The sequence below is a fragment of the Triticum urartu genome, chromosome 3A (genome assembly GCF_056163025.1).
Source record: "Triticum urartu cultivar PI428250 chromosome 3A, HENAU_Tu73, whole genome shotgun sequence".
Taxonomy (NCBI): Eukaryota; Viridiplantae; Streptophyta; class Magnoliopsida; order Poales; family Poaceae; genus Triticum; species Triticum urartu.
This window is the reverse complement of record NC_141875.1, coordinates 493,081,836-493,153,924: the sequence shown is the minus strand read 5'-3', so window position 1 is coordinate 493,153,924 and position 72,089 is coordinate 493,081,836. Positions and strand designations below refer to the sequence as shown.

Genomic DNA, 72,089 nt, shown 5'->3' with positions numbered 1-72,089 from the left:
CTAAAAATAAAAAATAGTAGATATAGCCTTTAGCTATAAACAAAAAACTGAATTGATGTTATATGATATATGTCATTGATGTTCATTTGCATACTCTATTATTGTTGATTATATCTTTTCATTGAAGTGGTCATGTTATATCTTTTCATTGAAGTGGTTCGATTGTGCCCAAGTAGCCTTTTGTTGTTTACAGGGAATATGAAGCCGAGTGGCCTATGTTTTGCCGGAATCTTGATTCATTTTCGTTCCGGAAAATTTTAGGTGCTCAATTTGTCCACTTTTTAGCAAAGGTCATGCCGAATTTTTTTGTGAATCTCGGCATGACTTGTGCTACAAACTAGGACATATCGAGTGCCTGGGATTTGCCGCACCGGGAAGGAATCAATGTTCCTGCAAAACATATGCCTTTTTATGTCATTATTCATTTTATTAGGTCTAGAATTAATTGACTAGATTTAATCGTAGGAAACATGGCTAGCTACGATGAAGGAAAGGGTCCTGGTGATTGCGACGATGCCTACCTGGCGGCACACAGATTTTTGAGCCTTGTCGACGATCAACGGTTGTTGTATGGCACCCCGGCTCAAAGAAACCGTAACGCCCCGTATTCCAGCCCAGATATCGAGGAGAAGTCTTCTAGAATACAGCACTGCTTACCATAGAACAGATCAGATCTTTATTACAATCTATATGGTACAAAGGGATTACATCGGCACGGCGACACTACGCCCGCCATGGTTGCTCTATGCAAGCAGCAGAACAACACGAAGCAGCGGAATAACTCTAGCAGCGGAACAGCGACGACGGTGATGAACTCCACTCCGCAGGGACTCTGGATGGAACACTTATCCTAGCTTGCAAACAAGGGATCCACGGCAAACAAGCAATCAATTCCGGCATGACACGCCAGGTCAGTACATTGAATGTACTTGCAAGCTCACAATAACCAGAAGCATTCAAGACAAACAAAAGCATGTCAATTACAGGTTAAGCAAGAATTATCATCAGATCATCAAAATAACATGGCATGAACCACATGAACATGATACAGCTGGAACAATATGAGCATGGCATGAACATATAAATCTGACGATACTAGCATGCAACATGATGACACTATATGCACCATTTATTCTGCTCAGGTTACCTCATAACCATCACATGCATCACTTACCAAGCTCAGACATCACACAATCATCTCATGATCAAATCAAGATTGGTATAAACAATACCGTAGTAATCATTAAATGATCACAAGGAGCTTGATCTTTGCCCACGATTCTCGCACAACATCATGAATATCCAACAACTCGTTATCCTCAATACCACGCTGATCAGTCACGGATCACAAACAAAACCACTCTTGGCTCAACGGGTTACCTCATAACCAAACAGTGATCATTCACGGATCACATAACCAACTTATCTCATCATCGAACCAGGGTTGTTATTAAGCACATTATTATTATTACTATTGACCCATAGTGTGACCAACTACGAACTAGGCCCTTATCCGCGGGCGCGACTATCAATAGATTTAATATACACTCTGCAGAGGTTAGTACACTGTACCCACACCGCGAAACCCATGGCCTCGCACTCCCATTCAAGTGGACCAACGGCGTTCCGAAAAAACCGTCCTACTGCCATGACACTCTCCCAGCCACTCCGACCAACTCCCCTTTGGGCTAAGTCATGGGTGGCCCCGTGCCTACCAAAGACCAACGGCCACCGTCGTGGAAAAATATAAACGGTCCCAAACGGGGACAAGGTACCATAACAACAACAGGCACACAAGGCTTATGTCCGCCTACCTGATCAGGGTAGCACGCGCCCATAACCTTCCCTCGTTGGAGGCACCGGCGAGAGGCATGACAATAGACCCAGTTAGGACCTTCCCATTAGGTAAGCGTGGTTGCACTGGTCAGCTCGATATGGTGGCACCATGACTCAGCCAACAGTTGTTCAAGTTCAATTTAATCCGGTTAAACTTGAATGCAATATGCTGAGCCATGATAAAATAACATGATGCAATTACAATGTGTGACCATGATATCAACATAAGCATGGGGTGCAACCTAACTATCCACCATATCAGCAATGAATCATATCCAACTGAGCATAGCATAATGACGAGCATGAATATCACAAGTACAACACTACTCATAGCATAACATGACCACTAGCATCAACAATAAATACCATGCAAGAACACATCAATAACATTACCGAGTAAACACTTAACCAACTAACAGCAAAGGAACAATGCATATTATAGGTACTCGGTAATCGACGACAGTCATGCCTCGAAAAACATGACCAACCCAACATGTACTACTATCAAGCATTACCAATATGAAAGTAATACTAGCATGTAGAACATGATAACAGAGTGCAAGAAACATAGCATGACGGTAATCACTGATCCATAAACATAACCGAAATAACGACAGCAGTAGCAAAACAATCATACAATTATTAAAGATTAAAGATTAATGTTGAAAACCAATGCTACTGCATGGCTATCATGAAGATTGTGGTTGTGGCTTGCCTGGGGATAAAGAAGGCTCCGGGAAGAAGTGCAAAACGATCGCGAAAAGATTTGCCGGAAACAGTTCTCTCTCGAAAGGGGCTGGTTAGAGGCAAGGGAAAAATGGTCATTTTCACTGTGGAACCACCTAGTGAAAATGTTACCAACAGAAAGAGATCGACGAGGCGAAGAAGTAGGCTTTGGAATCACCTCAAACGGAGTTACGGTTGCGGAGTTATGAGGTGTAGAAGATCAGGGACTAATCTGTAAAGATTTTTCCACAAACAGGTCCCTGGCGAGGAAAAACAGAACACGCCTTCCGGCAAATTACGTTTTTTGTAAAGGTAAACGTATTTTCAGTCGCAATAGATGGAAAATACGCTTTCTCAGAACGAAAACGTACTACCAGTAAAGACGTCTCCACTTATCCACGTGGACCAGGGGGAGGAGAGGCTTACAGGTGGGGTCCAGGCGCAGGGGGAGAGGGCCAGGCGCTCGTCTTCTTCCTCCCGTGCCTCTCTCGTGGAACAGAACAGGGGCAGAGGAAGGAAGCAGCCAAGGGGCCGGCCAGCTCCGGCGATCACCGGCCCGGCCGAGGGCACCGGCGGGACCACGGGGCTGCGCCTCCTCCATTCTGGGGCGAAGGAAGGCGCGGGGAGAAGCAGAGAGGTGGGGAGGTCGCGGCGACGGGAGGCGCCAGGAGCTTCGGGCGGTGGCGGCTCTCGGCGATGCGGGCACTCCGGCGACGAAAGGAGGAGATGGGGACGCTGGCGGAGGTGTGGGGAGTGCCATGGTGGAGACGGGAGAGAGGGAGGAGCTCCGGATGGCCGAGCTGGAGTGGTGTCCTAGAGGTGGGGGCGACGGCCGAACGTGGAGGCCACGGCCACGGTGCACTCCGGCGAGGGGCGAGGTGGTGGGGCGGCTCAGTGGGACGAGGGGGAGTCTGTGGACATGATAGGAGGAGGATAGGAGGCTCGAGCTGGTTGGAACCAAGCCGAGGCCGAGGCGGCCATGGAGGATGACGGCGAACAACGGCGAGATGAGGCGACTCCAGAGGGAAAATGAGGCGAGGGAGGAGTGAATGAGCTACGGGAGGGGTCGAGGGTCCTATATATAGGCCCGGGGGGAAGGCTCTGGAGCATCGCTAGTGAGCTCAAGCAGTGCTCTAATGATGGACGGTGGCCGGGCATCGCACGGGCATGGACCTAGCAGAGCATTTAAGGCGAACCACGACGAAGAAGTGACACAGGGTGATGCAGTCGAGCACGGTCGAGCTCCTGGACAACGTTTGAGGTCGAGACGAGGAGGGAGTGGACGAGCATAGTGGCCGGAACAAGCCAGAGCACGTGTTTAGCCATGATGCAAGCGTGATCACCACGCACACTGACGCAAGAGGTGCCCTTTGGCGTGGCCGACCATGTCTAGTAGAATAAATTAGTTCCCTGAGTCTAAATGAATAAATAATTGGGTCCAGGGGCAAAGAAGAGATTTTCAGATGGCCCCAAAGCAAACAATCGGCCAAGTGTTTGTGCTGTGTAGTGGGGACACCAGCTTGGTAACTCAATAAATAGTTTGTCTGGTGATGATCACACCCTAAGGTTATGTCGATTACCAAAAATCAGACTAAGAGGAAGAGTTTAGATGAGGGTTGTTGTAGAAAGTGCCATACTGGACAGATTAGGGGATTTTGAAGGTGCACTCACATTCATGATTTTCATGAGCTTAAATTTGGAGCAGGTGGGTCATATGATTATATGAAGCTTTTGTAAAAGTTTCATGCCATTTGTAAATACCAAAATAGCACTTGCTTCACAATGCTTCATTCTGACCAGAAACTTGGAAAACTTTCACAGGGCAAATGGTGCAATGGATTGAGCCAAATTTTTTTGGAGGGATTTTATATAGTTAGCAGAATGTCCTGGTAAATTTTCAGTTTAAGTGAAGCAAGATAAAATATGGTTGCTTCACAAACTAAAAAATCTGACCAGAAACTAAGATTTGAAGCTGGGCTCACATAGATGAGTTACATGAGATCATATTTGGTGGAGGGTGATTATATGATCATATGAAGGACCTTGCAAAATTTCAACTCATTTGGATATGCCTAGCTAGTACTTCCTTCACAATGCATTCCCTCAGACAGGAACTTTGAAAAATTGCTCAGGAATATTTACTAGGAAAAGTAAGTTGAATTTTGGCATGGGGAAATTATATGGACAGTAAAAGGTTGCCAAAAATTTTGGGGTCAATTGGGCAAAGATAAATGGCACTTGCTTCACAATCTGCCATTCAGGACAGAATAGGTAAATAATTAATTGAGCATGATGGGAAACATTGTAAATAAAATATTTTTCCATATTTGAGGAAGACATGACCCAAACAATTTATGAGAATTATTTGGGAATTTTTTGAGTGATATAAATATAGGTTGCTTCACAACCTAGGGCAAATTGGGTTGTTCCTTTAATAGAAAAAGGAATATTCCCTAGCAAAAGAATATTGGGGTTGGACTAGGATGAAAGTGGAAATGTCTTGGGAATGGTTTTGAGGATGACAAGCCACTCTGGAAAGAAAGAAGAGGTCATCTTCTTCAATTTCTAGACCACATAGCCACGGAAAAAGAAAACTCAAGCAAAAACCTCAGAAAATTAAAAGAAAAAGAAAGGGCCAAAAATCAGGTTGTGACGTGTTGTTGCTGGGCCCACCTGTCACATCCGAGACCGACATCGAGACCGGCACCAAGACTGGCATTGAGACCCAGACCGGCACCGAGACTGGCGAAGCCGGTATAGAACCAAAACCGAAGAGGAGACGTCGACGCCCAAACCAGCTCAGCACTACTTGAGTGGTGGTCACGGAGGTGGACGGCGGCAATTTTGAGCCAAAAGAGCCTGCGGAAGCGCGAGCGTGCTACAGCAACCAAATAGGATGCATCGTACGGACAACCGCCACCATCAATGATGAGAAAATAGGGAACATAGAAAATATGAGGCCCTCCCTCCTAACAAAGTTGCACCAGGTATTCTTGTTCCCGGGCCGGGATGAAAAGAAATATACTGATCCAGATAAAGACCCGGCAATGAAGAAGATAAACAAAAGCGCCATGAGCAAGTTTAGCGATGCTTTGGCCGCCTGGAAAGTAAGTGTGAAAGCAAGGATCGTCAACAAAAAGGAACCCTACTCTGAGATTGTAAAGGATAATCCGACAATTACAGAAGAGCAGTTTGAAATATTCAAGGCGGCTTGCGATGCCGAAGCTGCCAAAGAATGAAGGGGCTTCAAGAGAGGAACATGGGTTCCCACCACCTTGGAAGCCGTGGTTACGCGGGGAAGAGGTCCATATGGGCCAAGGAGGACGCGGAACACGAAAGTCTGGGCATCCCAGACCCCTTGGCGGAGTTCACCGTCCCGCAGGAGTGTGACGTCCTCAGGACCCGACATCATTGGGACCCAGTGAAGAAGGTTTTCGAAATGGACGCGGTCATGACGGAGTTCATGAGACTGCTGGTAATTTTAGTTTCTGGTCAATTCGACTGCACGTTTAGTCAAATTTGTAAACGATCCTTATTCCTTTTGCAGAGAGAGCAGCACAGGATTGCGGCCGAAAGCGACTCGCCGTCTGAGGCGTTAGCGAGGCCCAAGTGGTACACCCCATTCAACCGGGCCTTGAACATATTGAAACAACTCCCGATGGACACTAGGTCGTCGTATGGACGCGCGCACGGCGTCGGAGACGGCGCCACGTGAAAGAAGTACTATCGTGAGACAACAGATGAGAGAAAGGAAAGATGAAGGTTAACTGAAGAAAACATCGACAAGAAGATTGAGATTGCAGTTGAGAAGAAATTAGATGAGATAGTCAAAGCAGCAGTAGCTGCCGCAAAACGGGAGATGGCAGCTACGTGTGGTGTCTTGGTTCCGGCTATCGTCAGTTGGAGCAGGCAAAATCCAAATAAAGATGCAGCGGACTTTCCCCTTGACGACTTCTTTGGGAGCATCTCAACTAGCATTGCACCAGCACCTGCTCCCGCACCTGCTCCTGCACCTGCTCCTGCATCGGCTCCCGCACCTGCTCATAGCAGCCCGTCCTCAGTCTCGGACATGCTCGGCGGTGCTTCATCTTTGGCTGAGCTCGACGCCCTCATGGTACCTCTCACACCGACCCTCTTCAATAAATGTATAATCTCCCATTTCCGTTGCCTTCCGGATGTCTCACGTCACAGACATGTCTTTGCAGGCCGACGTAACCCCGTGCACCATATTGTACACCATCAGCGGCCAGAAGGTGGACGTGGGGAAGGCGACGATAATGAAGCCAAAGGAACAATTGTTCCACAGCCGGCCGATCCCCCCTGACGTCTTCAAGGTTTCCGTGGCCATTGTCAAATCGGGCCACGAGAATTTGGCTCCTCTGGTACTACTAGGGGGACATGACGACGAGACCCCGCTGCGGCTTGGCGATTGCAAGAGGTGGGTGAGGGAGTCCTGGATTATGGGGTCCTCGGGCGTCTGGGCTATGTGACATGGCCGGACTGATGGGCTGTGAAGATAAAAAATGGAAGGCTTTTCCCCGTGTCCGGATGGGACTCTCCTTGGCGTGGAAGGCAAGCTTGGCATGCGGATATGAAGATTTCTTTATCTGTAAACCGACTTTGTATAACCCTAGCCCCCTCCGGTGTCTATATAAACTGGAGGGTTTAGTCCGTAGGGAACAATCATAATCATACATGCTAGACAATTAGGGTTTAGCCATTACGATCTCAAGGTAGATCAACTCTTGTAACCCCACACTCATCAAAGTCAATCAAGCAGGAAGTATGGTATTACCTCCACTAAGAGGGCCCGAACATGGGTAAACATCATGTCCCCTGCCTCCTATTACCCTCGATCCTTAGACGCACAGTTCGGGACCCCCTACCCGAGATCTGCCGGTTTTGACACCGACATTGGTGCTTTCATTAAGAGTTCCTCTGTAGCGTCGGCATAAGGACCGATGGCTCGCCTCGTCATCAAGGACAGTATCACTTCTAGAGGAGCCCTAGTTTCAGGGCAAACCCTCCGGCTCAGCGACTTCACCATGGGCGCTCGCCCGGTCGTTAAGCCAAAAACAACCCCCCAAGTCGCCGAAAATCCTCTTCGAATTATTCTCGAATAATCCGACAAGATGGATTCGGCAGAACTATCGTCTTTGAACGAACTGCTAGATCGCATCGCCGCCCTAGGGGTCTCAACTGACTATGATCGGATCGGGCTTAAACCCGATCAGAGAGAAATTAAATCTCCCCCGATCACCCATCAGGTAGCGGTTGTGGAGGAGCGGGCTTATAATAACTCCTCTCCTACGTTGAGAACCAGCTATGTACGGATTTCCGAACCCAGAGAACCGAGTAATCATCCTCGAGAGGACACTCCCCATCGTCCGAGCACAAAATCGAACGTTGAGCCTGAGAACTCCTCGGACACTCCGGAGTAGGGATGAAAATGGAGTGGAAACTTTCCGTTTTTCTGGAGGAGAATGGAAACGGAGAGGAAATATGAAAACAGAAACGGAAATTTGCAAAACTGAAGTGGAAATGGAATTTTTTATGCGGAAACGGAAACAAAAATGAAATGGTGTTTTCCGGTGGAACATGCATGGAAATGGAACTTTCCGTTTTCGTGAATATGGATTTTGTGTTTTTACTATAGACCTATAGTTGCTTTGTAGCCCAACCACCAAAGAGAACACATTGACACAATTAGTAGAATGGATCTAAGGCCCAACTTCTACTACCACACATGTACTCAGCTTGACCCTATATGGAATTGTCTGGTACTACTACAATACTACGCTAAGTTGCTAATATAATGATATTATTTTGTAGCCATGTTAACAACTCATTGAATTTTTTTTGTTTTTGTGTGTATTTCTCTATGATTCAAGGGGTTTTTAAGTTCCGATCAATGCCTATTTCTGTTTCCGTATCCGCTTTGTATTCGCTCCATGTCCGTTTCTGGTAGTATCTATTTCCGTATTCATTTCCGGGGTTTCTGTATTCGTTTCCGCTTCTGCAAAAAAATGTGAAAACAAATATGGTAGCACTCAGTTCTGTCCGTTTCCGCTCCGTTTTCATCCTTACTCCGGAGCCTGGACTGGTAACCTCGGAAATTCTTCAAACTCTGGATTCCGCAGTGGGTCGGGGTGCGAATTCGAGCCCGCCCACCCACCACAAGCAATATTCTCCAAGCAACTCCGGTCCTCCGGACATATGCGACATAATGTATGTGCGGCAGCAGCCTTGGGAGACAGTCCATCATTTTTGGGCTTGATTCCTCCTTGTTAAAAACAAGATAAAAGACTGTTGCGACGATGACGCAATTTCAGTATTTCACAACAACTGTATGGATGAGGGAATCCTTAATGCCCTCAGACGCCACCGCATTCTGCACTTCATAGATTTGGCACACATAGTACAGAAGTACTGCGCAATCGAAAGCACCTGGAAAACTCAGACAGCCCACTGGGAACCTCAGGCCTTTAAGCCATCTCCTAGGCGGGCAAAAAGGATGCACCCTCGCGGGGCACCCGATCATCATCCCGTGGACAAGAAAACCAAGCCCTTTACAAGACATAGAACTGCCTTCGAAGGATGGCTCGATAGGGCCTGTCAAATGCACATGACGCCGAATACGGAACCAACGCACACCCTACGGGCATGTTGGATACTCCGGCAGGTGGCCAAGAGCGGTGAGGGCATCCTCACCAACACTACCCCAGAAAAGTACTCTTCAGAACGCGATGATCCCGAAGTACTCACAGTCTTCGAGACCTTCTCATCAAATAATCGGCGCAAACGGGCGCTTCGCGACCTTGCCGAAGTCTGCCACGTAGTAGCAATAAACCCTTGGAACGATACGACAATTACTTCAATGCCGATGACGAACCAAGATCCCGCTTAGTCCGGGCACCAGGCGCTCTGGTCCTAAACCCAATTGTGGACGGTTTTCGTCTCACTAAGGTGCTAATGGACAGTGGCAGCAGATTGAACCTCATATACGAGGACACGCTCAATAAAATGCAAATGGACAAGAGTCGCATTGAGGCAGAGCAATACATCCTTTAGGGGAATCATCCCCAGCAGGGAAGCAAGATGCTCGAGGATAATTAAACTGGATGTGGTATTCGGCACACCAGAAAACTAGAGGTCCGAAGAGATAATCTTCCAGGTGGCTCCTTTTAACAGCGGATGCATTCACACGCTTTCAAGCTATACCTCATTACGGGTATATGAAGCTCAAAATGCCCAGGCCCAATGGTGTTATCACTCTCTCCAATGATCCGAACATAGCACTCCGCGCCGAAAATAAAACCTCATCCCTGGCCCTTGAGGCATTGTCCGAAGGCCTAGCGGCCGAGGAACTCACCGCACTCGGTTCCATAGTGGATAGGGACGATGTAATTCTTGACAAAGGGCCCAAATCCACCTCTTTCAAGCCAGCTTTCAAAATAGTCAAATTTCAAGTCCACCAGACGGATCCGGAGAAAACAGCTTCCATTGGGGCACAGCTGGACCCGACGGTCGATGCTGCATTACGCGCGTTCTTGCATGAGAACTGGGACATCTTCGCCTGGCACCCCTCAGATATGCCAGGAATCCCACGCGCCCTGGCCGAATGTAGTCTCAATATACTGAAGGGATACAAGCCGGTCAAGCAAACGCTCCGGCGATTTTCCAAACCCAAACAACAGGCTATGGGGGAGGAGCTAGCCAAGCTACTCGAAGCCGGGTTTATCATAGAGATCAAACATCCGGACTGGCTAGCAAACCTGGTCATGGTACCAAAGAAGGATAAATCCTGGTGCTTGTGTGTCGATTTAAAAGACCTTGACAAGGCCTGCCCTAAGGACCCCTTCCCACTACCTCGCATCAACCAGATTATCGATGCAACCGCGGGACACGATTCATTGTGTTTCATGAAGGAATTCGACCAAGCCGCAACGGCATTCATCACCTCGTATGGGCCTTTTTTCTTCAACACTATGCCTTTCGGGCTCAAAAACGTTGGCCCCACTTACCAACGCATTATTCAAACGTGCCTGGAAAAGCAAATTGGCAAGACTATGGAGGCATATGTAGATGATGTAGTCATCAAAACCAAGCATGTTGAATCATTGGTGGACGACTTACGCCTCACATTCGACAACCTCCGAACATATGACATAAGGCTCAATCTGAAAAGGTGTGTTTTCAATGTTCCTGCCGACAAATTGGTCGGGTTTATTTCTCCAATAGAGGAATCGAAGCAAACCCAGCCAAAATTCGAGCCCTGTCACAATTGGCAACACCAACCGACCTCAAGCAGGTCCAAAAACTAGCCGGGTGCGTGGCAGCCTTGAGCCGCTTTATATCCAGATTAGGAGAAAAGGAATTGCCACTGTATCGCCTGCTCCGATGCACCGACCACTTTGTGTGGACGGACGCTGCAACAGCCGGGCTAGAGGAAATAAAAACTTTGCTAGCAAGCAACCCCATCCTGGCCGCACCAAACGTCGGTGAACTAATGCTGCTCTACATATCGGCAACTCACCAGGTGATGAGTGCGCTGCTCGTCGTCGAACGAGAAGAGGACGAACATAAATTCCCACTCCAAAAACCAGTATACTACTTATCGACGGTCCTCACACCATGCAAATCCCGATTTCCGCATTATCAGAAGATGGAGTATGTAGTCTCTATGGCATCCCGTAAACTGCAACACTACTTCCAAGAGTGCTCAATCACGGTGGCTTCAGAAGTACCACTCAATGATATTATAAACAAGCGGGACGCCACCGGCCGGATTGCCAAATGGGCCATCGAGCTCCTACCATTTGAAATAACGTATAAACCACACCGAGCAAATAAATCTCAGGTGTTGGCTGACTTCGTCGCCGAATGGACAGAGGCCGAACTCCCTAAAGAGTATGACATGTATTCCAACTGGGTGATGCACTTTGACGGCTCTAAAATGCTAGCCGGACTTGGGGCTGGTGTTGTCTTGACATCCCCCACAGGAGACACGGTCCGTTATGTACTCCAAATACTGTATACAGACTCTAACAATGCAGCCAAATACGAGGCCCTACTGCATGGTCTCTGAATGGTTGTCTCCATGGGCATACAATGCCTTGAGGTGCACGTGAATTCAAACCTCGCAATATCCCAAATAAACGGAGACTTCGACGCAAAAGAACTGAAGATGGCAGCTTACCGCAGCGCCGTACTCCAAATATCAGCTCGGTTTGAGGGTCTCGAGTTTCATCACGTGGCTCGAGAGAGTAATCAAGCCGCGGACGTCCTCGCTCGCATGGGCGCTAGATGTGACCCCGTCCCACCTAACACCTTTGTGGAAAGGGTCTTCAAGCCATCTGTAGTGTGGGAGGACGAGAATGGGAGCACTGACCCGAAGCCGATCATACCCCCAGATTCTAAACACAATCCCGGTATCATCGGGGGCTCAGGCACCGAAATAACACCATCGGCCAACGAAATCATGGTTGTAATTGCCCCGTGGACCGAGCCTTTCCTTGCCTACCTCACTAGGAATGAGCTACCGTATGATCAAACTAAGACCTGTCGCATCGTTCGACATTCGAAAACCTACAAAGTTCATGAAGGAGAACTGTACAAGAAAAGTACTACCGGGGTCCTTCAACGATGTATCTCCGAAGACGAGGGACGACAGCTCTTGGCTGAAATACACGCTGGTCTTGGCGGTCATCATGCCGTAGCTCGGTCCCTTGTAAGTAAAGCCTTCCACACGAGTTTCTTTTGGCCCACAGCCCGCGCAGATGCACAAGACCTCGTGCAGCACTGCGTTGGATGCCAGCTTTTCGCTAACCAAAGCCATATACTGCCCACTACCCTCAGAACAATCCCCATTACTTGGCCCTTTGCGGTCTGGGGGCTCGATATGGTTGGACCTCTTAAAGGGGGAAGCCATAAGAAGAAATACTTGTTGGTTATGGTCGATAAGTTCACTAAGTGGATAGAAGCCAAGCCAGTTAACACAGCTGAAGCCGGACCAGTGAAAGACTTTATATCCGGCGTAGTACACCGTTACGGTGTCCCGCACAGCATCATTAATGACAACGGCTCTAACTTTACAGCCGACGAGGTGAAAACTTGGTGCTCCAATTTAGGCATCAAGCTTGACTACGCCTCCGTATACCACCCTGAGACAAACGGTCAAGTCGAATGGGATAACAGCTTGATAATGAGCGGAATTAAACCAAGACTAGTGCGATCTCTGCAAGAATCAGACAAACACTAGGTCGAGGAACTCGATTCCGTACTCTGGGGGCTGCGGACTACGCCCAATCACACGACCGGATGCACACCTTTTTTCATGGTGTACGATGCGGAGGCAGTCTTGCCTTGTGACATTATTCATGACTCACCTCGAGTGTGATGTATGAAGAGAGAGAGGCCGAGCTTGATCGGTAGGACGACTTGGACGGCCTGGAGGAGGAGCACGATGTCGCGAAAGCCCGTTCCGCATTCTATCAATAGCAGGCTTGGCGATACCAAAGTAGAGAGGTACGGGCAAAGACTTACAATGTCGGCGAACTCGTTTTACGACTACCAAAGAAGAAAAAGGACAAGCTCAAGCCCAAATGGGAGGGTCCCTTCATTATAGATGAAGTTCTCACCAGAGGAGCCTATCGCCTTCGCAATGCTTCGGACAATCGCTTGGAGCCACACCCGTGGAACGCTGCAAGGCTCTGATGATTCTATGCCTAAAGTCCGCACACATACCTTTTTTCCCGTTCCTTCTCTTCTCCATTTTTACCATTTTCCTTTTTCTCATTTTTATACGAATTCTAGCTCGTGTTCGGATAAACTGCACACCTGAGGGGTATACATCCTTAAATGTACATACCCCACAATACCTGGGGGCTTCTTTTCACAAGAAGCTTATTATTATTATTATTCAAGCATCAAGCTCACCGTATATATGTGTCATCTTTCCATATATGTCTTTTCTTATCCATTATATGCACCTTTATGACTTAAGTTTTTGCCAAGCTGGGTTGCCTGGCTCCTGTGCTTATGCCCTATGTTCCCGCTTGTTCGGCTAGGGCATAAAGGGAGCACCTGTGTGATTGTTACAGCCGGGTTATCCGGACATGTACCTCAGACAGGTGAAGCCGAAAGCTAGCGTTCTTAAGGGAATGATTGGTCGGTGAACAAAAGACGAACTGCCCTCGTGGCAATACAAAACCCTAGACTATAAAAGCGTACTGTGATTTTTTAGCATCACAGCTTCGGTATGCACACAAAAAACGCATGACAGCCCAGGGAAAGGAACCCTTAACGGAACTATTCTCTCTGGAAGATGTTTCTTACAATCAAATGTAATATAACATAACTCCCCGAATACAACTTGTCTGTTTAAGCAACTATGACCGGACTGCCTGGTTTCCAAACATACCTTGGTGTTTACCTATGGTATAGTATTCAGAAACACTCGAAACCTAGGGTTTCCGGAGGTCGAAGTAGAAAGTCTGCCATGACAATCGTTTTACAAATTCGGCTGGAGACAAGTCTCTCGCTAAAAGTACACTGCTACTTGGACTCAAAAACCTCTTGTTCTTCTTCTTCTAGACCCTCTAACAGGTTGTCCAGCCTACAATCTTGTTGGGAAAACTTGGCGGCCTCCTTCACTTGGTCATACACCAGGCTGACCGGGATTTCCTGTCCATCGGATCCTCGAGGTCCGACCCGCGCCATATGATTTGGATCAAGTCCGGTGTCCCATGTTTTTACCATGGCCCATGCCTCCCGAGCACCTTCTCGGCACCCTGATATCTTCCACAGCCCAAAACGGCACCGAGCTCCCTTGAATAAATTCACGAGCTCCTCCATACTTCCTGGAGGAGAGTCGACTGGCCATAAAGCCTTAGCAATGCTTCTCATTGCCTTCTGCGCTCATTCATACACCTTGGGCAGCTCTTGTAGCAGGTCACCTTGAAATCTGGACACCTCTTATTCGGGCCGCCCAGTCAACACACCTATGGAAATAAACCTGTCAGGATTCACATCAGCAAACTGTATGTCGGTAAGTTAAAAGGCATACTGAATATGCCGCCTCTTAGTTTTCTGTTCTTCTTTAGGGCGTCTGCCAGTTGGGCGCGCACGTCTTTTAGCTCTTCACCGAGCTGAGTGTTGGCATCCTGTAGCTTGTTCTTTTCGTCCCTGGTACGCGTCACCATGTGTCAATACGCATTGACCAGCGGCCTCTTGCATTTCGGCATGTTCTTTGTCCGCCTGTGCGGCCTTTAGTTTCTCTTCCAACTGATCCGACGATCCTGCCATTATCAAATGCAAACAATGTTTATCTGAATAAGCATGACTGGCACATGATTATATTTTTTGGAAAACAGGAGACATTACCAGTCAGTGCCTCCTTGGACTTCTCCAGTTCGGCGGTAACAACCGTTAGCTGGGTCTGACACTATTCCAGCTCCCAAGATAGCACACCGTTCTTCTCCATGAGTATCTGATTATACATCGATCCTTAAAATCAGTTGCTTCAAATATTTTCAAGTCTCGGGGGCTACTAGTATAGGACTATTAAATCCACACAAAATGATCTTACCTGTATATCCTTTGGAAGCTGGTAAGTGGCTCCAGCAAGCCCATCCCGAGCAGCTCGGATATAGGCATCCGCCGAGCTAAAGGCATTGAATGCCTCTTCAGTAAAATTGGGATCCCGCATAGCTGCCCTCCAGCACCGATGGTTCATGGCACTCTCCACTTCAGAGTTCGTGACAGACACATTATCTGAATCACCGGAGAGAGAACAATCCAGCATTGCACCCGTATCGACTCTGGCCCTAGAGGCAAGGTCCGGGTCGGATTGGTGGACATATGTCCGGCAGAATCTCCTGATATAGTCCGATGGATGCTCTTCCTGAAATACAACGCAACAGAAAACGTCACAGTCCGGTATGCTTGCTGCAGGGCATATTGAAAACCGTACCTTTTTGATGAAGGTGGGGGCTTGGAAGTATCGCCATTCGCCTTTCTTTTCGAAGATCCGCCATGTGTCGGCGCCCCCTTTTTAAGGGACGATCCCGATGCAGCGTGGCGAGACGAGCGCCGCCCCTTTGAAGCATGAGACAGTGCAGTGGGTGAGGCACAATGGGAAGGCTCTTTTGCAGGAGATTGTAATAGCCTGGATTTTGGCCCTTTTCTTTTTCTTTTAATTTAATTGGTTTTTGCTCTGTTTTTCTTTTTGGAGTGGTCTGTGGCCTTGTCACCTGGGAAATCATCTTCATTTCCTCTCCCAAGTGGCTCATCATTCCCAAAACCTTGACAAGATCATGCCACTTCACTGCTGACCAAACCCTAATTTCTTTTTCTCGGGAATATTCATTTTTCTATTAAAGGAATAACCCTGTTTGCCCTAGGTTGTGAAGCAACCTATATTTCTGTCCATCCATAAATTCCCAAATAATTCTCATAATTCCTTTGGGTCATATGTTGCTCAAATATGCTCAAACTTTCCTGTCCTAGCCCAAGAATAATCCCCCAATAATTAATCTTCATTTCTGTCCAGTGTGGCTTTCTGTGAAGGAAGTGCCACCTATCCTTTCCTGATTTCTCTCGAACCTTTTGGGCATTTTATCATGTCCAAATAATTGCCTCATGCCAAAATTCAACTTTATTTGCCTAGCCAATCTTCCTCGGCAATTTTTCAAACTTTCTGTCAGACAGAAGGCATTGTGAAGGAAGTACTAGCTAGGATTATCCAAATGAGTTGAAATTTTGCTTGACTCTTCATGTGCTCATATAATTACCCTCCTCCCAATTTCAGACCCATCCAATCATCTATGTGAGCACAGGACCAAATCTTTGATTCTAGCAATATTTTCAGGTTGTGAAGCAAGTGCATTTTATATTGCTTCATTAATTCTGAGAAAATACTAGATTGTTCCCCTACCAAAATAACCTATCTCCACCAAATTTGGCACCATTTCATTGAGCCAATATTTCTCTAGAATTCTTGCAAGTTTTTGGACAGGGAGAATAGCTGTGAAGGAAGTACCATTTTGGTGAATCCAATTGGTATGAAACTTCTATAGGATCTTTATATGATCAAATCATTAGGCCTTGACAAATTTGAGCTCAAGTAGCCTCACCATGTGACTGCTTCTTCCTATTTTTGTTTCTGGACCAGTTTATGTGGTTGTAAAGCAACTACATTAAATCTTGATCCAAATCTTCTCAAAGTTACCAGGATGAAAGTCCTTCTTACCCTAAACCTCGCAGACAACTCCATTGCTACCAAACACCTTCCTCTTGATCACCAGTGCTCATCCAAGTTTACTGCAGTAAACTTCAGAGGTAGATTACCATTTAACCACATCACTTTTCACCGAGCTACCACCGCAGTTGCAACCTCTCCAGGAAGGACAAACCCCCGGACATCCTTTGGTCGGCCGTGTAGCACTGTGTGCACCAGTGCACGCGGTGATCACGAGCCCTGGCATGCCATGGACGCGAGCTGGATGGTTTCTTGCTCGGGCCGCTCTCCCTCTCGTCGTCTTCGCGCTCTTGAGAATGTCTCACCGTTTTACCGCGTCATTGTCGTCCTCCTGGAACCATCTCCCCCTCCGTCAGCCCCTCCGTCAACGCTCGTCGTCGTGCGCCCACGGGCGCACTTTGGCCGACCGAGCTTTAATGGCGCCGTGGCCGCTTCTCCTGTGCACCCTCGGCCCTTCTTGCCCTGTGCACTTCTGTATCTCGTCCGTTGCCTCCCTCGTCGCCTTCTTGTGCCACCCCATGCCCACTAAGCCTCGCCAGAGCTTCGGCCGGACGTGAACGGCAGCACCCGAGCCCGTGCCTCTTGCCCCGCCTATTTATAGCCCTCCCCGAGCCTCTCCGATCTCACCACTCGCCTCACCCACCTCCCAGTGCCCCGCCTAGCTACTTCCCCGAGCTCGAGGAGCTCTCACTCCCTCCCATTGCCACCATGGCCGCCGTTCGGGTGCGCCTAAATTCAGGCACCCGAGCCCGCCCTCGTTGTTCTGCCACCACCAGAGCACTCCACGGAGCACCACGAACCTCCCCATATCCTCAGATCAACTCCAGGAAGCCCCTGCGCTCGTCCCCATCTCTGGTCGACACCGTCGTCCGCCTCAGTGGATTCCCCGCTTGTTTCCAAGCTCATCGGCGACCGTGCTGTGCGTCAGCGGGTGCGCCTTGGCCTCCCGAGCACGCCGGTAGGCTGCACGGCTCGAGGGGTGGCCAGAAGCGCCGCTGGTCGCCGTTGGGGCCTTCTCCTCCCTTCGGCCGAGTGCAGGAGCGGGAGGTTGAAGACAAGCCCAAGCCAGGCGGGCCCCACCTCCCGCGAGACCCCCCTGGCAGCGACCTAGGCGGTCGGTCCTGCCGCTGCATGTTGACCCGCCCAGTCCACGTGGATAAGTGACGGGCCCCAGCCCCGTGGGACCTGCCCGTCAGCGACCACGCGCCCGGTCCCGCCTCTTCCTAGTCAGATAAGTGGACACGTATCCTTTGGAATACGTTTTCCCTATTCAGAAAGCGTACTTTGGTTAACTGCAACTGGAAATACGCTTCCCTATGTAGAAAACGTATTTCGGTCGTAGGCGCTTTCAGTTTTTCTATTTAGTCCCAGGCTGAAAAATATTTCTTTACAGATGGGTCCCTGGCAGAAAAACAACTATATCTTTTTGCTCGTAACTCCAAATGAGCCCCCTCCGAGAGAGAACGTTTTCCAGCGGTTCTTTCTGCGAGCTTCTCGTATTTCTTCCCGGTGATTTCTTCCACCCCGGGCAAGCCACAACCACCATTTGCATGATAGCCATGCAGTAGTATTGGTTTTCAACTTGAATCTTTAATAACTGTATGCTTGTTTTGCTACTACTGTCGTTATTTCGGTTATGCTTATGGATCGGTGGTTACCGTCATGCTTTTTTTTCTTGCACACGGTTATCATGAATTACTTGCTAGTATTACTTTCATATTGGTCATGCTTGATAGTAGTACATGTTGGGTTGGTCATGTTCTTCGGTGGATGACTAACGTTGGTTACCGAGTATCATTAATATGCATTGCTCCTTTGCTGTTAGTTGGTTAAGTGATTACTCGGTAATGTTATTGATGTGTTCTTGCATGGTATTTATTGTTGATGCTAATGGTCATGTTATGCTATGAATAGTGTTGTACTTGTAATGTTCATGCTCATCATTATGCCATGCTTAGTGGGATATGATTCATTGTTGATATGGTGGATAGTTATGTTGTACCCTCGTGCTTATGTTGATATCATTCTCATGCATTGTAATTGCATCATGTTATATTTATCATGGCTCAGCATATTGCATTCAAGTTTAACTGGATTAAATTGTACTTGAACAACTGTTGGCTGAGTCATGGTGCCACCACATCGAGCTGACCAGTGCAACCATACTTACCTTTATGGGAAGGTCCTAACTGGGTCTATTGTCATGCCTCTCGCCAGTGCCTCCAACGAGGGAAGGTTATGGGCGCACTCTACCCTGATCAGGTAGGCGGACATAAGCCTTGTGTGCCCGTTGTTGTTGTTATGTGCACATGTCCCTGTTTGCGACGGTTTATTTTTTTGGCCACGACGGTGGCCGTTCGTGTCTTTGGTAGACACGGGGCCACCCAGGACTAGCCCAGTGGGGAGTGAGTCGGAGTGGCTGGGAGAGTGTCATGGCAATAGATCGGTTTTGTCGAAACGCCGTTGGTCCACCCGAATGGGAGTGTGAGGCCATGGGTTCCATGGTGTGGGTACAGTGTACTAACCTCTGCAGAGTGTATATTAGATCTATCGATAGTCGCGCCCGCGGATAAGGGCCCAGTTCGTAGTTGGTCACACTGTGAGTCAACAGTAATTATAATAATAATGTGATCAATAACAACCCCGGTTCGATGAGGAGATAAGTTGGTTGTGATCGCCAGATAGATCACTGTTTGAGACCAAGTGTTGGTCATGGTTGTGATCGCCGGAAAGATCACTGTTCGGTTATGAGGTAACCCATTGAACCAAGAATGGTTCCGTTTGTGATCATGATATGATCACCGTGGTATCGAGGATACCGAGTTGTTGGATATTCGTGATGTTGTGCGAGAATCATGGGTAAAGATCAAGCTCCTTGTGGTCATTTAATGATTACTACGGTATTGTTTATACCAAGCTTGATTTGATCCTGAGATGATCGTGATGATGTCCGAGGTTGGTAAGTGATGCATGTGATGGTTATGAGACAACCCGAGTAGAATAGTGGTGCATATAGTGTCATCATGTTGCATGCTAGTATCGACAGATTTATATGTTCATGCCATGTTCATATTGTTCTAACTGTATCATGTTCATGTTGTTCATGCCATGTTATCCTGGTGATCTCATGATAATTCCTGCTTAACATGTAATTGCCATGCTGTTGTTTGCCTTGAATGCTTCTGGTTATTGTGAGCTTGCAAGTACATTCAATGTACTAACCTGGCGTGTCATGCCAGTTTGCAGGTCATGCCGGATTTGATTGCTTGCTTGTCATGGTTTCCGTTCGTGCGAGCTAGGATAAGCGTTCCAGCTAGAGTCCCTGTGGAGTGGAGTTCACCACCGTCATCGTTGTTCCGCTGCTTCAAGTTGTTCTGCTACTTGCATAGAGCAACTAAGGATGGCGTAGTGTCGTCGTGCCGATGTTATTCATTGTAATATCGGAGACCTTGTATTCATATTCATGTAATAATAGAAAGCTGGTTTGTTCTATGCTAAGCAGTGCCGTATTCTAGAAGACTTCTCCTCGATCTCTGGGCTGGAATACGGGGCGTTCTGGTTTCTCTGAGCCGGGGTGCCACAGAGATGCTCCCTAGGCACTTACATGGGAAGACGGAAGAAGTCCGGGGTAATCGGCTTCGATGGCCATTTCTGTGCCGTCGTAGCTCGCCTGATAGAAGACCCCCTCCTTGAGCTCCACGGATATATCTGGATCCTCCTCGAATCCGGGATCCAGGTCCCGAATATGGTCCTGTGGCTGCGGAGTGGGGCTGTAGATCCCCGCAGTGGCCTTCCTCCATTCCTGGTAAAAATGGACGGGTTAAGATTGACTAATTGTGACTCGGGAAGAAGATTAAGTGAGGTGTTGGATTGAAAGCTTACCCAGCTAGGGGGTTTGTACATGGAAAATCCATCTCGGCACTTGAGGTGAGTGAATTCTTCTTTCTCCCCTTTATAAAGATCAGCCAACATGGCGGCCAGGGCGGTGAAGTTATCCGGACCCTTGAGCCCATAGCGGGATGTATCATCCTCCCCGTTGTAGTTCCACATGGGGAATCCTCTGGATTGGAGTGGTTGGACACCGCGCGCTATGGAAATCGTCATGACTTCAATTATGGACAGTCCGGACTGGGCGAGTACCTTTATCTTGTCCATTAACTTCTTAACTTCCGCATTGTCTTCCTCCTCGAGGCTGCGGGGGCGCCAGCTGTGGTGTTTCCTTAGCAGGCCATGGGAAAATTCAGGTAGGCCACGTCGGATTGCGTCCGAAAGGATGACGTCTTGAATATAAAACCACTCTGAGGGCCACTCCTCGGATGCCTTCTTCGGAGTGCCAGACAGATATCCTGTCCCGGCTATACGACATACTTCGGCACCGCCCACCTCGAATATGGACCCCTTTTGGGAGTGAGGGACGAGGCAGAAGAGCTTCCTCCATAACTCGAAATGGGCCTCGCAGCCCAGGAACAGATCTCAAAGAGCAAGATAGCCCGCGATGTGCAGAATGGAGCCCGGTGTGAGACTGCGCAGTTGGAGGCCGTGGTACTCCAGGATACCCCAGAGGAAAGGATGGATTGGGAATCCAACGCCTCTCAAAAGAAAAGACACGAAGCACACTTGCTCCCCTTCTGAAGGATTCTGGAAATTTTCTGCCAAGGCCTCACCAGTAAAGGATGTTAATCCTGCCCGAATGGAGACTAGATCCGCAAGGGGGAGATAGCCATGCACCTGGAGCTTGGTCAGTTGTGCATGGGATACAGAGTAGCTCCCCCAATCACCTTTTTGAGGGCTGTAGGGGCGGGAGGAAGAACTAGGAGCGCTAGCCATGGTTGCGTGGTTCCTTGATGCAAGTTTGAAGAATTCTCGCCTGGCGTGGAATGGTATCTGAGATTTGATCTCCTTAAATAGACACCTTCCGTACGCTATCGAGGGGTTATCTGTAAAAATGCTTGGGCCCTTCCTATTCATTTGCCATGTGGAAGCCAAGGCGACGGAAGCACAGAAGTCGAAGGGTAAGACATTTAATGAAAAATGAGCTATTCGAAGAATTCACCTTACCAAGATCGAAGATGTAAGGGCCGAATATAGCCCCTCGGTTCAAATGCTTTGAAGTATTCGGTGGAGGAACCCGCCTTGCAATGCGGAAGACAACTTGCGCGTCGGACACATCGTCATTGAAGACTGGTTCAGGGGCTACTGAGGGAGTCATGGATTACGGGGTCCTCGGGCGTCTGGGCTATGTGACATGGGCCGGACTAATGGGTTGTGAAGATACAAGATGGAAGGCTTTTCCCCGTGTCTGGATGGGACTCTCCTTGGCGTGGAAGGCAAGCTTGGCGTGCGGATATGAAGATTCCTTTCTGTGTAAACCGACTTTGTACAACCCAAGCCCCCTCCGGTGTCTATACAAACCGGACGGTTTAGTCCATAGGGAACAATCATAATCATATAGGCTAGACAATTAGGGTTTAGCCATTACAATCTTGAGGTAGATCAACTCTTGTAACCCCTATACTCATCAAAGTCAATCAAGCAGGAAGTAGGGTATTACCTCCATTAAGAGGGCCCGAAGCTGGGTAAACATCATGTCTCTTGCCTCCTGTTACCCTCGATCCTTAGACGCACAGTTCGGGGCCCCTACCCAAGATCTCCAGTTTTGACACTAACAGTGGGTCCTATTGTGGCCAAAGAGTCTGCTTCGTCTGGAGGCGGCCGGGAGCACACCCACGACCATGCAGCCTCAGCAAGGTATGAACATCAACACCCCACCTACCCAATTAGCGTTGCCTGTCATGCTGGGTGATAGCGGACGGGGTGAGGAAGAGGCTCCATTAGTCGCTGATGTTTTCACCACCGTCGAAGAAGCAATGCATGATATCGATGCCATGGATGAGTATGAGGATGACGATGACACTCTACAGTATCTCAATACTGGCGCCTATGATGACAGAGGATTGATGGCTCAGCAGTATGAGTACTTAGGGTTTGAGTGTCATGAGTCGGTGCCTGAATTGCCGCCTCCAGAGGCTGAACGTACTATAGACGACCTTCCAGTACCAAAGAAGCATAGGAAGAAAGCGAGAAAAGGCAACAATAAAGATGTTGCTATGATCCAGCTGCCTCTGCAGCCTCGGGTTCAAGACCGTATACGTGTCCCCGGTGCGGCGAAATACCATATCCCCAGTGAACCAATCCTACCTAAGGCATTGATACAGGCCATACACGGCGATCTAAGGAGACTTCATGATGATGCTGCATAGAGAGAAAAGCCTAACCACCTTGGAAAATCCAGGATACCCACTCTACGTGGTTAACGTGTCGCGGCAAAGGTCGTACGTCGACACATTCCCCGCGGATAAGTTCTTCCTTCGATTCGATTACATCTTCGACATGTTTCACTTGAAGAAGCTGGATTTTACGTTTGTCCGTCTTTATGCCTTGCACATGAACTACATCCTCGGGATTGAGCAGATACCTTATATCTGTGTCGCTGACCCGTACTTCATGCACGAGGGCTTCTTGGCAGTCTGCGCAGAGCGCCGTGAATACGCGAGGGACTACATAGTCGATTTCATGGTCGCCAATAAGGACAATGAGACGATTCTCATGCCTTATCATCCCATGTAAGTCATCAGCGCGGATATCCTTCCTTCGATTTCAATCATTAATTTGCACAATGGAGGCTAATTAATTTGAGGTGTACTTATTTTGCGCATCCACGAGCGCACCGTGCTCATCATCCTTTACCCCTGATACTCCCACGCTCTTTACTTGGACTCGTCGAATAACATGAACAAAAATAATTACACTGCGTCTCCGTCGTATCTATAATTTTTGATTGTTTCATGCCAATATTATTCAACTTTTACACACTTTTGGCAACTTTTTATATGATTTATTTGGACTAACTTACTTATCTAGTGCCCAGTGTCAGTTCTTGTTTGTTCAATGTTTTTTTTTGCAGAAAACCCATATCAAACAAAGTCCAAACGCGGTAAAAATTTACGGAGAATTGTTTTGGAATATATGTGATTTTTAGGAGGTCGAATCAACGCAAACGGGGGCCCACGGTGCCCACCCCCTGGCGCGCCCAGGTGTCTAGTGCCCTCCTCGAAGGTCGGTTGGGGCCCTTCTTCTGGCGGAAGAAATACAATTTATCAAAAATAGTTTTGTAAAAGTTTCAGCGCAATGGGAGTTCGGATCTCCGGGAATTTAAGAAACAGTGAAGGGCCGGATCTAGGGAACGCGAAACAGAAGAGAACAGAGAGGGGCTCCCACCCCTCCGCCATCATGGAGACCATGGACCAGAGGGGGAACTCTCCTCCCATCTAGGGGGAGGCCAAGGAAGAAGAAGAAGCAGGGGGCTCTCTCCCCCTCGCTTCCGGTGGCGCCGGAGTGCCACCGGGGCAACGATCGGGACGGTGATCTACATCAACAATCTTGCTACCATCAACACCAACTCTCTCTCCCCCTCTATGCAACGGTGTGACACCTCTTCTCCCTGCTATAATCTCTACTTAAACATGGTGCTCAACTCCATATATTTTTTCCCAATGATCTATGGTTATCCTATGATGTTTGAGTAGATCCGTTTTGTCATATGGGTTAATCGTGATCTTGGTTGGTATGATTGTATATTTTATTTATGGTGCTGTCCTACGGTGCCCTCCGTCTCACGCAAACGTGAGGGGTCCCCGCTGTAGGGTGTTGCAATATGTTCATGGTTCGCTTATGGTGGGTTGCGAGAGTGACAGAAGCTTAAACCCGAGTAGGTGGGGTATGACGTATGGGATAAAGAGGACTTGATACTTAATGCTATGGTTGGGTTTCACGACCTTAATGATCTTTAGTAGTTGCGGATGCTTGCTAGAGTTCCAATCATAAGTGCATATGATCCAAGTAGAGAAAGTATGTTAGCTCATGCCTCTCCCTCATGTAGAATTGCAAGAATGATTACCGGTACTTGTTATCGATTACCTAGGGACAAATAACTTTCTTGTTGACACAAACCCTTTTTCTAATCACCTAACTTTTATTATCTTGCAAAATACTTCTAGTTTTATTCTTGCAAAGTAGTTCTAGCATCACACCTACAAAATAGTTTCATACTTGTTTCTGAGAAAGCAAACGTCAAGTGTGCGTAGAGTTGTGTCGATGGTCGATAGAACTTGAGGGAATATTTGTTCTACCTTAAGCTCCTCGTTGGGTTCGACACTCTTATTTATCCAAAAAGGCTACAAATGATCCCCTATACTTGTGCATTATCAAGACCTTTTTCTGGCGCCGTTGCCGTGGATATGTAACACGAAATACCAAAAAATAGTTGTACCTGCTACTCATGGAGATGGGGAACCTCCTAAAACCCTCGATGACCGTTATGTGAAAGATATAATGCACTGCTTTGATACTCCAGAGAAAGCCCCATTTAAATATACAATGGGAGTAACGTTGGATCAATGTGAATACTTTAGGGATTATCACTTGACTCATAAAGGGAAATTGTTATGGGATCAAATTCATATATTGGAGTGGTATGCTTGGAATCTATGCTCTAGATATGATTATACTTGTTGCTCTAGGATGAACGCTCGACATCTTCCCTTTTCATGCAAATTTAATGATAATGAAACCTTAGCTTCTTATTCTAATGGTATATATTACTACTATGATGTGGAACAAATAGAAGAATTTGTTGCTTTTAAGGATGCTTATGAAATTGAATCTTTGTTTAAGAAGTTTGAAGATTTTGATGATTTAGTTTATAGACATGAAAATCTTGCTATCCTTAAATATTTGTCGGGGGTTTGGTGCGACATATGCCAATGGATGGCTTATCATGGTGGGGGCGAGTAGAACGTCGCTGGTGCCTGGAAACGGGATGAGGCGAAGACATGCACGCCGGCGAATCTTACCCAGCTTCAGGGCTCTTCGAGGAGATAACACCCCTACTGCTGCTTTGTGGGGTCTCCGCATGATCACTATGGTCAAGTGTTTACACGGTTGCTCCTTGAGCTGTATCTGGTGGTAGGAGAGGGCAAGGCCAGCTCCCTCCTTCTATCTGGTATGGTGTAGAACTACTGGGATCCAACCCTTTGCATGGGTGCCCTGGGGGGTTTATATAGGCCTACCCCCAGGGGTACAATGGTAATTGGACTGGGCGCGGGCCCAGCCGTCAGTGCCTCTGACCTCTGACTTCTCCGCCGACTGGTGGGGCCCGCCGACTGGTGGGCCCCGTTGACTGGTCTGGTATGGAGCCGACAGGCCGCGTCCACCGCGGGCGGGTCTTGCCAACTGCTGATTACTGTAGCCGTGCTTCTGATGACACAGGCTTGGTCATGGGGTCGTGGCAACAGCCCCGCCGCCTTGCGGGCGATCACTATGGCCACTCCCTATCTCATCTTGATTAATGGCGCATGGGCCCCGGGGGCCGGATCGGCCGACTTCCCCGGGCCGACTCCCGGCGGGTCCGACTGGCGGTCCTCCCGCCGTCTCCCGCGGTCTCGCTGACTGGTGGGTCCCGATGCTTCCAGGCCGTACAGACAAGCCGTCATGGGCACAGGACTCGGTACTGTGGTGCTGACGTTAGGGTCGGCATGGTAATAGTGCCACGGCGCACGAAGATCTTCCGGGGTACGGCGTGTTGTGGCCATGCCTGCCCTTGGTGAGGGGCGGGGGTAGGCTTTGCTGTAGCCACGCCCCTACCTCGTCCTCTTTGATGAGGTTGTGATTTGTTGGAGCCGCTGGCCGACTCCCCAAAGCCGGCTTCCCTGGAAGTCGTCCCTGGGACTCGGCCGTGGGTCGGGCAGTCGGCCGCTCCGCTGTCGACTCCTCAGGAGGCGGCTCTTCGTCTCAGAGTCTTGAGGGGCGCAGCCTGCCCCGATGTCTTGAAAGGCTATGGGCCTCAGGTTGGCCAACCCGTGGTCCATTACTCCGACAGTAGTCCCCGAAGCTGGTGAGGCGCCGCGGACGATCGGCCGAGAAGCCTCAGCAGTTTCTCTCTCCGGGTGCTCGACGCATGGTCTTGATTAACTTCCGTCGGGCCGACTAGAAGGAGTCGGACTCACCCAACTCGGACTCACTCGATTCCGACTTGCTCGGTAGTTCGAACGTCGCGGCGGGATTTCAAGTGGCGTGCTAGCTAAGCTTCCAGGCCGCCGCCCGTTCTTGGCCTGTCATGCGAGGGCACGTGGCCAGGCCGTCCTGCCAGCCCACGCGCGCGACGAGGCAGGCCCAGAGGCGGGGCCCGCCACTACCGCGCCTCGGCGCCCGAGCGGATCCGCTGCGGCCCCCGTGGACGGTTGGGATTCCCATGACGTTACTGCGCGCAGTAATGTTTCGGGGATCGTGGGGGGCGTGGGGTTGTGGGTGCAGTAAATCCCCACGTCCGCCCCCTCGGCTTCGCAGCCCACGGGGCTATAAGTAGGGGGAGAGGGGGGCATGCGCGTCCCTCCTTGCTACCTCCTCTCGCTCTCTTCATCCTCGCTCTCCTTACTCTCCTGCTTCCTCTCTTCTTCGCTCCGCCGCACGCCCAAGCTCCGATGAACACCGCAACGACAGCTTCGCAATGAGCTCCTCCTCCGCTGCCGCGCCTCCCCCCGTGCGCTCCGGCACCTGGGACGGCTCTGAAGTCCACGAAGACCATATCGAGTTCCTCCGCCGGACCCGTCGGCTTCCCGGCGAGGATCGCGTGCAGGTGCGTCTTGCGCCGGAGGGGGAGATTTCCCCCGCCCCGTAGGAGGGCGAGCGGGTCATCTTCCGCTCGCACTGCCTGCACGGGCTGGGGCTGCCGGCGAGCAGATTTTTCTGGTCGTTCATGGAGTTCTACGGCCTTCAGCCGCACCACCTCACCCCCAACACAGTAGTGCTGCTGTCCGCCTTCGTGGCTCTGTGCGAAGGCTTCCTCGAAGTCCTCCCCACCCTCGAGCTCTAGGGGGAGTTCTTCTTCTCCAAGCTCGGCACCCAGGCCGTGGGCATGTCGGCTCAGTGCGGCGCCTTCATCGTCGTGCGAAGGACAGGAGCCGACAACCATTTCCCCTCTGTCTCGCTGCTGAAGTCAGTGAAGATGTGGCAGAGGTCCTACTTCTACGTCAGGAACGTCGCCACGAGGGGCGACTGGGTCAATCTACCAGCTTTCGAAGCCGGCCCGCCGGCTGGCAGACTGCCCAACTGGTCATATCGGGCCAGGTCGCTGACGCCTGCGGAAGCCGGCGCCATCGCGCGACTCCGAGTGCTGACGTAGTCGGAGGGCCTGACTGGGCCGGACCTGCTGGCCGCCTTCGTGTCGCGCCGAGTTCTTCCACTCCAAGGCTGCCCTCACATGATATGCCAGATGAGTGGGCGCCGCGACCCGAGTCGGATGTGCACCAAGGACATGCCTCACGAAGAGGTGGCCCACATGGTGAACTACCTTTCGGACATCAGGCTTCTGGAGGACTGGCGATTCAGCAAGGAGCCGTACTCCCGCACCAACCCCCCGCCCGTGGTGAGTCGCCTTTCTTTTTTTTAGATTGTCTTCTTCTTGCTGAGTTTTGTTCTGATCAGTCGGCTTTGGTTAGAATCCCCTTCTTCATCCATCAGCCGGCACCTCGGGGCTGGCCCGTGAGTTCGCCGCCGACCGGGCAGAGAGCAACGTTGACGACCCCGATCTGGGGGCGGTGGCTCTAGAGTACGACGCTGAGGGAGGAGGAGGGACGACAGGCGACTTCAGGCCCTCGGCGACCTTCGCCGACTGGCCTGAAGACAACGTCGAGGGAGAAGTTGCCCCTCGCCATCGGCCAGGGGCCAGCCAGCCGGGCGCGGGCTCTTCTGCCGCGTCGGGCGCTCCAGGCGGCGGGAAGAAGCGTTGGGCTGCGCCGACTTTGTTCGGCAGCCGGCCAAAGAAGTCCAAGGGCTCGGCCGCGGTGACCCGGCGGGACGAGGCAGCCGCGAAGGCCATCCGCTTCCGTAAGGAAGTGAAGAAGCCGCCGTTGGTCTCTGCGTAAGTATTTTGTCTTCAAAGTTTTATTCTTTCTTCGTGATTTGTCTGAGTCTCTGCTTGCCCCTCTTGCTTCAGGGCTCCCCTCTCTCTTGAGCGGGTCGCCGCCGCCTCCATCATGGGGTCAGCGGAGACGTCTGCTACCACTCGGCGGATTGACCCTGCTGCTGACCTCCGGGAGGCGACGGAGCGGAATGCGCGGGAGAGGCGCAATGAAGAAGAGGCCCTCCACGTGGAGAGGGCGGAGGCCGACAGGGCGGAGGCCTCCGCCAAGAAAAGACTAGCGGAGGTAGAAGCCGTCGCCGCGGCAAAGCAGCGGGCTGAGGACGACGCACGCCGCCAGTCGGTAGTGCTTGTCACCCCGCTGAGCTCTGCACCGCCGCCTCCAGAGTCCGCGGGGCCGACTGGAGAAGCCGACGGGGAGAACCCCGTCGAGGAGAGGGAGGGCGGTGACACCCCTACTCCGGACGCAAACGTTCCGCCGGTGCCTCCGCCGCCGTCTGAAGGCGCGCGAGGCGAGCAGCCAGCGGACCCTCCAGTGCCGCTGACCAAAGACGAAGCCGTGGTGAGGCTACTCCTCCAAGTCGGCTCGCCAACGCGCCGTCGTCTGGAGAAGGCGACTTCGGCACCCCGCCCCCTGGAAGCCGGCACCGCCAGCTCGGTGGCTCCAGACGCCGAAGCAACGAGCGTCGCACCCATTGGGTGGGTGCGAGGAGGCGGCACAGGGCCGCTGAACCGGGCGCTCCTGGACGTCCAGGCGAAGCTCCGCGCCGAGGGTGACGCCCTCCAGAGTTGCACCAAGGCGTTCCTAGCGTCGCGGGCAGCCGTCCGGGTATGTTTTTTCTTTGGGCCTTTGTTTTCTTGTTCCTCTTTGTGGGGGCGCGCCAGCGCACCCACTGGGTGTAGTCCCCGAGTTTTGGGTCGGCTATTGAGCAGGCGGCCCGGAACTCCAATTGAATAACTTCTGGGTATTAACTTTGTCTGAAATGCTTGTCACAGGATTACCACAACCTCCGCGTCACTGCCTTCAACCGTAATGTTGAAGAGCTGGGCAAGCAGACCGCCGACTTGGCGGAGAGCCGGGGTAAGTCTCTCTTTTTCTTCTCTGCAGGGGCGCGCTGGCGCACCCGCGGGCTGTAGTCCCCGAGATTCGGGCCGACTGCTGAGTAGTAGGGCCGGATCTTCCTAACGACCTTCTTTATTGACGGCTGTTGTCTTTCTTTCTTTCCTTCAGGAGCCAACGCTACTCTTCAACAGCAGTTGAGCGAAGCCAACTCCGCCCTCCGCGCCAAAGGGGAGGAGTGCAGTAGGCTCGCCGTAGAGCGTGATCTGCTGGCCACTTAGTTGGCGGAGCAGAAGGAGCTGCTTGTGAAGTCGCAGAGGGAGGCAGAGGAGGCGGAAACCGCCCTCTTGGCCAAGTTCGCGAGCGAGCGCTCCTCCTGGTCTGACAAGGAGGCGCTGCCGTCCTCCGGCTTCCACGAGATTGAAGACATCGTTGATGGTGAGTTTCTTTTATTCTCTTTCCTCAAGCTGCCGATTTAAATTGTGCTAACTCCTAATTTTTGACTTGCTTCTTCGTTTCTTCACGTCTTTGCAGACTTCTTCCCTGGGTAGTCACAGGCCGCCATCCAAGCCATTGTGGCCGACCGGGAAAGTCGGAGGGCGGAGGGCGCAGAGATCGCCGCCGATGCCCCCCGAACTCTTGACGAGCACATCCTGAGCATCGAGGCCCGCCTTCGGCCGGCTCACCGGATGCTGCGCCGGCAGCGCGTCGGTGCCCAGGCGATTGCCGCCCTGTGGCGGGATATGCAGGCTCCGCGCACCCCCAGCCTGACAGCCAACTGGCTGGAGGTCACGGCTGGTCTCTTGAGGCCTGGAAGGGCTCTTCGGCCCGGGCTGGAGCGCGCCAGGCCTTGGAGTTTGTCAAGGCGTGGTACCCGGGGCTGGATCTGGACCGGTTGGCCACGCTTCGGTCGGAGGCCCAGCCGGAGCTGGCGGCTGCGGAAGACGCCCTCGTCAAATGTGCCGCGGCGATCGCCGAGTACACCGACACCAGCATCTTCGTCCCCGAGCGGTCTGAAGACGGCGAGGAGGTCCCGCCGGAGTGGTTTGGGATGAACCCTGACTACGGCGAAGACTCGATGGAGGTGATCGGCTCCAGCGTCGAGGAGGAGGACGAGGCGGAGGATGAGGGTGAGGCGGAGGCACCAGAAGACGGAGCAGACGGCCAGCCTGAGCCCGACCGCGCCTCCAGTAATGAGCCACGTGCGACCGACCTGACTGCTGCCGGAGGCGATCAAGCCGAGACTAGCCGGCCGACCGCCCCGACACCTGACGTTGGCGCCTCCTCCGACCCCCCGAATCCGTCTTCCGCCTCCTGAGCTGCCGCTGTGTCTTTTGTTTTATCTACTTCAGTAGTCTTTTGAAGAACTTGTTAATTCACACAATTCCACCCGCGGGGTGTATTTTGGACCTCTACTCGACAATTCGGCCAAGGGCCTATGTTATGTAAATATATATCTATCTTTTCTTGCTCATTGTTCTTTTGGTTGTTTTCCTTTGCCGCTTTCTCTTAATTGCCTACCTTGCCAATCGGGCAGCCGCTCTGCGGACTGTCGCTGGATCAAGTGCCGGGCTACTTTGGGAAGCAAGTACTTAGCCGTTTTCAAGATTGTTTGAGCAAGTTGGATAGAAGACGGCAATCCGACTATCCGAGAGTTGGTTTGTGAGAAAGGCTGGAAGCCGTCTTGAGCTACGTTTTATGCTTTGGGTCCTTAGCCATTTTTTTCATGTGAATGCCCATTCTACCTTACTGCTTCCCACCGTACAGTCGCTCTGCGAGTTGCGGCTTCTGACAGGAGATGGCTTAGGCGTTTACACACTACTTGTCCAACTGCAGGAAGCATTTCATAGTGCAAGGCGGCAAGTCCCCGGGCTGACTTGTCGAGCCCGGTGCCAAGCGGCATGACAAAGAGTAACATACTTGTAGGCATAATTTTTATCATACAGGCAAAAGAGGGCAGTCCCCGAGCTCATCTCGGGGGGCCCGAAGTCTTGATACTTAAATACAAAAGGTAGCGTGATACATACTGCATCAACTGTAAAATCTTCGGAGGAGATTTGCATTCCATGGTCGTTCTGTCTCCTTGCCAGAGTCGTCCCTCTTGTGTGCTCGGGGCTTCTGAGCATCGATCAGGTAGTAGGAATCGTTGCCCAGTACTTTGCTGATGATGAAAGGGCCTTCCCAAGGCGCCGATATCTTGTGCTGGCCGGCTGTTCGCTGGATCAGCCAGAGCACAAGGTCGCCTTCTTGGAAAGATCTTGGCTTGACCTTCCTGTTGTGGTATCGGCGCAGGCTCTGCTGGTAGATGCTGGACCGGTTGAGTGCCAACAGCCGGCCCTCTTCCAGCAGATCGACGCCGTCTTGCCGTGCTTCTTCTACTTCCTCCTCGGTGTACATGGTGACTCATGGGGAGTCAAACTCTATGTCCGTTGGGATGATGGCTTCGGCACCATAGACGAGGAAGAAGGGTGTGAAGCCGGTTGACTTGTTTGGAGTCGTGCACAGACTCTAGAGGACGGCTGGCAGCTCGTCGAGCCAACAGCCAGCCGAGCGCTCCAGAGGCTCGATCAACCGAGGCTTGATGCCGGACAGTATGAGGCCGTTTGCTCGCTCCACTTGGCCGTTTGACTGCGGATGGGCGACGGACGCTAGGTCCAGTCGGATGCCCTGTGTTGCGCAGAAATGGGCCAAGGCGCCTTTGGCAAAATTTGTGCCATTGTCGGTGATGATGCTGTGTGGTATGCCGTACCGAATTGTGATATCGGTGATGAAGGTCACGGCAGTCGGACCGTTCAGTTTCCTGATTGGCTTCACTTCCACCCACTTGGTGAACTTGTCTACTGTGACAAGTAGGTGAGTTAAACCACCTCGTGCTGTCTTGAACGGTCCCACCATGTCTAGACCCCAAACTGCGAAAGGCCAAGCAATGGGGATGGTCTTGAGCGCAGAAGCCGGCTGGTGCAGCTTGGAGCTGAACTTCTGGCACCCTTTGCATTTTTGGACCAACTCCTTGGCCTCTTCCAAGGCAGTCGGCCAAAAGAAACCGTGCTGAAAAGCTTTGGCGACGAGTGCTCTTGAAGCCGCATGATGGCCGCATTCGCCTTGATGGATGTCTTTGAGAATCGCCTGGCCTTGCTCTGGCTCTACGCAGCGCTGATAGACACCAGTGACGCTGCGCCTGACCAGCTCTCTTTTGATTATGGTATAGGCTGCCGCTCGGCGCTGTACTTGCCGAGCTGAGGTCTCATCATTTGGTAGCTCTTTGTTCACCAGGAATTTGAGGATGGGCTGGGCCCATGAGGGTGCTGCTATTTCTTCGACTACCAGAACTGTGACTTGGACGAGGGCGGCTGGGCTGGGAGGCGGCGGGTTGGAGTCAATAGCCGCTTGCTGGGTTGATGAAGTCCCCGGGCCGACTGGCGCGGTCCCTGGGCCGAGTTCTGGAATCTTTGAGTCCGCCACCGCAGTCCCCGGGCTGGGCTCGACCGTGGCGGCCTTGGAGTCATGCGCCAAAGTCCCCGTTCCGACTGCCGGGGCTCTGGAGTCGGATCCGCCGTCTTCGGGAGGAGCCGGCACAAAAATGGAGTCTGATTCTGGTGAGGGCTTGACAGATGGCTTGAGGAGGCGTTGAAGGGCGATGCCATAGGGTATTGCTTGGCGGGTGGAGCCGATTCGGTCCAAGGCATCTGCTTGGTCGTTGTCGTTTCTTGGCACATGGAGGAACTCACACCCTTCGAAATACCCGCTGAGCTGCTGCACGAGGAAACGGTAGCTCGCCATGTTTGCATCTTTCGCATCCCAGTCGCCAGATGACTGTTGGACCACTAAGTCCGAGTCGCCATAACACAAGATCCGGCGGATGCCGAGTTCTTTGGCAAGCCGGAGCCCGTGAATGAGCGCCTCGTACTTGGCAACGTTGTTGGAGGAGGCAAAATGGATTCGCAGTGCATATTTGAGCTTGTCGCCTTTAGGAGAGGTGAGGACGACGCCGGCTCCCAAGCCGGTGCGCATATTGGAGCCGTCGAAGTGCATCCGCCAATGGGTGGAGTCAGGTGCTGGAGGCAGGTACTGGGTCTCGGCCCAATCGACGAGGAAGTCGGCCAGTGCTTGTGACTTGATGGCGGTGTGGGGCTGGTAGTAGATGGTGTAAGGAGCCAGCTCTATGGACCACTTGGCCACTCGACCAAAGGCATCTCGGCTACCGATGATCTCGGCAAGTGGAGCCGTGCAGACCGCTGTGATTGGATGCTCTTGAAAGTAAGGCTTCAGTTTCTTGGCGGCAAAGTGCACGCCATAGCACATCTTCTGGTAGTGGGGGTAGTTCTGCTTGGAGGTCGACAGTACCTTGCTCAGGTAATATACTGGTCTCTGGACCGGTAGCGCCTTGCCTTCCTCCTTGCGCTCTACTATAATGACTGTGCTGACTACTCGGCTGGTGACGGCGATGTACAGGAGCATAGGCTCTTTGGGAGTCGGAGCCGCCAGGACGGGTGGAGTAGTCAGCATCTTTTTCAACTGGTGGAAAGCTTCATCCGCCTTATGGTTCCACTCGAAAAAAGTGGTCTTCTTCATCAGTTGATATAAGGGGAGAGCTTTCTCGCCCAGCCAACTGATGAATCGGCTGATGGACGCCAAGCATCCGGTGAACTTCTGCACATCCAGCAGTTAGCTGGGTACCTCCATTCTCTCGATGGCCTTGATTTTTACTGGGTTGCATTCTATGCCGCGTTCAAAGACCAGGAAACCTAGCAGCTGACCGGCTGGCACTCCGAAGACACACTTCTCGGGGTTGAGCTTAATCTGGAACCGGCGCAGGTTCTCAAAGTTCTCCCTGAGGTCTTCCAGCAGTGTTCCACGCTTTTCCGTCTTCACCACCACGTCGTCTACGTAAACGTGGGCGTTTCTGCCGAGTTGCTTGAGAAGACACTTCTGCATGCAACGCTGAAAGGTGGCGCTGGCATTCCTCAAGCCAAACGTCATGGTGAGGTAGCAGAATGCTCCAAACGGCGTGATGAAGGCGGTCTTCAATCTATCAACCGGGTTCAGCTTGATCTAGTGATACCCTGAGTATGCATCCAAGAAACTCAACAGCTCGCATCCGGCTGTGGAGTCTATCACCTGATCGATTCTTGGTAGAGCAAATGGGTCTTTGGGGCAGGCCTTGTTGAGGCTCGTGTAGTCAATACACATTCGCCACTGCTTGTTCTTCTTTAGCACCAGGACCGTGTTTGCCAGCCACTCCGGAAAGAAAACTTCCATAATGAAGCCGGCTGCCAGGAGTCGGGCTATCTCTTCTCCGATGACTCTTCTCTTCTCTTCTGATAAGCGGCGCAGGGGCTGCCTGACCGGCTTTGCATCAGATCGGACATGTAACTTGTGCTTGGCGAAATCCGTCAGTACACCTAGCATGTCTTTGGGAGACCATGCAAAGATGTCCCGATTCTCACGAAGGAAATCGACGAGCTCGCCTTCCTATTTGCTATCAAGGTTTGCACTTACGACTGCGTACCTCTCTGGGCGCTCTGGATCCAAGGGTATCTTCTTTATCTCTTTGGCCGGTTTGAACGAACCCTCAGCTTCCGACTCCTTTGGGTCGGGCGATATCTCCGGCTGCTTGCCGGCCATCGCCACAACTCGTTCAAGGAGTCGCTTCTCGGCTGCGACTACCAGGGACTCGGCCAGCCGACTGCTCTCAGCTGCGCAAGCAGACGACTTCCAGTAGTCGCTTGCCACAGTCAGAATTCCCCTGGAACTGGGCATCTTCATCTTGAGGTAAGCATAGTGGGGGACCGCCATGAACTTGGCCAGGGCGGGTCGGCCAAGGAGCGCATGGTACGGGCTCTCAAGGTCCACCACCTCAAACCAAATAGGCTCTCTTCGGAAGTGATCTTTGTCCCCAAAGAGGACGTTAATCAGGATCTTGCCGATTGGTGAGCAGGACAGCCCAGGAACAATGTCGTGGAACACAGTCCGGCTGTTCTGGGGCTGTCTTTGCTTGATTCCCAACTTCTCCATGGCGTCTTTGTACAGGATATTGATGCTGCTGCCCTCATCTATCAGAACTCGCGAGAAACGCGTGGCCCGTTTATCCGTGGCAAAGGTGGCGTCCAGGACCAGGGCGTAGGAGCCCGGACTCGGCATCACTTCTGGGTGGTCAACCCTGCTCCAGCTGATGGGCTTCTCGGACCAGTGCATGAACTCTGGCGTCTCTGAGGCTACTGCGTTCACCTCTTGTTGCTGCAGCCGCCTGCTGCGCCGATCATCAGCCATACTGGTGAACACCACATAGGCTCCATGCTCTTCAGGGTATTCGTCTTGTACTGCGCCGACCGGCCTGACTGCCGGCTGCTGGGGCGGAGGCGGTTGCCCAGCAGGCGGGGGTGCTTGGAGGCCGTCTCCCTTGGCGATCCTCGTGAGCCAGTGGCACTTCCGGGTGGTGTGATTCGACGGCTTCGCGCCGTTGTGGAACTTGCAAGGTCCATCCAAGGTCTGCTCATAGGAGAAGGCCGGCAACCAGTTCGGCTTGCCGCCTTTCTGTCGCTGGGGCGAAGGCTGCTCTTCTGGCTGCCGGGCTTCAACGGTTGCGACCTGCCGGCTGCCGAAAGCTGGGTGTGGGGCCTTGCGCTTGTTGTCTCCCTGATGTTGTCGCTGGCCGGCATCTGTCGCCGGAGTTCTTGGAGCTTGAGGAGCCACTTTGCCGGCTGTGCTGATTTGAATTTCTGCCTTCATGGAGGAGTCGGCCGTAGCATACTTGTCTGCTATGATTAGCAACTCATCGAGGGTTTCTGGCTCGTCACAGAGGAGCTTGTGCTTGAGGAGGGTGCCTTCTCGGCACCCGGCTGTGAAGTACTAGATGGCCTGCACCTCGTGTACGCCCTCGCAGGAGTTCCGGAGCTCAGCCCAACGCGTGAGGTAATCGCGGGTTGACTCATCAGGACCATGCACGCACAAGGAGAGCTGACGAGGCTTGGGAGGGCGCTTGTACGTGCTGGTGAAGTTGCGGACGAACGCTTCGGTGAAGTCAACCCAGCTGTTGATGCTGCGGGGCTTCAAGCTGTTCAGCCATGTCCGGGCCGTGCCCTGGAGCATGAGCGGAACATACTTTACGGCGACACGCTTGTTGCCGTTTGCTATGCTGACAGTCGTGGAGTAGTCGACTAGCCAGTCTTTTGCCTTCACGGAGCCGGTATATTTGGGTGTGTCTCTTGGGAGCGTGAACCCTCTGGGAAAGGGCTCGTCCCGAATGCGGGGCCCGAAACAAGGCGGACCCAGCTCGTCTTCTTCCTCCAGCGCCAGGGACAGGTGAAGTCGGTCGATCCGGAGGCGGGCGTCGTTCTCTCCAACTCCCTCTCGGCGGCCAAGGCGGTCACCGAGAGTCGGATGATCAACAGGCGGCGGGGAGACTCGCCTCTCCTTGCGGGGAGGGGGAGGCGGACAGTCGTCCCGTCGTTCCACTGCTCTCGGGCGGCCGTCTCGATCGCGCTCTATGGTAATCCGAGTCCGACTGTGGCTGACAGCCGGCTCCTTGTCCTTTCTTCCTCGGGCGCCGCCAGTCGGCGTCCGAGACGTCGCGCCTTGATCTCGGTGCAGGTCGTCGTTTGGCCGTAGCGGCGCCTCCGTGCGGCAGCCGGCCTCATTCTGCGCGGCGGCCGCGTCGAGGAGCCGATGGACTCGCTCCGTCATGAGTCAGCGCTCTTCGCCCTCGAAATTGTCCAGCTCATCCGCCGCTGCCTGGGCGGCTCGAATGTTCTCCGCTGGTGTAGCGTACACGGGGCGGCTAGCCCCAAACAGGCTGGCGATGGCTACGTCGTGCTGCTGGACCGCGCCAAGGCGGCTGGGCCCTGCCGGGGCCGGCGAGCCGCCAACGGTGCGATCCATCTCCCGCTGGTAAGCTTCTGACAAGCGTCTCATGCTGGCCAGCTTCTTCGTGCCTTCAACGAGCTGAAGGCGGCGTGCTTCTAACGTCTATGCGTCAACATCTTCTGGGATGGGTGCGGCTAGGTCTTGCAGCGCCACGCCGAGCGAGTCGGGCGCCCCTCCGCCGGGGAACTCGTCATGACTGATGACTTGCACCTCAGTGACGGTGCTTCCATCGCTCTCTGCACGGGGGAGAGGTTCGTCGTAGACCACCATGTTGGTGGGGAACGCGTCGAGCGACGCGGTGTCGGAGTCGACCAGCATCGGGTCGGTGGAGCCTACGGACTCCAAGTCTACGGCAGGCTCGCCAGAGACGTGGAGTTGACCGAGGAGGCCCGCGAGGAGGTTTTCGGGGCCGCCCGCGCCTGCGTCGGCCGCAGGTTCGTCGGAGAGGCGGACCTCGCCGACAAGCTCGGCCAAGGAGCTGGCTGCACAGGCGATTTCAACGCCGCGCAGCGCGTCGATGCAAACTTTGTCTGGCATGCCTGGCTGGCTGCGCTCGCCAGGGAGGAAGAGGGTTCCCGTCCAGAACAGATCTCCGGACGGCGGTGCACCATGCCCCATGATGGGCGCCAAATGTCGGGGGTTTGGTGCGACATATGCCAATGGATGGCTTATCATGGTGGGCGCGAGTAGAATGTCGCCGGTGCCTGGAAACAGGATGAGGCAAAGACATGCACGCCGGCGAATCTTACCCAGTTTCAGGGCTCTCCGAGGAGATAACACCCCTACTGCTGCTCTGCGGGGTCTCCGCATGATCACTATGGTCAAGTGTTTACACGGTTGCTCCTTGAGCTGTATCTGGTGGTAGGAGAGGGCAAGGCCAGCTCCCTCCTTCTATCTGGTATGGTGTAGAACTACTGGGATCCAACCCTTTGCATGGGTGCCCTGGGGGGTTTATATAGGCCTACCCCCCAGGGCTACATTGGTAATTGGACTGGGCGCGGGCCCAGCCGTCAGTGCCTCTGACCTCTGACTTCTCCGCCGACTGCTGGGGCCCGCTGACTGGTGGGCCCCGCCGACTGGTCTGGTATGGAGCCGATAGGCCGTGTCCGCCGCAGGCGGGTCTTGCCGGCTGCTGATTACTGTAGCCGTGCTTCTTATGACGCAGGCTTGGTCATGGGGTCGTGGCAACAGCCCCGCCGCCTTGTGAGCGATCACTGTGGCCACTCCCTATCTCATCTTGATTAATGGCGCGTGGGCCCTGGGGGCCGGATCGGCCGACTTCCTCGGGCCGACTCCCGGCGGGTCCGACTGGCGGTCCTCCTGCCGTCCCCCGCGGTCTCGCTGACTGGTGGGTCCCGATGCTTCCAGGCCGTACAGACAAGCCGTCGTGGGCACATGACTCGGTACTGTGGTGCTGACGTTAGGGCTGACATGGTAACAGTGCCACGCCGCACGGAGATCTTCTGGAGTACGGCGTGTTGTGGCCATGCCTGCCCTTGGTGAGGGGCGGGGGTAGGCTTTTCTGTAGCCACGCCCCTGCCTCGTCCTCTTTGATGAGGTTGTGATTTGTTGGAGCCGCCGGCCGACTCCCCAAAGCCGACTTCCTTGGAAGTCGTCCCTGGGACTCGGTCGTGGGTCGGGCAATCGGCCGCTCCGCTGTCGACTCCTCAGGAGGCGGCTCTTCGTCTCGGAGTCTTGAGGGGCGCAGCCTGCCCCGATGTCTTGAAAGGCTATGGGCCTCGGGTTGGCCTACCCGTGGTCCATTACTCCGACAATATTGCTACAATAATTATAAATACAATTACGATATTGATGTATTTATTGAGAATAACTCCGTTGTCCTATAAGAGACTAATATTTTGCAGGAGTCTATGGAAGAAGAAATTCGTGAAACTGCGAGCTCATTGGATGAAAAAGATGATGAGGAGAGCGAAGAACAAATGGAGGAAGAGTGGATTAGCTACCGTGCCCACCATATAATGAGAGTAACTCTTCAACTCATACATTATTTAATGCTCTTCGTTCTTACCGAAGGATGAATGCTATGATAATTGCTATGATCCCGTTGATTCTTTTGAAATATCCCTTTTGATGAACTTGATGCTTGTTATCCTTGTGGCCAAGATGCCAATATGAATTATGCTTATAGAGATGAACTTGCAATAGTTCCTTATGTTAAGAATGACATTTTTGTTATTGCACCCACACATGATAGTCCTATTATCTTTTTGAATTCTCCCAACAACACTATATCGGAGAAGTTTGCTCTTGTTAAGGATTATATTGATGGGTTGCCTTTTACCGTTACACATGATGATTTTGATGAATATAATATGCATGTGCTTGCTGCTCCTACTTGCAATTATTATGAGAGAGGAGCTACATCTCCACCTCTTTATGTTTCCAACACGAAAAAATTGCAAGAAACTTCTTATGCTATGTATTGGCCTTTACTTAATGCACATGAATTATTCCTATATGACATGCCGATGCATAGGAAGAGAGTTAGACTTCATCATTGCTTGATATATGTTGCTTTGTGCTCACTACTAAATGCTAAATCATTGTTGATTCAAATTGGCTATGATAATACCTTGGGATCCGGGTGGATTCATTACTTGAGCACTTTATGCCTAGCTTAATGGCTTTAAAGAAAGCGCTGCCAGGGAGACAACCCGGAAGTTTTAGAGAGTCATTTATTTTTGATGAGTGCTTTTATAAAGTTTAAAAACATAAAAAAATATAGAGGGGAACCCAAAACTTTTCAAAAAGGAAAGTGAAAGTGAGAGAGACAAGTATTGTTAAAGTGGGGGAGCTCCTTGAACATTGTTCATGCTTACGGAAACTTTGTGAATCTTAATTACATAAAATTTTCAACAAAAATAATTATCCCCTTGTACAATTCCATTGTATTATAAAAATAATGTGCCAATGTTTGCCTTTAGGATGATTAAACTGCTTGTTGGTTTGTGCGGTGCAAAACAGAAACTTTGGTTGTAGTGCTCGATTTTACATTTTTTTACTGGAACATCAAACAGTTCTTTCTTACTGTCTTTCTATACAAAATGTTTATTTTTTCCTATTTTTTCAGAATTGTTTGAGTAACATAAGTATGGTGGATGTTCAAATCTTTACAGACTGTCCTGTTTTCACAGAATGCTGTTATAGCTTCATTATTTGTGTATGTTTGAATTCTTGTTGAAGCCTCCTTGACTTGGGGCCATAGAATTGTGATAGCATATAGTGGGTAATGTTTTTTATAATTATACAATAATGTTACAGCAGTACATGATGGGGTTTCATTGTCATGTTCACTAACCCCGCCACTAAAAGTTCGGTTAAGTTTTTTTGTGGATGAAGTGTTCAAAGATCGAGGAGGTCTCGATGTGAGGAGAAGGAGGAGAGGCAAGACCTCAATCTTGGGGATTCTAAAGGCACCCCAAGTAAATATTCAAGGATACTCAAGCGTCAAATCTTGGGGATGCCCCGGGAGGCATCCCATCTTTCTTCAACAAGTATCGGTATGTTTTCGGATTCGTTTCATTCACGTGATATGTGCAAACCTTGGAGCATCTTTTGCATCTTTAGTTTTCATTTTTATTTTATGGACCATGCTTGTATGAGATAGTCCATGGTTTATTTATAGAATGCTCATTGCACTTCACTTATATCTTTTGAGTATGGCTTTATAGAATGCTTCATGTGCTTCACTTATATCATTTGAAGTTTGGATTCCTGTTTCTCTTCACATAGAAAACTGTTGTTTGAAGAATGCTCTTTTGCTTCACTTATACTTATTAAAGCATGGTATTTTATATAAATAATTAAACTCTCATGCTTCACTTAGATCTATTTAGAGAGCCAAAAGGAATTGGCAATTGCATGGTTAGTCATAAAATCCTACATAAAACTTGTGGATCACTGAATATGATATGTTTGATTCCTTGCAATACTTTTGCGATATAGAGATGGAATATGTGGGAGGTGAAGGAAATATTCCCTAGAGGCAATAATAAATTTATTATATATTTCCTTATATCATGATAAATGTTTATTATTCATGCTAGAATTGTATTAACCGGAAACATAATACATGTGTGAATACATAGACAAACAGATTGTCACTAGTATGCCTCTACCTAACTAGCCCGTTGATCAAAGATGGTTATGTTTCCTAACCAAAGACATGAGTTGTCATTTGATTAACGGGGTCACAACATTAGGAGAATGATGTGATTGACATGACCCATTCCGTTAGCTTAGCACCCGATCGTTTAGTTTGTTGCTATTGCTTTCTTCATGACTTATACATGTTCCTATGACTATGAGATTATGCAACTCCCGTTTACCGGAGGAACACTTTGTGTGCTACCAAATGTCACAACGTAACTAGGTGATTATAAAGGTGCTCTACAGGTGTCTCCAAAGGTACTTGTTGGGTTGGCGTATTTCGATATTAGGATTTGTCACTTCGATTGTCGGAGAGGTATTTCTAGGCCCTCTCGGTAATGCACATCACTTAAGCCTTGCAAGCATTGCAACTAATGAGTTAGTTGTGGGATGATGTATTACGGAATGAGTAAAGAGACTTGCCGGTAACGAGATTGAACTAGTTATTGAGATACCGATGATCAAATCTCGGGCAAGTAACATACCGATGACAAAGGGAACAACGTATGTTGTTATGCGGTTTGACCGATAAAGATCTTCGTAGAATATGTAGGAGCCAATATGAGCATCCAGGTTCCGCTATTGGTTATTGACTAGAGACATGTCTCGGTCATGTCTACATAGTTCTCGAACCCGTAGGGTCAGCACGCTTAACGTTACGATGAAAGTTATATTATGAGTTTATATGTTTTGATGTACCGAAGGTTGTTTGGTGTCCCGGATGTGATCGAGGACATGACGAGGAGTCTCGAAATGGTTGAGACATGAAGATTGATATATTGGAAGCCTATGTTTGGATGTCAGAAGTGTTCCGGGTGAAACCGGAATTTTACCGAAGTACCGAGAGGTTACCGGAACCCCCCGGGGGCTTAATGGGCCTACATGGGCCTTAGTGGAAATAGAGGGAAGCAAGGGGAGTGTGGGGCGCGCCCCCCCAAGGCCCAAACCGAATTGGTTTAGGGCAAGGGGGGTCGGCCCCCTCTTTCCTTCTCCCCCTCTCTCTTTCCTTCTCCCGAATCCTATTCCAACTAGGAAAGGGTGGAGTCCTACTCCCACCGGTGGGAGTAGGACTCCTCCTAGCGCGCCCTCTCCCTGGACGGCCGCACCCCCCCCTTGCTCCTTTATATACAGGGGCAGGGGGCACCCCATAGACAGATCAAGTTGATCTTTTAGCCATGTGCGGTGCCCCCCTCCACCATAGTCCACCTCAATAATACTGTAGCGGTGCTTAGGCGAAGCCCTGCGTTGGTAGAACATCAACATTGTCACCACGCCGTCGTGCTAATGAAACTCTCCCTCAACACTCGGCTGGATCAGAGTTCGAGGGACGTCATCGGGCTGAACGTGTGCTGAACTCGGAGGTGCCGTACGTTCGGTACTTGATCGGTCGGATCGTGAAGACGTACGACTACATCAACCGCGTTGTGCTAACGCTTCCGCTTTCGGTCTACGAGGGTACGTGGACAACACTCTCCCCTCTCGTTGCTATGCATCACCATGATCTTGCATGTGCGTAGGATATTTTTTGAAATTACTACGTTCCTCAACAGTGGTATCAGAGCCAGGTTTTATGTGTAGATGTCATATGCACGAGTAGAACACAAGTGAGTTGTGGGCGATATAAGTCATACTGCTTACCAGCATGTCATACTTTGGTTCGGCGGTATTGTTGGATGAAGCGGCCCGAACCGACATTACGCGTACGCTTACGCGAGACTGGTTCTACCGACGTGCTTTGCACACAGGTGGCTGGCAGGTGTCAGTTTCTCCAACTTTAGTTGAACCGAGTGTGGCTATGCCCGGTCCTTGCGAAAGTTAAAACAGCAACAACTTGACAAACTATCGTTGTGGTTTTGATGCGTAGGTAAGAACGGTTCTTGCTAAGCCCGTAGCAGCCACGTAAAACTTGCAACAACAAAGTAGAGGACATCTAACTTGTTTTTGCAGGGCATGTTGTGATGTGATATGGTCAAGACATGATGCTAAATTTTATTGTATGAGATGATCATATTTTGTAACCGAGTTATCGGCAACTGGCAGGAGCCATATGGTTGTCGCTTTATTGTATGCAATGCAATCGCCCTATAATGCTTTACTTTGTCACTAAGCGGTAGCGATAGTCATAGAAGCATAAGATTGGCGAGACGACAACGATGCTACGATGGAGATCAAGGTGTTGCGCCGGTGACGATGGTGATCATGACGGTGCTTCGGAGATGGAGATCACAAGCACAAGATGATGATGGCCATATCATATCACTTATATTGATTGCATGTGATGTTTATCTTTTATGCATCTTATCTTGCTTTGATTGACGGCAGCATTATAATATGATCTCTCACTAAATTTCAAGATTAAAGTGTTCTCTCTGAGTATGCACCGTTGCCAAAGTTCGTCGTGCCCAGACACCACGTGATGTTCGGGTGTGATAAGCTCTAGGTCCATCTACAACGGGTGCAAGCCAGTTTTGCACACGCAGAATACTCAGGTTAAACTTGACGAGCCTAGCATATGCAGATATGGCCTCGAAACACTGAGACCAAAAGGTCGAGCGTGAATCATATAGTAGATATGATCAACATAGTGATGTTCACCATTGAAAACTACTCCATTTCACGTGATGGTCGGTTATAGTTTAGTTGATTTGGATCACGTGATCACTTAAAAGATTAGAGGGATGTCTTTCTAAGTGGGAGTTCTTAAGTAATATGATTAATTGAACTTAAATTTATCATGAACTTAGTACCTGATAGTATCTTGCTTGTCTATGTTTGATTGTAGATAGCTGGCCCGTGTTGTTGTTCCGTTGAATTTTAATGCGTTCCTTGAGAAAGCAAAGTTGAAAGATGATGGTAGCAATTACACGGACTGGGTCTGTAACTTGAGGATTATCCTCATTGCTGCTCAGAAGAATTACGTCCTGGAAGCACTGCTGAGTGCCAGACCTGCTGCTGATGCAGCTGCAGACGTTAAGAACGCGTGGCAGAGCAAAGCTGATGACTACTCGATAGTTCAGTGTGCCATGCTTTATGGCTTAGAACCGGGACTTCAACGACGTTTTGAACGTCATGGAGCATATGAGATGTTCCAGGAGTTGAAGTTAATATTTCAAGCAAATGCCCGGATTGAGAGATATGAAGTCTCAAATAAGTTCTACAGCTGCAAGATGGAGGAGAATAGTTCTGTCTGTGAACATATACTCAGAATGTCTGGGTACCATAATCACTTAACTCAGCTGGGAGTTAGTTTTCCGGTTGATAGTGTCATTGACAGAGTTCTACAATCACTGCCACCAAGCTACAAGATCTTCGTGATGAACTGTAATATGCAAGGGATGAATAAATCAATTCCCGAGCTCTTTGCAATGCTAAAGGCAGCGGCGGTAGAAATCAAGAAGGAGCATCAAGTGTTGATGGTCAATAAGACCACCAGTTTCAACAAAAAGGGTAAAGGAAAGAAGAAGGGGAACTTCAAGAAGAACAACAAGCAAGTTGCTGCTCAGGAGAAGAAACCCAAGTCTGGACCTAAGCCTGAAACTGAGTGCTTCTACTGCAAGCAGACTGGTCACTGGAAGCGGAACTGCCCCAAGTATTTGGCGGATAAGAAGGATGGCAAGGTGAATAAAGGTATATGTGATATACATGTTATTGATGTGTACCTTACTAGAGCTCGCAGTAGCACCCGGGTATTTGATACTGGTTCTGTTGCTAATATTTGCAACTCAAAATAGGGACTACGGATTAAGCGAACACTGGCAAAGGACGAGGTGACGATGCGCATGGGAAATGGTTCCAAAGTCGATGTGATCGCGGTCGGCACGCTACCTCTACATCTACCTTCGGGATTAGTATTAGACCTAAATAATTGTTATTTGGTGCCAGCGTTGAGCATGAACATTATATCTGGATCTTGTTTGATGCGAGACGGTTATTCTTTTAAATCAGAGAATAATGGTTGTTCTATTTATATGAGTAATATCTTTTATGGTCATGCACCCTTGAAGAGTGGTCTATTTTTGATGAATCTCGATAGTAGTGATACACATATTCATAATGTTGAAACCAAAAGATGCAGAGTTGATAATGATAGTGCAACTTATTTGTGGCACTGCCGTTTAGGTCATATCGGTGTAAAGCGCATGAAGAAACTCCATACTGATGGACTTTTGAAACCACTTGATTATGAATCACTTGGTACTTGCGAACCGTGCCCCATGGGCAAGATAACTAAAACGCCGTTCTCCGGAACTATGGAGAGAGCAACAGATTTATTGGAAAACATACATAGAGATGTATGTGGTCCAATGAATGTTGAGGCTCGTGGCGGATATCGTTATTTTCTCACATTCACAGATGATTTAAGCAGATATGGGTATATCTACTTAATGAAGCATAAGTCTGAAACATTTGAAAAGTTCAAAGAATTTCAGAGTGAAGTTCAAAATCATCGTAACAAGAAAATAAAGTTTCTACGATCTAATCGTGGAGGAGAATATGTGAGTTACGAGTTTGGTCTACATTTGAAACAATGCGGAATAGTTTCGTAACTCATGCCACCCGGAACACCACAGCGTAATGGTGTGTCTGAACGTCGTAATCGTACTTTACTAGATATGGTGCAATCTATGATGTCTGTTACAAATTTACCACTATCATTTTGGGGATATGCTTTAGAGACGGCCGCATTCACGTTAAATAGGGCACCATCAAAATCCATTGAGACGACGCCTTATGAACTGTGGTTTGGCAAGAAACCAAAGTTGTCATTTCTGAAAGTTTGGGGTTGCGATGCTTATGTGAAAAAACTTCAACCTGATAAGCTCGAACCCAAATCGTAGAAATGTGTCTTCATAGGATACCCAAAGGAGACTATTGGTACACCTTCTATCACAGATCCGAAGGCAAGATATTCATTGCTAAGAATGGATCCTTTCTAGAGAAGGAGTTTCTCTTGAAAGAAGTGAGTGGGAGGAAAGTGGAACTTGATGAGGTAACTGTACCTGCTCCTCTATTGAAAGTAGTTCATCACAGAAACTGGTTTCTGTGATGCCTACACCAATTAGTGAGGAAGTTAATGATGATGATCATGGAACTTCGGATCAAGTTACTACTGAACCTCGTAGATCAACCAGAGTAAGATCTGCACGAGAGTGGTATGGTAGTCCTGTTCTGGAAGTCATGCTACTAGATCATGATGAACCTACGAACTATGAAGAAGCGATGGTGAGCCCAGATTCCGCAAAATGGCTTGAGGCCATGAAATCTCAGATGGGGTCCATGTATGAGAACAAAGTATGGACTTCGATTGACTTGCCCGATGATCGGCAAGCAATTGAGAATAAATGGATCTTCAAGAAGAAGACTGACACTGACGGTAATGTTACTGTCTATAAAGCTCAACTTGTTGCAAAAGGTTTTTGACAAGTTCAAGGGATTGACTACGATGAGACCTTCTCACCCGCAGCGATATTTAAGTCTGTCCGAATCATGTTAGCAATTGCCGCATTTTATGATTATGAAATTTGGCAAATGGATGTCAAAACTCCATTCCTGAATGGATTTCTGGAAGAAGAATTGTATATGATGCAACCAGAAGGTTTTGTCGATCCAAAGGGAGCTAACAAAGTGTGCAAGCTCCAGCGATCCATTTATGGACTGGTGCAAGCCTCTCGGAGTTGGAATAAATGCTTTGATAGTGTGATCAAAGCATTTGGTTTTATACAGACTTTTGGAGAAGCCTGTATTTACAAGAAAGTGAGTGGGAGCTCTGTAGCATTTCTGATATTATATGTGGATGACATATTGCTGATTGGAAATGATATAGAATTTCTGGATAGCATAAAGGGATACTTGAATAAGAGTTTTTCAATGAAAGACCTCAGTGAAGCTGCTTACATATTGGGCATCAAGATCTATAGAGATAGATCAAGACGCTTAATTGGACTTTCACAAAGCACATACCTTGAAAAAGTTTTGAAGAAGTTCAAAATGGATCAAGCAAAGAAAGGGTTCTTGCCTGTGTTACAAGGTGTGAAGTTCAGTAAGACTCAATGCCCGACCACTGCAGAAGATAGAGAGAAAATGAATGATGTTCCCTATGCTTCAGCCATAGGCTCTATCATGTATGCAATGCTGTGTACCAGACCTGATGTGTGCCTTGCTATAAGTCTAGCAGGGAGGTACCAAAGTAATCCAGGAGTGGATCACTGGACAGCGGTTAAGAACATCCTGAAATACCTGAAAAGGACTAAGGATATGTTTCTCATTTATGGAGGTGACAAAGAGCTCATCGTAAACGGTTACGTTGATGCAAGCTTTGACATTGGTCCGGACGATTCTAAATCGCAAACCGGATACGTGTTTACATTGAACGGTGGAGCTGTCAGTTGGTGCAGTTCTAAACAAAGCGTTGTGGCGGGATCTACATGTGAAGCGGAGTACATAGCTGCTTCGGAAGCAGCAAATGAAGGAGTCTGGATGAAGGAGTTCATATCCGATCTAGGTGTCATACCTAGTGCATCGGGTCCAATGAAAATCTTTTGTTACAATACTGGTACAATTGCCTTGGCGAAGGAATCCAGATTTCACAAGAGAACCAAACACATCAAGAGACGCTTCAATTCCATCCGGGATTTAGTCCAGGTGGGAGACATAGAAATTTGCAAGATACATACGGATCTGAATGTTGCAGACCCGTTGACTAAGCCTCTTCCACGAGCAAAACATGATCAGCACCAAGGCTCCATGGGTGTTAGAATCATTACTGTGTAATCTAGATTATTGAGTCTAGTGCAAGTGGGAGACTGAAGGAAATATGCCCTAGAGGCAATAATAAAGTTATTATTTATTTCCTTATATCATGATAAATGTTTATTATTCATGCTAGAATTGTATTAACCAGAAACATAATACATGTGTGAATACATAGACAAACAGATTGTCACTAGTATGCCTCTACTTAACTAGCCCGTTGATCAAATATGGTTATGTTTCCTGACCATAGACATGAGTTGTCATTTGATTAACGGGGTCACAACATTAGGAGAATGATGTGATTGACATGACCCATTCCGTTAGCTTAGCACCCGATCGTTTAGTTTGTTGCTATTGCTTTCTTCATGACTTATACATGTTCCTATGACTATGAGATTATGCAACTCCCGTTTATCAGAGGAACACTTTGTGTGCTACCAAACATCACAACATAACTGGGTGATTATAAAGGTGCTCTACAGGTGTCTCCTAAGGTACTTGTTGGGTTGGCGTATTTCGAGATTAGGATTTGTCACTTCGATTGTCGGAGAGGTATCTTTGGGCCCTCTCGGTAATGCACATCACTTAAGACTTGCAAGCATTGCAACTAATGAGTTAGTTGCGGGATGGTGTATTACGGAACGAGTAAAGAGACTTGCCGGTAACGAGATTGAACTAGGTATTGAGATACCGACGATCGAATCTCGGGCAAGTAACATACGGATGACAAAGGGAACAACATATGTTGTTATGTGGTTTGACCGATAAAGATCTTCATAGAATATGTAAGAGCCAATATAAGCATCCAGGTTCCGCTATTGGTTATTGACCGGAGACATGTCTCGGGCATGTCTACATACTTCTCGAACACGTAGGGTCCGCACGCTTAACGTTACGATGACAGTTATATTATGAGTTTATATGTTTTGATGTACCGAAGGTTGTTTGGAGTCCCAGATGTGATCAAGGACATGACGAGGAGTCTCGAAATGGTCAAGACATGAAGATTGATATATTGGAAGCCTATGTTTGGATGTCGGAAGTGTTTCGGGTGAAATCGGGATTTTACCGGAGTACCGGGAGGTTACCGGAACCCCCCGGGGGCTTAATGGGCCTACATGGGCCTTAGTGGAAATAGAAGGAAGCAAGGGGAGTGTGGGGCGCTCCCCCCCAAGGCCCAAACCGAATTGGTTTAGGGCAAGGGGGGTCGTCCCCCTCTTTCCTTCTCCCCCTCTCTCTTTCCTTCTCCCGAATCCTATTCCAACTAGGAAAGGGGGGAGTCCTACTCCCGGTGGGAGTAGGACTCCTCCTGGCGCGCCCTCTCCCTGGTCGGCCGCACCCCCCCCCCCCTTTGCTCCTTTATATACGGGGGCAGGGGCACCACATAGACACAACAATTGATCAAGTTGATCTTTTAGCCATGTGCAGTGCCCCCCTCCACCATAGTCCAACTCGATAATACTGTAGCGGTGCTTAGGCGAAGCCCTGCGTCGGTAGAACATCAACATCGTCACCACGCTGTTGTGCTAACGAAACTCTCCCTCAACACTCGGCTGGATCAGAGTTCGAGGGACATCATCGGGCTGAACGTGTGCTGAACTCGGAGGTGCCGTACGTTCGGTACTTGATCGGTCGGATCGTGAAGACGTACGACTACATCAACCGCGTTGTGCTAACGCTTCCGCTTTTGGTCTACGAGGGTACGTGGACAACACTCTCCCCTCTCGTTGCTATGCATCACCATGATCTTGCGTGTGCGTAGGAATTTTTTTGAAATTACTACGTTCCCCAACAGGAGGTACTAGTAAATGGTTGTGTTTAGTAAGAATATTGGTGTTAAGATTTGTGATTCCTGAAGTATGCACATATAGTCTCTCGTTATGCTAGGATGTTGGAGCATGATTTATTATTGATTGTCTTCCTTATGAGTGGCGGTCAGGGCCGAGCGATGGTCTTTTCCTACCAATCTATCCCCCTAGGGGCATGTGTAGTAGTACTTTGCTTCGAGGGCTAATAAGCTTTTGCAATAAGTATATAAGTTCTTTATGACTAATGTGAGTCCATGGATTATACACACTCTTACCTTTCCGCAATTTTCTAGCCTCTGCGGTACTGTGCATTGCCCTTTCTCACATCGAGACGTGGTGCAAACTTCGTAGGTGCATCCAAACCCCGTGATATGATACACTCTATCACACATAAGCCTTATTGTATCTTCCTCAAAACGTCCACCATACCTACCTATTATGGCTTTTCCATGGACATTCCGAGATATATTGCCATGCAAATTCCACCGCTTCCATTTGATGACTTGAGCATTCATTGTCATATTGCTTTGCATGATCATATAGCTGACGTAGTAGTTGTGGCTCAGCCACCATTCATCATTTTTCATACATGTTACGCTAGATCATTGCACATCTTGGTACATGCCAGAGTCATTCATATAGAGTCATACTTTATCATAGGTATCAAGTTGTAATTTTTATTTCTTTTGAGTTATAAGTAAATAGAAGTGTGATGATCATCATTATTCATTTTTAGAGTAGTGCCCCAGTGAGGAAAGGATGATGGAGACTATGATTCCCCCACAAGTCGGGATGAGACTCCGGACAATGAGAGAAGAAAAGAAATAAGAAAAATAAAGAAGAAAAAGAAAAGAAGAAAAAGAAAAAGAAAAAATAAACAAAGAGAGAAGGGGCATTGTTTGTATCCTTTACCACACTTGTGCTTCAAAGTAGCGCCATGTTTTTCATATGGAGAGTCTCCTATGTTGTCACTTTCATATACTAGTGGAAAATTTTCATTATAGGATTAGATGCACACCCACTTAGTTTCATATTGAGCTTTCATACACTTATAGCTCTTAGTGCATTCATTGCATGGCAATCCCTACTCCTCGCATTGATATCGATTGATGGGCATCTCCATAGCCCGTTGGATAGCCGTGTCGGTGTGAAACTTTCTTACTTTTTTGTCTTCTCTATATTTACCCCTATCATCATACTCTATTCCACCCGTAGTGCTATATCCATGGCTTGCGCTCATGTATTGCGTGAGGGTTGAAAAAGCCGAAGCGCGTTAAAAAGTATGAACCAATTGTTCGGCTTGTCATCGGGGTTGTACATGATAAATACTTTGTGTTAAGAAGACAGAGCATGACAAGACTATATGATTTTGTAGGGATAGCTTTCTTTAGCGTTGATATTTTGAAAGACATGATTGTTTGTTGGGATGCCTGAGTATTGATGTCTTTATGTCAAATTATAGACTATTGCTTTGAATCACTTATGTCTTAATATTCATGCCATGATTAGATATATGATCAAGTTTATGCTAGGTAGCATTCCACATCAAAAATTATTTTTTTATCACTTACCTACTCGAGGACGAGCAATAATTAAGCTTGGGGATGCTGATACGTCTCCGTCGTATCTATAATTTTTGATTGTTTCATGCCAATATTATTCAACTTTTACATACTTTTTGAAGGAAATATGCCCTAGAGGCAATAATAAAGTTATTATTTATTTCCTTATATCATGATAAATGTTTATTATTCATGCTAGAATTGTATTAACCGGAAACGTAATACATGTGTGAATACATAGACAAACTTAGTGTCACTAGTATGCCTCTACTTGACTAGCTCGTTAATCAAAGATGGTTATGTTTCCTAACCATGAACAAAGTGTTGTTATTTGATTAACAAGGTCACATCATTAGTTGAATGATCTGATTGACATGACCCATTCCATTAGCTTAGCACCCGATCGTTTAGTATGTTGCTATTGCTTTCTTCATGACTTATACATGTTCCTATGACTATGAGATTATGCAACTCCCGTTTGCCGGAGGAACACTTTGTGTGCTACCAAACGTCACAACGTAACTGGGTGATTATAAAGGAGATCTACAGGTGTCTCCAATGGTAGATGTTGGGTTGGCGTATTTCGAGAATAGGATTTGTCACTCCGATTGTCGGAGAGGTATCTCTGGGCCCTCTCGGTAATGCACATCACATAAGCCTTGCAAGCATTGCAACTAATGAGTTAGTTGCGAGATGATGTATTACGGAACGAGTAAAGAGACTTGCCGGTAACGAGATTGAACTAGGTATTGGATACCGACGATCGAATCTCGGGCAAGTAACATACCGATGACAAAGGGAACAACGTATGTTGTTATGTGGTCTGACCGATAAAGATCTTCGTAGAATATGTAGGAGCCAATATGGGCATCCAGGTCCCGCTATTGGTTATTGACCGGAGATGTGTCTCAGTCATGTCTACATTGTTCTCGAACCATAGGGTCCGCATGCTTAACGTTACGATGACAGTTATTATGAGTTTATGCTTTTTGATGTACCGAAGTTAGTTCGGAGTCCCGGATGTGATCACGGACATGATGAGGAGTCTCGAAATGATCGAGACATAAAGATTGATATATTGGATGACTATATTCAGACACCGGAAGTGTTCCGGGTGATTTCGGAGAAAACCGGAGAGCCGGAGGGTTACCGGAACCCTACCGGGAGAAGTAATGGGCCATATGGGCCTTAGTGGAGAGAGAGAGGGGCTGCCAGAGGTGGGACGCGCGCCACCTCCTCCCTGGTCCGAATTGGACTAGGGGAGGGGGGCGGCGCCCCCCCCCCCTTTCCTTCTCCCTCTCCACCTCTTTCCCCCTCCTAGTAGGAGTCCTACTCCTACTAGGAGGAGGACTCCTCCTGGCGCGCCAAACAAGGGCCGGCAGGCCTCCCCCTTGCTCCTTTATATATGGGGGCAGGGGGCACCTCTAGACACACAAGTTGATCCACGTGATCGTTCCTTAGCCGTGTGCGGTGCCCCCTGCCACCATATTCCACCTCGATCATATCGTTGTAGTGCTTAGGCGAAGCCCTGCGTCGGTAGAACATCATTATCGTCACCACGCCGTCGTGCTGACGGAACTCATCCCCGAAGCTTTGCTGGATCGGAGCCCGGGGAGCGTCATCGAGCTGTACGTGTGCTAAGAACTCGGAGGTGCCGGAGTAACGGTGCTTGGATCGGTCGGATCGGGAAGACGTACGACTACTTCCTCTATGTTGCGTCAATGCTTCCGTTGCGGTCTACGAGGGTATGTAGACAACACTCTCCCCTCTCGTTGCTATGCATCACCATGATCTTGCGTGTGCGTAGGAAATTTTTTGAAATTACTGCGTTCCCCAACAATGGCATCCGAGCCTAGGTTTTATGGTTTGATGTTATATGCACGAGTAGAACACAAGTGAGTTGTGGGCGATATAAGTCATACTGCCTACCAGCATGTCATACTTTGGTTCGGCGGTATTGTTGGATGAAGCGGCCCGAACCGACATTACGCATACGCTTACGCGAGACCGGTTCTCCCGACGTGCTTTGCACATAGGTGGCTTGCGGGTGACTGTTTCTCCAACTTTAGTTGAACCGAGTGTGGCTACGCCCGGTCCTTGCGAAGGTTAAAATGGAGTCAAATTGACAAACTATCATTGTGGTTTTGATGCGTAGGTGAGATTGGTTCTTGCTTAAGCCCGTAGCAGCCACGTAAAACCTGCAACAACAAAGTAGAGGACGTCTAACTTGTTTTTGCAGGGCATGTTGTGATGTGATATGGCCAAGACATGATGCTAAATTTTATTGTATGAGATGATCATGTTTTGTAACCGAGTTATCGGCAACTGGCAGGAGCCATATGGTTGTCGCTTTATTGTATGCAATGCAATCACGCTGTAATGCTTTACTTTATCACTAAGCGATAGCGACAGTCGTGGAAGCATAAGATTGGCAAGACGACAACGATGCTACGATGGAGATCAAGGTGTCGCGCCGGTGACGATGGTGATCATGACGGTGCTTCGGAGATGGAGATCACAGGCACAAGATGATGATGGCCATATCATATCACTTATATTGATTGCATGTGATGTTTATCTTTTATGCATCTTATCTTGCTTTGATTGACGGTAGCATTATAAGATGATCTCTCACTAAATTATCAAGAAGTGTTCTCCCTGAGTATGCACCGTTGCGAAAGTTCTTCGTGCTGAGACACCACGTGATGATCGGGTGTGATAGGCTCTACGTTCAAATACAACGGGTGCAAAACAGTTGCACACGCGGAATACTCAGGTTATACTTGACGAGCCAAGCATATACAGATATGGCCTCGGAACACGGAGACCGAAAGGTCGAGCGTGAATCATATAGTAGATATGATCAACATAGTGATGTTCACCAATGAAACTACTCCATCTCACGTGATGATCGGACATGGTTTAGTTGATTTGGATCACGTGATCACTTAGAGGATTAGAGGGATGTCTATCTAAGTGGGAGTTCTTAAGTAATTTGATTAATTGAACTTAAACTTATCATGAACTTAGTACCTGATAGTATCTTGCTTGTTTATGTTTGATTGTAGATAGATGGCTCGTGCTGTTGTTCCATTGAATTTTAATGCGTTCCTTGAGAAAGCAAGGTTGAAAGATGATGGTAGCAATTACACGGACTGGGTCCGTAACTTGAGGATTATCCTCATTGCTGTTCAGAAGAATTACGTCCTGGAAGCACCGTTGGGTGCCAGGCCTGCTGCTGGAGCAACACCAGATGTTATGAACGTCTGGCAGAGCAAAGCTGATGACTACTCGATAGTTTAGTGTGCCATGCTTTACGGCTTAGAATCGGGACTTCAACGACGTTTTGAACGTCATGGAGCATATGAGATGTTCCAGGAGTTGAAGTTAATATTTCAAGCAAATGCCCGGATTGAGAGATATGAAGTCTCCAATAAGTTCTATAGCTGCAAGATGGAGGAGAACAGTTCTGTCAGTGAGCATATACTCAAAATGTCTGGATATAATAATCACTTGATTCAGATGGGAGTTAATCTTCCAGATGATTGCGTCATTGACAGAATTCTCCAATCACTGCCACCAAGCTACAAGAGCTTCGTGATGAACTACAATATGCAAGGGATGAACAAGACTATTCCCGAGCTCTTCGCAATGCTGAAAGCTGCGGAGGTAGAAATCAAAAAGGAGCATCAAGTGTTGATGGTCAACAAGACCACTAGTTTCAAGAAAAAGGGCAAAGGAAAGAAGAAGGGGAACTTCAAAAAGAACGGCAAGCAAGTTGCTATTCAAGAGAAGAAACCCAAGTCTGGACCTAAGCCTGAAACTGAGTGCTTCTACTGCAAGCAGACTGGTCACTGGAAGCGGAACTGCCCCAAGTATTTGGCGGATAAGAAGGATGGCAAGGTGAACAAAGGTATATGTGATATACATGTTATTGATGTGTACCTTACTAATGCTCGCAGTAGCACCTGGGTATTTGATACTGGTTCTGTTGCTAATATTTGCAACTCGAAACAGGGACTACGGATTAAGCGAAGATTGGCTAAGGACGAGGTGACGATGCGCGTGGGAAACGGTTCCAAAGTCGATGTGATCGCGGTCGGCACGCTACCTCTACATCTACCTTCGGGATTAGTATTAGACCTAAATAATTGTTATTTGGTGCCAGCGTTGAGCATGAACATTATATCTGGATCTTGTTTAATGCAAGATGGTTATTCATTTAAATCAGAGAATAATGGTTGTTCTATTTATATGAGTAATATCTTTTATGGTCATGCACCCTTGAAGAGTGGTCTATTCTTGTTGAATCTCGATAGTAGTGATACACATATTCAAAATGTAGAAGCCAAAAGATGTAGAGTTGATAATGATAGTGCAACTTATTTGTGGCACTGCCATTTAGGTCATATCGGTGTAAAGCGCATGAAGAAACTCCATACTGATGGACTTTTGGAACCACTTGATTATGAATCACTTGGTACTTGCGAACCGTGCCTCATGGGCAAGATGACTAAAACACCGTTCTCCGGTACTATGGAGAGAGCAACAGATTTGTTGGAAATCATACATACGGATGTATGTGGTCCGATGAATATTGAGGCTCGTGGCGGATATCGTTATTTTCTCACCTTCACAGATGACTTAAGCAGATATGGGTATATCTACTTAATGAAACATAAGTCTGAAACATTTGAAAAGTTCAAAGAATTTCAGAGTGAAGTTGAAAATCATCGTAACATGAAAATAAAGTTTCCACGATCTGATCATGGAGGAGAATATTTGAGTTACGAGTTTGGTGTACATTTGAAAAATTGTGGAATAGTTTCGCAACTCACGCCACCCGGAACACCACAACGTAATGGTGTGTCCGAACGTCATAATCGTACTTTACTAGATATGGTGCGATCTATGATGTCTCTTACTGATTTACCGCTATCGTTTTGGGGATACGCTCTAGAGACGGCCGCATTCACGTTAAATAGGGCACCATCAAAATCCGTTGAGACGACGCCTTATGAACTGTGGTTTGGCAAGAAACCAAAGTTGTTGTTTCTGAAAGTTTGGGGCTGCGATGCTTATGTGAAAAAGCTTCAACCTGATAAGCTCGAACCCAAATCGGAGAAATGTGTCTTCATAGGATATCCAAAGGAAACTATTGGATACACCTTCTATCACAGATCCGAAGGCAAGACTTTTGTTGCTAAATTCGGAAACTTTCTGGAGAAGGAGTTTCTCTCGAAAGAAGTGAGTGGGAGGAAAGTAGAACTTGACGAGGTAACTGTACCTGCTCCCTTATTGGAAAGTAGTACATCACAGAAAACTGTTTCTGCGACACCTACACCAATAAGTGAGGAAGTTAATGATAATGATCATGAAACTTCAGAACAAGATACTACTGAACCTCGTAGATCAACCAGAGTGAGATCCGTGCCAGTGTGGTACGGTAATCCAATTCTGGAAGTCATGGTACTAGATCATGATGAACCTACGAACTATGAAGAAGCGATGGTGAACCCAGATTCCGCAAAATGGCTTGAAGCCATGAAATCTAAGATGGGATCCATGTATGAGAACAAAGTATGGACTTTGGTTGACTTGTCCGATGATCGGCAAGCAATTGACAATAAATGGATCTTCAAGAAGAAGACTGACGCTGACGGTAATGTTACTGTCTACAAAGCTCGACTTGTCGCAAAAGGTTTTCGACAAGTTCAAGGGTTGACTACGATGAGACTTTCTCACCCATAGCGATGCTTAAGTCTGTCCGAATCATGTTAGCAATCGCCGCATTTTATGATTATGAAATTTGGCAGATGAATGTCAAAACTGCATTCCTGAATGGATTTCTGGAAGAAGAGTTGTATATGATGCAACCGAAAGGTTTTGTCGATCCAAAAGGAGCTAACAAAGTGTGCAAGCTCCAGCGATCCATTTATGGACTGGTGCAAGCCTCTCGGAGTTGGAATAAACGCTTTGATAGTGTGATCAAAGCATTTGGTTTTATACAGACTTTCGGAGAAGCCTGTATTTACAAGAAAGTGAGTGGGAGCTCTGTAGCATTTTTGATATTATATGTGGATGACATATTACTGATCGGAAATGATATAGAATTTCTGGATAGCATAAAGGGATACTTGAATAAGAGTTTTTCAATGAAAGACCTCAGTGAAGCTGCTTACATATTAGGCATAAAGATCTATAGAGATAGATCAAGACGCTTAATTGGACTTTCACAAAGCACATACCTTGACAAGATTTTGAAAAAGTTCAAAATGGATCAAGCAAAGAAAGGGTTCTTGCCTGTGTTACAAGGTGTGAAGTTGAGTCAGACTCAATGCCCGACCACTTTAGAAGATAGAGAGAAAATGAAAGATGTTCCCTATGCTTCAGCCATAGGCTCTATCATGTATGCAATGATGTGTACCAGACCTGATGTATGCCTTGCTATAAGCTTAGCAGGGAGGTACCAAAGTAATCCAGGAGTGGATCACTGGACAGCGGTCAAGAACATACTGAAATACCTGAAAAGGACTAAGGATATGTTTCTCGTATATGGAGGTGACAAAGAGCTCACCGTAAAAGGTTACGTTGATGCAAGCTTTGACACTGATCCGGACGATTCTAAATCACAAACCGGATACGTGTTTACATTAAACGGTGGAGCTGTCAGTTGGTGCAGTTCTAAACAAAGCGTCGTAGCGGGATCTACATGTGAAGCGGAGTACATAGCTGCTTCGGAAGCAGCGAACGAAGGAGTCTGGATGAAGGAGTTCATATCCGATCTAGGTGTTATACCTAGTGCATCGGGTCCAATGAAAATCTTTTGTGAAAATACTGGTGCAATTGCCTTGGCAAAGGAATCCAGATTTCACAAGAGAACCAAGCACATCAAGAGACGCTTCAATTCCATCCGGGATCTAGTCCAGGTGGGAGACATAGAGATTTGCAAGATACATACGGATCTGAATGTTGCAGACCAGTTGACTAAGCCTCTTCCACGAGCAAAACATGATCAGCACCAAGGCTCCATGGGTGTTAGAATCATTACTGTGTAATCTAGATTATTGAGTCTAGTGCAAGTGGGAGACTGAAGGAAATATGCCCTAGAGGCAATAATAAAGTTATTATTTATTTCCTTATATCATGATAAATGTTTATTATTCATGCTAGAATTGTATTAACCGGAAACATAATACATGTGTGAATACATAGACAAACTTAGTGTCACTAGTATGCCTCTACTTGACTAGCTCGTTAATCAAAGATGGTTATGTTTCCTAACCATGAACAAAGTGTTGTTATTTGATTAACGAGGTCACATCATTAGTTGAATGATCTGATTGACATGACCCATTCCATTAGCTTAGCACCCGATCGTTTAGTATGTTGCTATTGCTTTCTTCATGACTTATACATGTTCCTATGACTATGAGATTATGCAACTCCCGTTTGCCGGAGGAACACTTTGTGTGCTACCAAACGTCACAACGTAAATGGGTGATTATAAAGGAGCTCTACAGGTGTCTCCAATGGTAGATGTTGGGTTGGCGTATTTCGAGAATAGGATTTGTCACTCCGATTGTCGGAGAGGTATCTCTGGGCCCTCTCGGTAATGCACATCACATAAGCCTTGCAAGCATTGCAACTAATGAGTTAGTTGCGAGATGATGTATTACGGAACGAGTAAATAGACTTGCCGGTAACGAGATTGAACTAGGTATTGGATACCGATGATCGAATCTTGGGCAAGTAACATACCGATGACAACGGGAACAACGTATGTTGTTATGCAGTCTGACCGATAAAGATCTTCGTAGAATATGTAGGAGCCAATATGGGAATCCAGGTCCCGCTATTGGTTATTGACCGGAGATGTGTCTCAGTCATGTCTACATTGTTCTCGAACCGTAGGGTCCGCACGCTTAACGTTACGATGACAGTTATTATGAGTTTATGCTTTTTGATGTACCGAAGTTAGTTCGGAGTCCCAGATGTGATCACGGACATGACGAGGAGTCTCGAAATGATCGAGACATAAAGATTGATATATTGGATGACTATATTCGGACACCGGAAGTGTTCCGGGTGATTTCGGAGAAAATCGGAGAGCCGGAGGGTTACCGGAACCCTACCGGGAGAAGTAATGGGCCATATGGGCCTTAGTTGAGAGAGAGAGGGGCTGCCAGAGGTGGGCCGCGCGCCACCTCCTCCCTGGTCCAAATTGGACTAGGGGAGGGGGGCGGCGCCCCCCCCCTTTCCTTCTCCCTCTCCACCTCTTTCCCCCTCCTAGTAGGAGTCCTACTCCTACTAGGAGGAGGACTCCTCCTGGCGCGCCAAACAAGGGCCGGCCGGCCTCCCCCTTGCTCCTTTATATATAGGGGGCAGGGGGCACCTCTAGACACACAAGTTGATCCACGTGATCGTTCCTTAGCCGTGTGCGGTGCCCCCTGCCACCATATTCCACCTCGATCATACCGTTGTAGTGCTTAGGCGAAGCCCTGCGTCAGTAGAACATCATTATCGTCACCACGCCGTCGTGCTGACGGAACTCATCCCCGAAGCTTTGCTGGATCGGAGCTCGGGGAGCGTCATCGAGCTGTACGTGTGCTAAGAACTCGGAGGTGCCGGAGTAACGGTGCTTGGATCGGTCGGATCGGGAAGACGTACGATTACTTCCTCTACGTTGCGTCAACGCTTCCGTTGCGGTCTACGAGGGTATGTAGACAACACTCTCCCCTCTCGTTGCTATGCATCACCATGATCTTGCGTGTGCGTAGGAAAAATTTTGAAATTACTGCGTTCCCCAACACTTTTGGCAACTTTTTATATGATTTATTTGGACTAACTGAAGGAAATATGCCCTAGAGGCAATAATAAAGTTATTATTTATTTCCTTATATCATGATAAATGTTTATTATTCATGCTAGAATTGTATTAACCGGAAACATAATACATGTGTGAATACATAGACAAACAGAGTGCCACTAGTATGCCTCTACTTGACTAGCTCGTTGATAAAAGATGGTTAAGTTTCCTAACCATAGACATGAGTTGTCATTTGATTAATGGGATCACATCATTAGGAGAATGATGTGATTGACTTGACCCATTCCGTTAGCTTAGCACTTGATCGTTTAGTTTGTTGCTATTGCTTTCTTCATGACTTATACATGTTCCTATGACTATGAGATTATGCAACTCCCGTTTACCGGAGGAACACTTTGTGTGCCACCAAACGTCACAACGTAACTAGGTGATTATAAAGGTGCTCTACAGGTGTCTCCAAAGGTACTTGTTGGGTTGGCGTATTTCGAGATTAGGATTTGTCACTCCGATTGTCGAAGAGGTATCTCTGGGCCCACTCGGTAATGCACATCACTATAAGCCTTGCAAGCATTGCAACTAATGAGTTAGTTGTGGGATGATGTATTACGGAACGAGTAAAGAGACTTGCCAGTAACGAGATTGAACTAGGTATTGAGATACCGATGATCGAATCTCGGGCAAGTAACATACCGATGACAAAGGGAACAACGTATGTTGCTATGCGGTCTGACCGATAAAGATCTTCGTAGAATATGTAGGAGCCAATATGGGCATCCAGGTCCCGCTATTGGTTATTGACCAGAGAGGTGTCTCGGTCATGTCTACATAATTCTCGAACCCGCAGGGTCCGCACGCTTAATGTTCCTTGACGATATAGTACTATATGAGTTATGTATGTTGGTGACCGAATGTTGTTCGGAGTCCCGGATGAGATCACGGACATGACGAGGAGCTCCGGAATGGTCCGGAGGTAAAGATTCGTATATTGGATGATATGGTTTGGCCAAGGGGTCAGGCCCATGGGGCTATAAGTCGGTGCAAAAGGAGTTTTGCGGAGGCCAGGGGGCCAAACGCCGGAGACCCTGGCGTCTGGCCCTGGGCCAGACGCCGAGGCCCATGGCGTCTGGGCCAGACGCCAAGGATTGTGGCGTTTGGTCCTGGAGTCCGAGTGGGACTCTTGCCTTTCGGGCAAAACCGACTTTGAGGAGGCTTTTGCTCCAAGTTTTGACCCCAGGGCTCAACATATAAATAGAGGGGCAGGGCTAGCACCAAAGACACATCAAGAAACACCAAGCCGTGTGCCGGCAACCCCGTCCCCTCTAGTTTATCCTCCGTCATAGTTTTCGTAGTGCTTAGGTGAAGCCCTGCGAAGATTGTTCTTCACCAACACCATCACCACGCCGTCGTGTTGCCGGAACTCATCTACTACTTCGCCCCTCTTGCTGGATCGAGAAGGCGAGGACGTCACCGAGCCGAACGTGTGCAGAACTCGAAGGTGTCGTGCTTTCGGTACTTGGATCGGTCGGATCGTGAAGACGTACAACTACATCAACCGCGTTGATATAACGCTTCCGTGAACGGTCTACGAGGGTACGTAGACAACACTCTCCCCTCTCGTTGCTATGCATCACCATGATCCTGCGTGTGCGTAGGAAATTTTTGAAATTACTACGTTCCCCAACACTAACTTACTTATCCAGTGCCCAGTGCCAGTTCCTGTTTGTTGCATGTTTTTGTTTCGTAGAAAATCCATATCAAACGAAGTCCAAACACGATAAAAATTTATGGAGAATTATTTTGGAATATATGCGATTTTTAGGAGGTGGAATCAACACAAACGGGGGCCCACAATGCCGACAACCCACCAGAGCGCGCCAGGCATCCCATGGCGCGCCCAGGTGTCGTGTGCCATCCTCAAAGCTCGGTAGGGGCCCTTCTTCTGGCGCAAGAAAGATAATTTATGGAAAAAAATCGTGTAAAAAGTTCAGCGCAATGGGAGTTACATATCTCCGGGAATTTAAGAAACCGTGAAGGGGCAGATCTGGGGAACGTGAAACAGAAGAGAACGGAGAGGGAGATCCAATCTCGGAGGGGCTCCCGCCCCTCCACCACCATGGAGACCATGGACCAGAGGGGGAACTCTCCTCCCATCTAGGGGGAGGCCAAGGAAGAAGAAGAAGGAGGGGGGCTCTCTCCCCCTCACTTCCGGTGGCGTCGGAGTGCCACCGGGGCAATGATCGGGATGGCGATCTACATCAACAATCTTGCTACCATCAACACCAACTCTCTCCCCCTCTTTGTTGCGGTGTAACACCTTTCTCCCCGCTGTAATCTCTACTTAAACATGGTGCTCAACTCCATATATTATTTCCCAATGATCTATGGTTATCCTATGATGTTTTAGTAGATCTGTTTTGTCCTATGGGTTAATCATGATCTTGGTTGGTATGATTGTATATTTTATTTATGGTGTTGTCCTACGGTGCCCTCCGTCTCGTGCAAACGTGAGGGGTACCCGCTGTAGGGTGTTGCAACATGTTCATGGTTCACTTATGGTGGGTTGCGAGAGTGATAGAAGCTTAAGCCCGAGTAGCTGGGCTATGGCGTATGGGATAAAGAGGACTTGATACTTAGTGCTATGGTTGGGTTTCACGACCTTAATGATATTTATTAGTTGTGGATGCTTGCTAGATTTCAATAATAAGTGCATATGATCCAAGTAGAGAAAGTATGTTAGCTCATGCCTCTCCAGAATTGCAAGAATGATTACCGGTACTTGTTATCAATTGCCTAGGGACAAATAACTTTCTTGTTGACACAAACCTTTTTATAATCACCTAACTTTTATTATCTTGCAAAATACTTCTAGTTTTATTCTTGCAAAGTAGTTCTAGCATCACACCTACAAAATAGTTTCATACTTGTTTCCGATAAAGCAAACATCAAGTGTGTGTAGAGTTGTATCGGTGGTCAATAGAACTTGAGGGAATATTTATTCTACCTTTAGCTCCTCGTTGGGTTCGACACTATTATTTATCCAAAAAGGCTACAAATGATCCCCTATACTTGTGGGTTATCATACACCCACATCAAGTCTGTTCTCGACAGTGTTATCTTTTACTACGGCGTACGGGGTGGAGAGATCAAGACCAAGAAGGCAAGGAACGGCAGGCCCGCCTTCGGCCATAAGACCGACTTCTGCTCCATCCAGCAATCGAGTGATACTCTTAGTGATGGATTCTATGTCCTACACCACATGCTGGAGTACAGACGGGATCAGCAGAACCTTCGCATGTCACCTACATCTGGCGATGATTCTGCAATGGGCAAAGAACGTAGGAGATATCCCGGATCATCGACTTTGAGTTGAGTTCTATCACATCCAGCGTGAAATTTCCCAAATCATCATGAAGGAGGTCCTCAAAAAAACAAGGATGTTCTACGAGGAAGGGCAAATGTCACAGGAAGATGTCCGAACACGTGTAGCCGCTCAGCATCTCGACCTGAAGCCTTTCACTAAACTCGGGGACTATCTCCCTGACTTGGATGGATGATGCAACATGTTGGAGTGATTGTCAATATATGACAATGTATCCGTTTAGTCCATACTTTCTGAATGACAAAACTTTGAGTTATGCACGACGAAACTTCATTTGTGATGTAATTAAACCGTCCTCCTCAACTAGCGAAGATCACTCTAGTTAGGGCATTTTGGGTACGATGAACTTTGTTATTTATGCTTATGATATGTTGCTTCTATTTTTGCAAAGTTTGTCTATTTCTGTTGCTCAACTATATATGTTGCATATCATCGACTCATGTGACGATGCAGGTGCATAGATCATTGATGGCGAAGAAGTGCTAAGCCAGGAGTATACGATGAGTGGCCGGAGTGTCAGGCCCAGGTGTACCGGTTTCTGGTTTCGGAGCGACAGCCAATAGTTAGTTTAGGTCCATGCTAGTGCGAGAGAGGGATACCAACCGATGCCTCAATAAGTGCTACATTATGTATGATGAGACATGCCATGTAACTTCTATAGCTATATCGTGATTATGATGTGATGGCATGATTTGTGTTGGATGATATGATGAGACTATTATGTGTATGATATGGTGAAGCATATTGCATGTTTATGATATGATTAGAATACTGTATAAAACCTATACAAAAACATTACAAATACGCAGCAAAAAAGATATGGGAAAATATAGTAGTAGCGCTCTTTAGCGCTGGACAGGAAAACGCTACCGCTAAAGCACTTAGCAGTAGCGCTGGTATGGGAAGCGCTACTGCTAAGTAGGTATAGTAGTAGCGCGTGTCAACACGCGCTACTGCTAAACGTTAGTTGTAGCGCCTTATCAGTAGCGCGGGTAGCCATGCTACTGATACACCAAATACCCGCGCTACTACTAGGCTTTTCCCTAGTAGTGGACATCTTTGGCGCGCCAGGTAGGGGGAGCGCGTGCGCGAACCTGATGGCGTGTGCAGCGTGCCCTGCCCGTGGCTGCTCACTCGGAACCTTGGGCGTTTGCGGCATCGACAAAGACATGGGAACTGAGCGGGTTCATCCCCGCGCCACATCGCTAATCTCCACGCCTCATCGTAGCCATGGCTACGGCGATGATCGTTGTTGGTGGCAATATGTCCGTCTCGACGGGCCATATGGCGTGCCCGCCATCCAGCTGCCGTTCGGAAAAAGGGGACGAGATGTGCGGGCACGAGCTCCCTCTTTCCCATCCCTTCCCTTCATCGGTACTCGAGCCGCATTCGCCCTAACATCGTCAATATTGATGATTACCGCGCGACGCTCGGTCTAGCATTTCCCCTATTTTGGGCAAATCCTGAGTAAAGCGCTGGTATGAATCGATTGATTGATGCTCCGGCAGGCGTGCTTCGGCAAGGCCGCCTGCGTTGGCATGACCCGCGCGTCGGCGGCCGCCCGGCTGACTCGAAGGGAAAAGGGGGAAAAGGGGAGGGGGCCGGAGGAGCCCGGCACCGAACCCCAATGCCCGCCAGTCGCACGAGATATACGTCGGTCCCTGCCGGGAACAGAAGAATTGCCTAATTAGGCTTCCGCTCTTCTAGGCGTCGCGAGCGCGCCAAGCGTGCGACGCTGCAAAGGAGGAAGGAGCTTAAAACAAAAGCTAAGTCTACATCATCGCTTCTTATTGATGCAGTTTTTGATCTTTTGCAGCTCTTTATCCCTTAACTTTAGTGAGTGTTCGTATCGTGAAAACCCTCATGTGACGGAACCTTGGCTAGTTTCTTTGATCGCACCATCGTCCTGTCACGAGACATGCTCACAAGTCGAGAGGCTGCGTCGAGAGCTGCTTCGGAAAAACATGTCGGGACGCATCCACGCCAAGATGACTGATAAGGGCCGGACCCTTACGACAATCGCGGCAATATGATACCACCAGGCATCCAAAGCATGCATAGGGATGGATCATACAAACACAAACATATAAAGCTTAAAGGGATAAATGTGCATTTAAGGTCCAGCTAAGAATATCAGTTCCATGGGGACACTAGAGATAAAGTGACTAATCACAGAATATACGTTATGTCTTTATTATAGGGCAATGCGGGAGCAACAAAGGCCAGATACTTGGTCAGATAGTTAAATGGAAGCCATTCAGGCGAGAAGGACCTTGTCGGCCCAGGGAGTGGCTTTCTTCTTAGCGGCTGCGACATCAGCGCCCGCCGGCGGCTTCTTGAATCCGTCGTCGAGGTCGAGGTCCGGATGGCGGCATGCGATATTGCTCAAGTCCATGAAGACCGCATCACGGGCAAGCTCCCGGGACTCAGTCGCAAAGTGCCCGGCACTCCCCTCTTCATGTGCCTTCAGCTTCTTGATCAACTCATTGAAGAAGATTCCCAGCTTGGCGCTTGGGACCTCTTGCTTGTTGGCCTAGAAGACTGGGCCGTCCATGCCCATCACCGCAGCTTTGGCGCCAAGGCGCTCGGCGATGTTGATCAGTCTCTTGATCCAGAGGTCGACCTGTTCAGACTGGTTCTTCTGCTGGTCCTATGCATCTTGCCGGAGACGCCTGGCGGTGTCTAGATCCTTGGACAGCAACTGCCGGCAGGACTCAAGGGACTCCGCCGAGCGTTCCAATGTGCCAATCCTGGCCTTCATGTCTTTGATGGTGCCATTCATGGTATCAAGGCTTTGGGTCTTGGAGGAGAGCTGCGACTGCACATCGGCCAAGAGGACCTTCACCTTATGTGCCTCCTCTTTGAGGATCGTCACCTCCTTGGCGCTCCCGGCAAGATCTTCTGTCTGCTTAGCCACTTGCCAGTCAAGGTTAGTTTTGGCAGTGGACACGGCAGCCAGGTCATCGGTGAGCTTCTTCAATTGAGTGGCAGAGTCAGTAGTGAGGGTATTCAGAGCAGCTCCATGCTTGTCCTCCAACTCCTTGGTGCGTTGCTGCACAAGAACCTCCAGACCTTCATCCTTGGCGCGGAGGGTGGCTTCGAGTTTCTCCTCCCGGAGGGAGATCTCTTGCTCTCTAGCGTCCAGACATGCCTTGCGGTCTGCCAGGCACGCCTCTCGAGCCATGACATCCTCCCTCATCATCAGGAGCGTCTCTTGCTGCCTCATGAACACCTTGAACTGCTTGTCGTTCCACTTGCGCAGCTCCAGACACTTGTCTTTCAGCTTCTGGTCCACCTTGATGGTGGACTCGCGCCGCTCCTTGAGTGCCTACCACTTTTGGTTGTGTCGGGCCTACATCTCCTTCACGCTCGCCACCAAGGATTCCATGAAGGACAATTCCATTGCGACGGCGGCTGAGTCATCGGCCTCTCCAGCCCCTTGATAAAGCAGAGCCAGGAGGCGTTGAGGCTCTTCATCGAGCTCCGCGCCTGTCGTCAGGGACAGAGCGGGGGCTCCAGTTCTAGGCAGCGATGACACTATGGCCAGTGTGCTCGAGGAGGGTGGCGGAGTCTCAGTGATGGTCCCGGAGGAGGGGAGTGTGTCCATAGTCTGGAGGGGAATTTTCACCTCAATGACCACTCCCTCTACCGGAAAGTCCTTCGAAGAGTGCTCCACCACCGCCAAAGAGCCCTGTGCATTCCCGGAAGCTAGGTCCTGCCCCTCTGCGGTGGCGATCTCGACGGCCTCATTTGCGGCAACCCTTCTGATATCGTCCACTACCTCCAGCAAACGGAAATTTTATGCAAATGGGAATATCAGGAGAAACGATCAAAACAAGAAAGGAAAAAGGAAATATGTGGAGTACCTGGATAAGTCTACCAGGTGGGAACCTCGTTTTCCCCGGCAACGTCTATTGCCGGGCCTTGAACTTCGCCCTCTTCCGTGGTAGTCGCGACAGCCTTCTGTGTGACCTCGTTCGTGAAGGGCTCCGTGGGGGTCTCTTCGGCTCGAGTGGCAGGGGAAGCATGTCCCTCGGGGAGGGGCTCGCCCTGCGTCGACTCACCTCCTCCTCCGGCCGAGGGAATAGGGAGGTCGTCCCCGTTGCCCCCGGCGGACGGGACCAAATCTCCACCACCAGGCCGAAGGCTGGACTGGGGGCTCGGCACGAGATCCTATGCATCAACCCCCAAGGCTGAACTCCCCGTGCCCGTCAACAACCCGAGACGGCGGAACCTCTTCCGTGAACGATAAATGAGGGCTCTCGCGTCCTCCTCCGCTTCCCTGCCGGCGGCAGCAAAATGGAAGGTCGGTTAGTAAAAGTGATCCAGCATATCTAAGATACTTACAGAGGGCAGGAAAAATCTTCTTACTCTTCTTCAATAAGCATGGAGTTCAAATTAAACTCCATGGGAGGCGGAGACTCCCTTCTTCTCTTCGAAGATGGGAGGGCGGAACTCCCCGGCAGCTCCGTTGCCCGACGTGGCTCCGGGGGAGACGAGTTCTGCGAGGAACTCGAGCAAGAGTAGGAGTTGGAGTCCACCCGAGCAAGGCGAGGAGATTGGCAGCACGCCACCTCGCCCTTGGTGGCCTAGGTAGTGGTCTTCTTCACCCTCTTGACGGCTGGCGCCGGATTAGAGGGGTTGGCAGCACGTCTGCGGGTGCGCTGGTCCAGGTTTGGCTCGGGGGCTTGAGGTCCAGCCGCAAGCCACTCCTCATTGAGCTCCTCCACCTCGCCCACATCCTCCTCCTCCTGAAGTTTCATTGCTGCCGTGGCTAGGGCCTCTAGCCCGGCAAGGCTATCCTCGGCAAGCTCTTCCCCGGCAGCCCCTTCCGTGGCCCGCGCCTCGCTGCCGTTGTGGGACGAACTGTCATCCTCAGCCTTCCCTTTGCCCTTTCTGGCCTTTGCGCCCTTTGCTATCTCCGCAAGGCAGGTTGTGCTCCTCGACCCTCCTCAAAATGTAAGCCACCTCCACCGAGGAGGTGTGCTTGTACATCCCATTTTCAACCCTGGTGGCCTTCTCCACCAGGGTGCTCGACCACTGGAGCTCTTCATCCAGGGTGGGTGGCTTCCAGGTGCTCGCCACCCCTTCGGCATTGCAGTCCGGCATCCACTTCAGCATCTGGTCCTAGGCAGAATTAATGTTCAGAGGGATAACAGTTGCCGAAAGCTTGAATAGTTCAAAGCGCCCAAACAATTGGTCGCACAACCAGCCATGGCCATAAAATGACAAGTTGTTGGCCAACCCAGGGAGCAGCCTCATCCTATCAGCAGCGTCCCCGTACAGCCAGGCAGGTGTGTCCCTCTCCTGCAGCGGCGAGATACGGTGGAGAAGAAAATCTGCCCCCACATGCTCGATGGTTAGCCCGGCAGCCTTCAAACGGGTAATCCTGTTGATTGTCGGGCGCAGCCTATCTTCAGTGAGACCTTTGGCGCTCCAATCCTTGCTGCGCTCAACACATTCCTGCCGTGCTTCACAAAACTCGAGGGCTTCCTCATCTTGAATCTATCACCAATCCCCTCTACATTCATCCCACCTCTCGCACTGGTTCCCGGGATGTAATCCTAGATCTTCCTTACCACCCACGCCATCCAGCTAATGTTCCCGGAGTGGTGACCCTTGGTCTCCAGCTGCGGGACGAAATAATGCCGGAACAGATCCACATTGGGTTTGACTCCGACAAAATTCTCGCACAAATGCGTGAAGATGGCCATGGTCGTCATTGCATTTGGCGTGAAGTCAAGGAGGTGGAATCCATAGATATTCATGATCGCCTCGAAGAATTCAGAGAAGGGGGACAGAGGCCACAGATGAAGTAGGCTCAGAAGAATCGATATGAATCCGGTGGACCTTCCTTTCCTGTCGCAAAAACTTTGGGCGCCTCATGCCCTTTTGGAACGGTCTGCCCCCATAGGTACATGTACCTCGCTTTAAGGACTGGGCCTCTCAAGGTCGATGGGATGAAGACGACGTCTTCACTCCGCTTCTTGTTCAGCTATGCCGCCCTCTTGCTTCCCTTGGCGCTGGCCTCCTTTGCCGCGGTCATCTGCTTTCCCTTCTCTGCGGGTTTCTTCCCCATTTCCGCGGCAGCGATGCGGAAGGAGAAGGGATTCAGGGGAGGGGCGGCGGCGATGCGGAAGGAGAAGGGATTCGGGGGGCGACGGCGAATGGGAGAACGAGAGGAGGAACTGTCGCTTGGCTTGCGGAGGAAGAAGATGGGAGAGTGGGGCAAGAGACGGGTGAACCGTGCCGCTCTATTTTTCCCTGCTCTTAAGGGGGAAGTACAGGGCAGGGGCGCGACGCTTTAGAAAATTACTGTTTTACCTTAACTGCAACAATCCCACGACTCCACGACGCGCAGTAATTGCACAAAGTGGACGTTGGATTGACTAGTCGCCATGGCAAACCGGCGTGCACAACCCTCTCCTGCCACATGTCTGCGCACTGTTTGGGGCATAACCCAACGTGCCACGCGACACGTGTGGCTCAGGCCCGGGGGCTTATGTCGGGGAAAATGGACAGGGTTATATGTTTTCCCCGGACTCGTGCACGGACAAACCAAGGTCAAGCCAAGATGCAGGAAGAGACCAAGAGCATCGAAGGACCAGCGTGTAGATCAAGAGGACCAAAGTCAAGCCAGAGAAGCAAAAGCACCAGGAGAAAAGTCTCCCTTGCCGGGCAGGCGAGCTCGACAAGGATGGGTCCACCCCCGGAAGAAGGCGTTCGAAGCACCCCGACAGAGCCTGACGGGGCTCACGGAGGCAAAAACACCTCACCAACTACTCTGCCACGACCCACGTCGTCAATCAGTATGGTGTCAAGCCGCAAAGTGATTCAATGGCAGCCATTCGCCACATGGCAGCTTTTCTCTACAGGAAATGCCTACAGATGACACACGTCCTGCAACGTTTCAAGCGAGCAGGTGTGGAGCTGGCAAGGCAGCCCGGCAAGGCTTGTCGGGCAACCAGCGATGTGACGTTGAGCGGTGCATTTAACGCGCCCTGTCAGCCTGCAGAATTAGGTATGATAGCATTGTTTGCTATCTTATCAGTGCATAATAACTACTTTGCCATTGTGGTGACCTCTTAACCCATAAAAGGAGGCCCATGGCAACCGTAGAAAGGGTTAGAAGGTTGGATAACTCACACCCCCGTACGCGCGTAGCCACTGCCGCCCTTGTCGGGCAAGTGTACTGCGCTCCACCACCACCTTTCCATCATCAATCCACCAAAGCAGGAGTAGGGTTTTACACCTCGCGGCGGCCCGAACCAGGGTAAAACTGCCTGTGTGATCTCTGTCGTGCTGCCCCACGCTCGTCTGCTCTTTGTGCAACGCGACCTCCCCCCTGCCGAACCAACAAGGGGCTCTCATGTCCAATAGATGGTCGCGGTTTCCCATGACACCACGTGTGTAGCAGCCTCTACCCATGTGCCTCGAGTTGCATCGCCTGGCGTTGACTTTAGAAAAACGGCCAATTTCAAGTGTTCCTCATAATCAAAACTCGAGATGCTTTAACGTTCGCGCGAGCCAAGATTTTGATGCAACTCGGGCATTCAAACATGCCAAAATTGCATCCAGCGGACATGGCTGAACATAATGCAAGCTATCAAACACGCCCTTAAAGATCGACCTCCTAGGGGCAGCACGTTGCACGTCACACACATTATGGTAAAGTTAGGTATAGAAATTTGCGGCCGATATCATGTATTATTGAGCATCGAGGATGAATATATACAAAGGACGTACCTTCAAGGCAAGAAGCCACTTTTAAAGATTTAAGATAGAAATCGTACACAAAAATTACAATCAACATTAACAAATCCCTACCGTAACATATACTCTAACAAGAACTACGAGAATGTTCA

The 72,089-nt window shown here is 49.2% G+C and overlaps 1 protein-coding gene across 1 annotated transcript; it reads left to right on the top strand.

The window, feature by feature from the left end:
- Positions 1 to 39,593: 39,593 nt before the first annotated feature.
- Positions 39,594 to 65,915, top strand: LOC147980235 (uncharacterized). The gene is made up of 3 exons (XM_087515524.1): positions 39,594 to 39,707; positions 44,679 to 45,578; positions 65,733 to 65,915. The coding sequence occupies exons 1-3, from the start codon at positions 39,594 to 39,596 to the stop codon at positions 65,913 to 65,915; spliced, it is 1,197 nt and encodes a 398-aa protein (XP_087371650.1).
- Positions 65,916 to 72,089: the final 6,174 nt, after the last annotated feature.

Excerpts from the sequence above, each read along its gene's own strand:
- LOC147980235 (XM_087515524.1), top strand. The coding sequence starts at position 39,594 with ATGGAAGAAGAAATTCGTGAAACTGCGAGCTCATTGGATGAAAAAGAT. Across the intron at positions 39,708-44,678 it reads GTGCCCACCATATAATGAGA|CTGGCCCGTGTTGTTGTTCC; the intron begins GTAACTCTTCAA and ends GATTGTAGATAG. Across the intron at positions 45,579-65,732 it reads GAGCTCGCAGTAGCACCCGG|GCGTGCTTCGGCAAGGCCGC; the intron begins GTATTTGATACT and ends ATGCTCCGGCAG.